Genomic DNA, 71531 nt, shown 5'->3' on the forward strand with positions numbered 1-71531 from the left:
ATCATTCGAGGTGGTATTATGTCATTCTTGATAATTTGAGTTCATGTCTCATGATTCACATGTGGTCAAGGATGAGGTATTTTAAATCCATCAATCTCTTCTTTGGAGTTATCTTGGGGTTATACTTAACCTAAAGCCTTCCCTAAGGTTTGTTTCTTTCTTCAACCATCATCTTGTTTCATCAAAGATCATGTTCTTCTTATGATTGTCCATTTAACCGGAGTATCGTGCCCTCTTTTCATGTTCTCTCATCTTATCAAATTTTGCTTCTCTTTTCTACCGGAGTGCTGTCCGAATTTGTTCTTCCTTGTTCCTCTTTCTTAACGGAGTGCTTTCAACTTTGTTTATCTCTGTTGTTTTTCTTTCTTTCAAGTTATTCAACCTTTCAAGGTTCTTTGGTTTCACTCATTTGTCAAAGAAGCAATTTGTAGTACCTCTTCTCTTATCTCTTCCGTTGTCCCTCCGGTGCCGTTCTAGATCTCGGGACGAGATCCTCTCGTAGAGGTGGAGTGTTGTGACGCCCCAAGACCGGAGCTTCAGATGCCTTCCAGGGTTTCCGGGTTTCGTCGTGTGATTTGTTTGGCCCGTTGCATTTCATCTTTGCATCATGTGCATTGCATCATGTCATCATGCCATCATGTCATTTCTTTTCTTAACTCAACTAAATAAATGGCATGGATCTTTGATCCATTTAAATCGAGGGAATTCACGTGGTGATTTCTCTTTATAACATATCCTCCCAATATTATAGGGAGCTATAACGAAATATTCTATTAGTTTGGGATCACCTATAACACACTTGCAATAATCACATGCCTTTTCCGTTTCGAGTTTGCTCCTCAAACTTCGTCCATAAATTCTTTATCTTTTTCCGGAGGTCTTCCAAAAATCTCAACCTTTTGGGACCTTTCTAACGCCCACTTCTTATTCAAACTCATTTGAATTTAATTCAAACGAGTTCCAATCCAAACTTGGTACATGCCCATTTATACTTTTCTTGGATCAAGATCATTTTTGCGAGTCCAGTAAAATTATCTCCATGCCCAGTTTCCATCCCAACCTTCTCTTTCTTTTCCTTCTCTTTTCTGTTTTCTTTTTAAATGGGAAAAGAGAGATATTTAGGGAGAGAGGCGGCCTGCACCCCTGGCCAGGCCTGCACCACTGCCCTCCTCGGCCTCCCTCCCTCTCGCGCCGGCCCAAGGCCAGGCCCAATCAGCCCCGCTGCTTACCCTAGCTGATTCCCACTCGCTACCCTCTCCCGATCCCACTCCTTGTTTTCCTTGCGCCGCCAGGAACCGCTGCCCGATCCCATCCTCCTCCCATGATCCCATCTCTTCCCCTCCAGTGTCGCGCTCGACCCTGCTCTCCTTCTCGATCTCCATCTTCCTCCTCCCGATGGCGCCGGACCGGCCTCCCGCGCACGCGTAGAGGGACGGCACTCTTGCCTCGTCCCCAGCCGCCTCTCCCCTGCTCCTTTCGCGTGCCTGCCGCCGCTGCCTTCTTCCGGCGTCGCTGGAGCCGACCATGGAGCCATGACCCGTCACAGTCGACGACTAGCGCCGCCGGGCCCGATCCCCATCATCGCCAGCGCGCCCCCGTCGCCCGGTCGCCGGACCCCGTCTCGACCCGTCAAGCCCCGCCTCGGGCATGGCAATATGCTTCTCCACCGGCGCCGTCCTTCCCCGCCTGGGTATGCCCCCGCCTCGTCCTCCGGTGGGGGTGCTCCAAGATCGCGGTCGCTGCTGCAGTTCGCAGTGTCTCTGCCTCCTCGACATGGCCCCCTCGCAAACCTCCCTATGGCATCGTGCGCCTGACGCCCATGGCCTCTCCAGCCTCCAGAAGCTCCGCCTCCTTTGCTCCGGGCCAAGGCCTATGCCGTCCACTTTGCCCTGCTGCTGCTCTTCTTGTGTTGCGCCGCCGTCGACCCCCTGTTGTTGTAGGACCCTCCTCATCATGCACCGTCACCATTTTGTCTCATCTCGGTCAAAACTGAGACCGCCAAGTACCTCGCCGACAAGTGTACCACTACCGTTGAAGTGAAACCAGCAAGTCCGACGACCGCAAGTACCACGACGATGCGTATTGTTCATCTATCGTCGTTTTGGGAACTGCTAAGAATGGCAAGTACCTTGGCAAGTACCTTCACGCCCGATGCATAGAACAACTACAGTCGCCGACGACCCGAGTACAACTACCGTCGACCCTCGAAGACTCCATGGACGTCAAGATCCTCGTCGTGACCTCGAACATCTACGGAATGTGCACAACTACAAAATGGGTACCACTACCATTGCCGAAGACCCGTGTAACGGTATCGTCAAGTTCGATTACCGTCGCGTGAACCACTACTTCCACCACGGCCGAGTACCACTACTTCCCATGACGATCGTGAACGACTACACCGCTTGACCCGAACCGCTCCGATAACGCACGCTTCAAAGGTATAACCCCGAGACGACCGCCGTGAACGAATGCATGTGTGATGTATGAGATGCTTGTGCTTGCACCGTGCTCGATTTGTCGGTGCACGTTGCCCTCTTTTACCTTGTCATCGTCATGTGGGAACCCGGTTACCGGGAGCACCCCACCTTCCATCTTTTGCGCGCTCCCACCACACTTTCTTTTGCACCCACGTCTCAATGAGTTGCCGGAACCGGAATGTTGCGTGGCACCGTTTTCGTTATCGTCGCTGTGGCACCCTTTCTTTCCGCCACGATGACAAATGCCTCATATCTTTTCATGTCAACATTTTCTTAAAATTGCATCAACTTGTTCATGTCATCCGCATCATGATAACAACAATTAAAATGTTTAAATTGTTGTTTGCATTAAATTACTAATGCTCATGAGGATCTTCCGGACTTGTTGTTTTGTTGTTCCGGCCTCATTTAAACTTGCCTAGATAGGTAGTTTTACTTTGCTTCACCTCTTGACATGTTAACCAACATTTAATATTGTTGAGTACCTAACCGGGAGTGAAGTAAATAAGTCATGTGGTGTTTTCTTCAATATGCAACTCTGTTGCATATTGAGCTCCACTTAATTTGTAGTTTTGTTTGTGCACGTTTCCATGCCATGCTTCTTTAAACCGGACATGCATCATACTTGTTTGCGCATCATACCATGTTCATGTGTTGGTTGTTTACTATGTTGTGTGCTTCTTTCTGGTGTTGCTTCTTCGGGTTGGTTCCGGTAACGTCGCGTTTGTGAGGACCCATTCGTCTACATCCGTTTGTCTTCTTCATGGACTCGTTCTTCTTCCTTGCGGGATTTCAGGAAAGATGATCATACCCTCGAAATCACTACTATCTTTGCTATGCTAGATTTGCTCGCTCTTTTCCTATGCCAATGCTACGATGCCTACCACTTGCTTTCAAGCCTCCCAAATTGCCATGTCAAGCCTCTAACCCACCTTGTCCTAGCAAACCGTTGATTGGCTATGTTACCGCTTTGCTCAGCCCCTCTTATAGCGTTGTTAGTTGCAGGTGAAGATTGAAGTTTTGTTCCTTGTTGGAACATGGAGATGTTGTTCCTGGTTGGAACATGTTTACTTGTTGGGATATCACAATATATCTTATTTAATTAATGCATCTATATACTTGGTAAAGGGTGGAAGGCTCGGCCTTATGCCTGGTGTTTTGTTCCACTCTTGCCGCCCTAGTTTCCGTCATATCGGTGTTATGTTCCCGGATTTTGCGTCCCTTACGCGGTTGGGCTATAATGGGAACCCCTTGACAGTTCGCCTTGAGTAAAACTCTTCCAGCAATGTCCAACATTGGTTTTACCATTCGCCACCCAGCCTTTTTCTTTTCCCTTGGGGGTCGCGCCCCCAAGGGTCATCATTATTTTACCCCCCCCCCCGGGCCAGTGCTCCTTTGAGTGTTGGTCCAACTTGTCAGCCGCCGGTGGCCACCAGGGGCAACTCTGGGCTGGCCTACCAGAAGTTTGGATGATCCGGTGTGCCCTAAGAAAGAGATATGTGCAGCTCCTATCGGGATTTGTCGGCACATTCGGGCGGTGTTGCTGGTTTAGTTTTACCCTGTCGGAATGTCTTGTTGTACCGGGATACCGAGTCTGATCGGAATGTCTCGAGAGGAGGTCTATTCCTTCGTTGACCGGGAGAGCTTGTGATGGGCTAAGTTGGGACACCCCTGCAGGGTTTTGAACTTTCGAAAGCCGTGCCCGCGGTTATGGGCAGATGGGAATTTGTTAATGTCCGGTTGTAGATAATTTGAACCTTAACTTAATTAAAATGAATCAACCGCGTGTGTAACCGTGATGGTCTCTTTCCGGCGGAGTCCGGGAAGTGAACACGGTGTTGGAGTTATGCTTAACGTAGGTTGTTTTAGGATCACTTCTTGATCATACTTGTATCGACCGTGCTTTGCCTTCTCTTCTCGCTCTCATTTGCCTATGTTAGCCACCATATATGCTAGTCGCTTGCTGCAGCTCCACCTCATACCTTTTACCTTACTCATAAGCTTAAATAGTCTTGATCACGAGGGTGCGAGATTGCTGAGTCCCTGTGGCTCACAGATACTTCCAAAACCAGCTTGCAGGTGCGGATGAGTCCGTGCAGATGACGCAACCAAGCTCAGGAGGAGCTCGATGAAGACCTTGTCCTTTGTGTTGTTTCGTTCTAGTTGATCAGTAGTGGAGCCCAGTTGGGGTCGATCGGGGACCTTTGTCGCATTTGGGGTTCTTCTTTTATTTTGGTTCCGTAGTCGGACCTTGATTGTATTTGGATGATGTAATGCTTTATTCATGTATTGTGTGAAGTGGCGATTGTAAGCCAACTATGTATCTTTTTCCTTATGTATTACATGGGTTGTGTGAAGATTACCTCACTTGCGACATTGCTTTCAATGCGGTTATGCCTCTAAGTCGTACTTCGACACGTGGGAGATATAGCCGCATCGAGGGTATTACACAAAACCCCAAGGTTGGGGACGCTTGTTTTGTTATGTCCACTACTTATTGCAATGATCATGATTGGGTGATAATGATTCTTATGATCTTAAAAAAAATCTCATGATGAATATGCTTGCGATAATATTAAAAGTGGGTTTGGAAGAGTTTCAACATTAGCTAAAAATAATCCCACATATTTGGAGAGTGTTCAGTCTTATGAAATTTTTGATAAAAGTGGGCTTGGAGAGGTCATGAGTTTATTTGATGATAATCCCACTATTTTGGAAGAGTGTCAACTTTGCATGCATGTGGATCATGAAGATAATATTTTATGTGATAGTTATATTGTTGAATTTGATTATGATCCTACATGTAATTATTATGAGAGAGGAAAATATGGTTGTCGAAATTTTCATTTTACTAAATTACCTCTCGTTATGTTGAGATCGTCAATGTTTTATTCCTCTTCTTTGCATATGTTAGATGTTTCTTGTCTTGATAATTTGTTTGCTTATAAAATCCTTATGCATCAGAAGTATGTTAGACTTAAATGTGTTTGTCAGATGTATTATGATGCTCTCTTTGTGTTTCAATTCTTGTATTTCTTGCGAGCATCATCAAAATTATCAATGCCTAGCTAGGGGCATAAAACGATAGCGCTTGCTGGGAGGCAACCCAATGAATAAAATTTATTTTTGCCTTTTTATTTCTGTCCTTGAGTGTTCACACAATTATGGTACTGTTATGATTGTGTTTTTTTGTTTTAGTTAGTGTTTGTGCCAAGTAAAGCCTTTGGGATTATGTTTGGTGATAATTGATTTGATCTTGGTGAAAAACAGAAACTTTTGCACCCAATAATAGAATTGTTAAAAAACACAAAAGTGTGATAAAATTCTGAACTTTTTTACACAAGATTGATATAAAAAATTTCTGTGTTGTCCTAAATTTTTAGAATTTTTGGAGTCACAGAAGTATGGACAAAGTCCAGATTACTACTGACTGTTCTGTTTTGACAAATTCTGTTTTTGTTGCATTGTGTGCTTATTTTGATGAATCTATGGATTGTATTGAAGGGTATAAGAGCATCTCTAGTAGACCCCGCAAAATCCCGACCAGCATAAGGCTTTTGCAGTTCGCGGAAAAGGATATATGCGGGTTGATACATCTCCAACGTATCTATAATTTTTTTATTGTTCCATGCTATTATTTTACCAACCTTGGGTATTTTATATGCATTTATATGCTATTTTATATGATTTTTGGGACTAACCTATTAACCTAGAGCCCAGTGCCAGTTCCTGTTTTTTCCTTATTTTTGAGTATTGTAGAAAAGGAAAATCAAACGTAGTCCAATTGACCTGAAAATTCACCGAGATAATTTTTGGACTAGAAGAAGCCCACGGAGTGCCGGAGATGGGCCAGAAGAGTCCCGAGGCACCCACGAGGGTGGGGGCGCACCCTACCCCCTAGATGCGCCCCTACCTCGTGGCCGCCTCGGGGACCCCCTGACTTGTTCCCAACTCCAACACCTCTTATATGTACCCAAACTTCCAGAAGAAACCTAGATCAGGAGTTTCGCCACTGCAAGCCTCCATAGCCACCGAAAACCAATCTAGGCCCGTTATGGCACCCTGCTGGAGAGGGGGAATCCCTCTCCGATGGCCATCTTCATCATCCCGACGCTCTCCATGACGAGGAGGGAGTAGTTCACCCTCGGGGCTGAGGGTATGTACTAGTAGCTATGTGTTTGATCTCTCTCTCTCCCTCTCTCTCTCTCGTGTTCTTGATTCGGCACGATCTTGATGTATCGCGAGCTTTGCTATCATAGCTGGATTTTATGATGTTTCTCCCCCTCTATCTCCTTGTGATGAATTGAGTTTTCCCTTTGAAGTTATCTTATTGGATTGAGTCTTTAAGGATTTGAGAACACTTGATGTATGTCTTGCATGTGCTTATCTGTGGTCACAATGGGATATTCACGTGATCCACTTGATGTATGTTTTCGTGATCAACTTGCGAGTTATGTGACCTCGTGAACTTATGCTGGGTTGGCACACGTTTTCGTCTTGACTCTCTGGTAGAAACTTTGGGGCACTCTTTGAAGTTCTTTGTGTTGGATGAATAGATGAATCTGAGATTGTGTGATGCATATCGTATAATAATACCCAAGGATACTTGAGGTGACATTGGAGTATCTAGGTGATATTGGGGTTTTGGTTGATTTGTGTCTAGAGGTGTTATTCTAGTACGAACTCTAGGATAGATTGAACGGAAAGAATAGCTTCGTGTTATTTTACTACGGACTCTTGAATAGATCGATCAGAAAGGATAACTTTGAGGTGGTTTCGTACCCTATAATAATCTCTTCGTTTGTTCTCCGCTATTAGTGACTTTGGAGTGACTCTTTGTTGCATGTTGAGGGACAGTTATATGATCCAATTATGTTACTATTGTTGAGAGAACTTGCACTAGTGAAAGTATGAACCCTAGGCCTTGTTTCCTAGCATTGCAATACCGTTTTCGCTCACTTTTAAAACTTGCTACCTTGCTGTTTTTATATTTTCAGATTACAAAAACCTACATCTACCATCCATATTGCACTTGTATCACCATCTCTTCGCCGAACTAGTGCACCTATACAATTTACCATTGTATTGGGTGTGTTGGGGACACAAGAGACTCTTTGTTATTTGGTTGCAGGGTTGTTTGAGAGAGACCATCTTCATCCTACGCCTCCCACGGATTGATAAACCTTAGGTCATCCACTTGAGGGAAATTTGCTACTGTCCTACAAACCTCTGCACTTGGAGGCCAAACAACGTCTACAAGAAGAAGGTTGTGTAGTAGACATCACAGGCTGGCGCGGGCGATGTCAGACTCAGACCCCGGAAAATGGACCATAAAAAGGATATCCGGTGAATATGCTCTTTTACGGGTCGGCTACGCGGGGTTTGCTTGGGCACCGCCGCGTCGACCTGCAAACCGAAGACGCCCAATTATCAAATTTGACATCGATTCGAAAAAATGAGTTCAAATTCAAACAATAGAACACAGTTCACACGCAAATAAAAGCTTAGTTTTGTAGGACAAACGCAAAAGGGGGTCTTGCAAAAGTGACAACCACGTCCGGCATCATCGTGGTCGATCTTCACTCCCCGCCATCGATTCCATGGAGGTCATCGGGACCACCGAGTCCACCTCCGAAGCTTGTTCCAACTCCCGCACCGAAATCATCGGCTGGTGCACTGAACGCATCGGCGACATTTGTTCCAAACCCCGTTGAGAAAACATCTCCGGCACTGTAACACGCACTGGCTGACGCAACCATTCTCCTCTTCAAGATTTCTCTTCATGCCATATCATGCCATTCTTTGGTGAGGTCGTCCATGTCATTGTGGTTCAATGTCATGATCTTGTTCTCTTCGGCAAGCAACTTGTACATGGCTTTGTTTTCAGCGGCACGTGCTCTTATCTCCTCAATGGCCGCTTTGCAAAGCCCCTCATCCTTCAGCAATTGCCATTTTTCTTGCTTCTCCTGTGACTTCTTCTCAGCCAACTCTTTCTTAATCTCCAACGTCTTTTCTAACATCAACTCATTTGATTGCACCATGGCATCAATCTTGTCCCTCAAGCTCGACGCTTCGTGCTCTCTCTTCATCTTCTCCTTAGTCTTCTTGTCGCCATCGGGCTTGTTCAAGTTTCTTGGGCCATCATCATCCTCATCTTCATCCATGTTTGTAAGTGAATCTCTCTTCGGTGGGGATTCATTGTCAATCAACTTCCACTTTTCACACTCTTTGAGCGGGTCCCAACAATGCTCTAGTTTAAAGAATTTGCCTTCCGAAGCTTCCATGTCTTTGTATCTTTGTTGGGCAAGTTTGTCCTACACAATGAAAACAATGTCAAATTATGCAATCACTTTAAATGCTACAAATGTTTTGCATCACTTGGAACGTGAAATCACATAGTCGGATTCCATGGTTCCACTCGGGGGGGCATTGTGAACTTGTTTCAAGCAAGCATCCCAACGGCTACAAATCGGCTTGATCACGTCCCAACGACCTTGGAGTGACCGAAAGGTGCGTGGAGTCCTATTGGGATACTTTGACATCATGCAGAAGTATTGATCTTCGATCCTTTGACAATACCTCTTGGCAGTTTCAGAAGTATCCGTGCAAGCATCAAGAGACACCGCACTCCAGGCCTTGATCAAGATTTGATCTTCCAAGATCGTGTAGTTCTTCGATCTCTGGATTTTTCTTGTTTGCGATTGCTCATACGCCCCCTCATCTATCTCCTCCACTTCTTCTTCACCATCGTGATCATCCATGCCGCTCTCCGTTTCATTGTAATCGAATGCAGCGAACGGGGATTGATCGATGTCAACGGCATTGGTGTCCAACAGTTCACAAACTCGATAGTGGCATTGTTCGAACCACCGCTATAGTGAACGACAACAAGTCACGAGCTACCGCAAATGGCGAAAAGCAAAGAAAGTTGAAGGGGCCGAAGAGGCATACCTTCCGGCCATTTGGTCAAACACCTCGCTTGTAGTGGAAGTAGCGCCGTTGAGCGGCATCACCGGGGAACCTCTTGCAAGGGCAGAGGGGGTGGATGAAGGAGCCGGCTTCTTTGAAGCCGGAATGTTCTTCCGCTTTACGCCCAAGACCTTGTCGACCTTCTCCGCCGCCGGCCGGGATCGCGCAGCAGCGTTAACGCCCGGAGCGCGTGCCTTCCTGGTGGGGGCAGTCAGATTCCCACCCTGCACGACCATGTTGCCCTGCCGCTTGCGAGCAGGCGCAGTGGTGCCTTGGGTGACAGAGGGGCCAACATGACCGACGACGAGATCCACCAGAGGGGATTGAGTGTGCATGACCTCGGTGGTGACGGGGGACGATGGGGAGTCATCCATGGCGGCGAAGGACTGCGAGGGAAGATTCACCGGAGCGGGCCATGGCGGGGGCAATGGTGGCGGAGGGTGGGGGAGACAGCCGCGCGGAAATTTCCCTCGCGCCGAATCTCGCTGCGGATAGGGGACGAGCTCGAGTCAGCCTCCCACCCCGTGAATCTAGAGGTTGGGGAGATTTTTTGCCACGCCCCGCAAAAAAATTTATAGGTCGGACACGTTTGCGGTGTCTGGTCGGGCAGGATTTCCGCGCTGACCCATATTTTGACGGTTATTTTGCGGGTCATGGCAAGATGCAGGGTCTGCTAAAGATGCTCTAAGACATGGAGAAGTTATAATACAATAGGTATAATGCAATAATAAAATATGAATGGGTTTGCAGCAATACTTAGAGTAGTGATTTTCTTTATTATACTAACGGATCTCACGAAGGTTTTGTTAAGTTTTGTATGATTGGTATTTTCAAGTTTTGGGTGAGATTGCCATGGATGAAGGAATAAGGAGTGAAAAGAGCCTAAGCTTGGGGATGCCCATGGCACCCCAAGTTAGTATTCAAGGAGAACCAAGGAACTAAGCTTGAGGATGGCCCAAAAGGCATCCCCTCTTTCTTCTGACGACCATCGGTAATTTTACTTGGAGCTATATTGTTATCCGTCACATATCATGAGTTTTGCTTTGAGCATCTTGTATTATATGAGTCTTTGCTTGTTTCGCTTTTTAGTTTGTCACAAGTATCCTTGCTGGACACACCTATTTGAGAGAGGCAAAATTATGCTATGATTTGTTAGATTTGCTCTATGTGCTTCACTTAAATTTTTTGAGCCATGGAATTGCTCTAGTGCTTAACCTATATCTTTTTGAGCACGGTGTGCTTTAGTATTTTTGAAGAAACACTCTCATGCTTCACTTAGATTTATTTCAGAGTTAGTAAATTTTTTGAAGAAATTATCTCATGCTTCACTTATATTATTTTGAGAGATGAAAATCTTTGTCCTCATGTTCATCACTTAAATTTGTTTGAGCTTGTCAAAAGCAATTGCAACATATGACATTAGTCCCGAAGTGATAGATATTCAAGAGGGATATAATAAAAACTTTCATGAAGATCATTGGACAAAATAAACTTGATTCTTTGTAATAGTTTTGAGATGTGATGATAGTAATATTTGAGTCATGTTGGTGAGTAATTATGCTTTAGTAAGAATATTGGTGTTAAGGTTTGTGATTCTCTATGCAAGCACGAAGTCAATAGTAATGCAATGAAATTACATCCTACTTGTGGTGCATTATCCGGTGTTAGTTATGCTTATTGCTCGTTTATGAGAATTTTTCGTTTCTTTGTTGGTTGCTTCTCAATCTTTTTGCTAGCCTCCACTTGTACTAAGTAGAAATGCTAGTTGTGCATCCAAAATTCTTAAACCCAGTTTTGCCATATGAGTCCACCGTACCTACCTATATGGGGTATTTCCGTGTCGTTCTAAGTAAATTTGTATGTGCCAAATCTAATTATCAAAATGAATTTCCTTTTTGTGTGCCTGTACCGCTCATGAAGTGGCAGGGGGTGGCCAATATTTCCCATGCTAGATGTGTTATTCTCAAGATAGGTGTTTATTCACTTGTTATTGCACGAGAGTGTGGTGCTAATAGGGATGCAAATTCCTGAAATGAAAAAGAAACTTACTTTATGTTGTCAAATAATAATTTCCTTGGAAAGTGTTGGTATGGACAGTACCCGTGGATATGGCTAGCCGTGGAGTGTGAAAGTATGGTGGAAAAAGGAACACACTTTATTTTATGTTTGGGAACCGCTTATGATATATGTAGCATGGAAAGTGTTGGGAATTACTCAGTCTTTTTTGTTGACGGGAAAAGCATGCCTCTCAATATTTTTATCTCTTAATTTTTGCTTTGAGCTCTGGCACCTCTACAAATCTCTGCTTCCCTCTGCGAAGTGCCTATCTATTTACTTTTATGTAATTTTTATTATTATTTTGAGTCTCCATCTTCTCTTATAAAGCACCAATTAGGGAGCAGTATGATCGTAGTTGAGCATAGGATGTAGCAAATATTCGAGTGTGTTTCGTGAATGGATCAATGATTGAGCATGATGGGCTAGGGGTAACTTTCTTTCATGTTGATATTTTGAAAGTCATGGTTGCTTGTTGATATGCTTGAGCATTGAAGTCTTCATGTCAAAACTAGACTATTGCTTTGAATCATCTAAAAGTCCAAATGTACATGCTACAAAAGAAAAGAATATGTGATGAACATGCTAGACGACATTCCACATCAAAAATTCTATTTTTATCATTTACCTACTCGAGAAGGAGCGGGAAATAAGCTTGGGGATGTTGATACGTCTCCAATGTATCTATAAATTTTTTTATTGTTCCATGTTATTATATTATCATTCTTGGATGTTTTACAATCATTTTATAGCAATTTATATCATTTTTGGGACTAACCTATTGACATAGTGCCCAGTGCCAGTTGTTGTTTTTGCTTGTTTTTTACTTCTCAGAATATCAGTACCAAACGGAGTCCAAATGCAGCGAAACTTTTTGGAGATTCTTTTGGACCAAAAGACAACTTGGGAGCCAAGGAAGTACCTAGGGGGAGGCCCGTGGGGCCCACAACACACCAGGGCGCGCCAGAGGCCCCTGGCGTGCCCAGATGGGTTGTGGGGCCCACGTGGGTCTCCTCCACTGCCTCTCGGCTCTATAAATACCCAAATATTCCAGAAACCCTAGGGGAGTCGACGAAACAAAATTTCAGCCGTAGCAAGTTCCAGAACCACGAGATCCAATCTAACACGATCACGGAGGGGTTCATCATCCTCATTGGTGCCTCTCCGATGATGCGTGAGTACTTCAACATACACCTACGGGCTCGTAGGTAGTAGCTAGATGGCTTCTTCTCTCTTTTAGATTCTCAATACAATGGTCTCTTGGAGATCTACTTGATGTAATGACTTTCTGCGGTGTGTTTGTTGGGATCCGATGAAGTTCGAGTTAATATTATTTGAGTCTTATTTGATCTCTTATATGCATGATTATTTATAGCCTCGTATTTCCTTTTTGAATCTTTGGTTTAGTTAGGCCAACTAGATCGATTTTTCTTGCAATGAGAATAGGTGCTTTGTGATGGGTTCGATCTTACGTTGTCCTCACCCAGTGACAGAAGGGCTAGCGAGGCACGTATGTATCGTTGCTATTAAGGATAACAAGATGGGATATATTCCTACATGAATAGATCTTGTCTACATCATGTCATCGTTCTTATTGCATTACTCTGTTTCTCCATGAACTTAATACACTAGATGCATGCTGGATGGCGGTCGATCTGTGGAGTAATAGTAGTAGATCCAGAATCGTTTCGGTCTATTAATTTTGGATGTGATGCCTATATATTGATTATCATAATTACTTTTTCTTCTATAAATTGCCCAATAGTAATTTGTTTACCCACCGTGTGTTATTTTCTCAAGAGAAGCCACTAGTGAAATCTACAGCCATCGGGTCTATCTTTTATCATATTTGCTTTCTGGACTATTTTTTGTCGTATTTGTTTTCAGATCTATTATTCCAAAAACCCAAAAATACCTTGCTGCACTTTTTATTTACTTATTTTGTTTTGTGTTTTATTCAGATCTATTTATCCAAACTCATACAAATTAATCTATCTTTTTACCGAGGAGGGATTGACAATCCCTCTTACAAATTGGGTTGCGAGGATTTGTTCTTTGTGTGCAGGTACCGTTTACATAGTGTTGCTTGGTTCTCCTACTGGATTGATAACTTGGTTTCATATCTAAGGGAAATACCTACCGTGGATGTATTGCATCATCCCTTCCTCTTTGGGGAAATACCGACGCAGTTTCAAGCCACATCAACCCTCAACACTCAACATTGGGATGGAGGAAAGAATTTTTGTCTCAGTTGCAACTCCACTCCCGACATGCTATTTGTGACGCCCCCGATTCAATCGTACACTAATCATACACGCAAACATGTATGATCAAGATCAGGGACTCACGGGAAGATATCATGGGAAGATATCATATTACAAGCCAGGGGCCTCGAGGGCTCGAATACAAGAGCTCGATCATAGACGAGTCAGCGGAAGCAACAATATCTGAGTACAGACATAAGTTAAACAAGTTTGCCTTAAGAAGGCTAGCATAAACTGGGATACAGATCGAAAGAGGCGCAGGCCTCCTGCCTGGGATCCTCCTAAACTACTCCTGGTCGCCGTCAGCGGGCTGCACATAGTAATAGGCACCTCCCGAGTAGTAGTAGTCGTCATCGACAGTGGCATCTGGCTCCTAGGCTCCATCGTCTGGTTGCAGCAATCGGATATAGGAAAGGGGAAAAGGGGAAGAAAAGCAACCGTGAGTACTCATCTAAAGTACTCGCAAGCAAGGAGCTACACTACATATGTATGCATTGGTATCAAATGGAATAAGGGTATCATATGTGGACTGAACTGCAAAATGCCGGAATAAGAGGGGGATAGCTAGTCCTTTCGAAGACTACGCTTCTGGTAACCTCCATCTTGCAGCAGGAGAAGAGAGTAGGTGGTAAGTTCACCAAGTAGCATCGCATAGCATAATCCTAACCGATGATCCTCCCCTCGTCGCCCTGTGAGAGAGCGACCACCGGTTGTATCTGGCACTTGGAAGGGTGTGTTTTATTAAGTATCCGGTTTTAGTTGTCATAAGGTCAAGGTACAACTCCAAGTTGTCATGTTACCGAAGATCACGGCTATTCGAATAGTTTAACTTCCCTGCAGGGGTGCACCACATAACCCAACACACTCGATCCCATTTGGCCGGACACACTTTCTTGGGTCATGCCCGGCCTCGGAAGATCAACACGTCGCAGCCCCACCTAGACCAACAGAGAGGTCAGCACACCGGTCTAAACCTAAGTGCCCAGGGGTCTGGGCCCATCGCCCTTAGCACACCTGCACATTGCGTGGGTGGCCGGAAGCAGACCTAGCCTAGCAGTCGTTCTAGTCCAATCTGGCGCGCGCCGCTCAGTTGCTGACATCACGAAGGCTTCGGCTGATACCACGACGTCGAGTGCCCATAACTGTCCCCGCATAGATGGTTAGTGCGTATAGGCCAGTAGCCAGACTCAGATCAAATACCAAGATCTCGTTAAACATGTTATTTTGAAATAACCGCGAACGCCGACCAGGTCCAGGCCCACCTCTCTCCTAGGTGGTCTCAACCTACCCTGTCGCTTCGCCACAAAGATCCACTCAGAGGGCCGTCGGGACAAACGTCCTTTCGGACCAAATCCGTGGATCACTCGCGAGTACTCCTACGAGCCGACCCGTCTTTAGTCACCTCAAGTATCATACATAAAGTATATAGTATATACCCGTGATCACCTCCCGAGTGATCACGGCCCGATAGTATAGCATGGCAGACGGATAAGAATGAAGGGCCGCTGATGATAAACTAGCATCCTATACTAAGCATTAGGATTGCAGGTAAAGGTAACAACAGTTGTAGCAACAATGACACGCTATGCATCAGGATAGGATTAAGGGAAAGCAGTAACATGTTACACTACTCTAATGCAAGCAGTAGAGAGGAGAGTAGGCGATATCTGGTGATCAAGGGGGGGCTTGCCTGGTTGTTCTGGCAAGAGGGAGGGGTCGTCAACACCGTAGTCGTACTGGGTAGCAGCGTCGTCGGTCTCGATGTCTAGCGAGAGAAGAGGGGGAAGAAACAATAAATATAATGCAAACAAATGCATGACGATGCATGACATGACAAAGCGCGATGCTAGGTGTGCCCTAACGCGGTACGATGTGGTACCGGTGAAGGGGGAAAACATCCGAGAAAGTATTCCCGGTGTTTCGCGTTTTTGGACAGATGAACTGGAGGGGGAAAGTTGTGTGTTTGGTATGCTAGGGAGGCGTGGCGGACGAACGGGTTGCGTATCCGGGTTCGTCTCGTCGTTCTGAGCAACTTTCATGTACAAAGTTTTTTCATCCGAGCTACGGTTTATTTTATATTAATTTTTAAAGTTTTAATTCATTTTCTAAAATTATCAGATTATTTTAATTCGAAATAAATGTGAATTGCTGGGTGCACCCAGCTCTGGGTACACATAAGTGTACCAGAGGGGCTGCCATGTGGGTCCAAGGGGTCCCAGTTGACCAGTCAAACTTTGACTGGTCAACAGGGGGTGGGGCCCCCTTGTCATACACTGTTTTACTAACCTAACAGATTAAAAGACTAATTAGGTTATTAGGTTAACTAACACAGGTTAATTAAGTTAATTAGCTAACTAAACAGGATTGATTAAGTTAATTATTTAAATAATTAATTAATTAATTTTATTATTAATTTATTATTATTATTGTTATTTTTATTTTATTTTGTTCAGGGCATGGGCCCCATTCGTCATAGGGCCAAAGGCCAAAGCGGGCGCCGGTGCTAGCAGGTTACAGGCGCAGGGGCGCTGCGGGTGTGCGGGTGCTTTGCCCGGGAGGGCGCTGTGGAGCGGCTGGCGGGACCGAGTGTCGGCGCTCCGGCGGGCCGCCACCAGGCGGAGCAGCAGGGAAGTAGTGCAGCGACGCGACGAGGGGCTGGAGGAGCACAACCACTGCAGCAGCAGCGATCGCGAGCTCCGACAAGGGAGCGGAGGGCCGTGGTGGAAGGCGCGCGGCGAGCACGGCCGCGAACGGCAGCATAGCGAGACGGGGTGAGCGCGGGCGGTGCACATGCGCGATGGACGGCTAACGGCCGCGCGACGCGGGTGCGAATGGCGCAAGGCCGATGTCGGGCGCGTCCACACGGTGAGGCAGGGGGCGCGAGCGCGGCGCTGGGTGCGCACGGGGAGGGGGCCGCGGAGGCGGTGACCGTGGCCGCGAGCGAGGCACGTGCGCGATGAGGGGGGTCAACGACGGGAGAGAGGGAGTGAGGAGGGGAGGCGGCGGCTCACAGGGGTGCTGCAGGGGTTCAGGCAGCGGGGGAACGAGGAGGTGGACGGGGATGACGCGCGTAGACGGGGAAGTCCGGCGGCGTCCGGGACGGCTTCGGGCGACAGAGTCGGGGTCGAGGCGGCGATGGCGGGGCCGCGCTAGGAGGAAGCAGAGGCGCTAGGAGGTCGTCGGGGAGGAGGGTTGAGGAGGCGGTGTGGGGAGGCGACAAGGAGGCGCCGGCGGAGATGGGCGGCGCCTGCCGACGACGGGGCGTAGGGATGAGGCGGCGGTGTCGGGGCGCCGTTTCCCCCGATCCAGATCGGGGGGAGCGAGGGAGACGCGCGGGGTGGGACGAGTGGGAGAGTGGGGTGCGCTAGGGTTTGGGTTCGGTCGCCCAAGGGAGTTAACGGAGTGGGGTGGGCCGGCTAGGTTAGAGGGCTGGCCGGCTGGGCCGTTTGGCCCAATTGGCCAGGGGGTTTCTTTTTTTGTTTTTTTACTACTTTTATGTTCTTTTTGGTTTATCTACTTTTTACTATTTTACTTTATTTCCAATTATTTTAGTTTTAGTAAAATATACACTTAGCTCCAAAAATAGTGTTACAAAGTAACCCACTACCCTAAAAAAATTCACCTCAAAATAAAATAGTTTATGATTTTATAAAATATCAAAGGCACTTATTTAATCGTTTCAACTACTGTTTTAATCATTTTAGAGTATTAAAACATTTTATAAAAGTGGGGTTTCCTCACCACAATTAACTTTGCATTACTTGGCACAACCCAGACATTTTGGTTTTAAAGTTTGAAAACTTTTGTTGTTTGCCTTTAATTCAATTTTGAATTTGAATCAGTTTTGAACTAACGCGAGATTAACAACAGTAACCATGGTGATGTGGCATCGTTAACGTGGGATTACTGTAGCCTAATTATCCGGGCGTCACAATTCTCCTCCTCTACAAGAAATCTCATCCCGAGATTTAAGAGGTAGTGAAAGGGGGGAAGGTTTGGTAACGAATCTAGCGGGTCTTCTCATCCTGGCGTGCTCTTCTCGAAGAGCCCGGTCCAATACATTGATGTCTTCATTTCTCGGCTTCAGGTCATCATGATGAAATCGACGTCCTTTCTTCCGGAACTCCATCGTACTTACGAAAGAATAAAGGGTTGGCATTCAGGGAGAACGGACATCGGCAAGGTTGACTATCGGGTCGACAACATCGAGGAAGGTGGCGGAAAGTAACTCTCGAATCGAATCTTAAGAAAATATCGAGAGCAAAGTAAGGAGGTAACTTGGGAAGTTTCGAGCGGGCAGGCAATCGTTTGATGCCTGTTATAGGGCATGAGAGGATCAAAACAATGGGAATAAGTATTGTGTCCGATATCAGACCTGAAGGTGGCTCGTGAATTACATATGAGGCCACGCGCGAGGAACAACCTTGGGAACAGGGGGTGTACATGAGAGTCAGGTTTCGATCATGTGGAATTGTGGGTTATGGGCCCACCATGTGGGTTAAAAGTAGGAAGGGCGACGACATCTTGCATGATAATGTAAGCAAGGCATGTCAGAGGATAGCCTGTCAGTTATGTCGGCAACAATGCCGGTACCAAGGGCGAGAGACGAAGAGAACCATTTTCTTGCTCGTTGAACGAGGCGGACCAATAGGCAAGGTTCTCGTCCATTGGTGGTTAATGAAATGTTATTAACAATAGAAACATGGTCTTACTATCAGAGTGGTACAACGAGGTGCTTACCTAAGCAGGGAATTACCACTGCTCAGTTAAGTAGATTACAAGAAAGTTTGAACAAATCAATGGAAAGGAAAATGTGTTTAAACACATATTTAAGGGTATATCCTTCCCAAGGACAAGCAGAGCATGATAGCCATGACAGGATATAACGTAGAAAACCCTTTAGGAAAGGGGAGAGAAATTTCATGACATTACCCATACAACGGTGTTTGGATAATTGATACAGATAATTTAGCATTGTGCTTCAAATGCTCTTATTGAAAATTGGAGTATCATAGACATGCTTCGGGATAGCATTGACATGGTCTTCAAGCAAAGGTCAGACTTTGGATACTCAACGGATTCATCAGGAACAACTTATAGAATAAGTCTTTCAATTTCCTCATGGAAGAATGGTTAACATTGCTAAAAGGGAGAACTATGACAATAGGCCCTCCAGCTAGGTGTGCTAGGCATGCCATCACCTTACTGGGTCACATAAAGACCAATGTTATAACTCTTGAAAATATGTTCCAACCATCATATCTGACCGAGATTCAGATCTGATTGGTGTCAGGATATCTCAGACTCTAGATGCCTGAGAAGGAAAGGTGCAACAACAGTTGACGCAAAGACATTTTAAGATCCTTGAGAAATGAACCATGGAAGCGAGTTCGGAAACATGAGTTCATCAGTAAACCAACGAGAGGATGAGGAGGTGGCTGATGGAATCAGCGGTAATTCATCGAGATTTAACAAAAGGTGGATTCCCACAATTATGTGAACAAGGAAATATCATTTGTCGGTTCAAATGATATAATGATGTATGCTCGAGGGAAACATACACAACTGAACAATGATAGAAGGGTGCACCCAGGAATCTAGAACAGGTAGCACGATCAATGTTCGAATGATGATTCAATAAGCAATAGACTTAGAATGAAACTGTAGACCAATAACTTCAAAGCAATAGGGTTGCTAGAAGTTTTGAATTTTACACATCATAGTGCATTTGTCGGTATTCCGGTTAGAAACAACACGAGGAACAAGGAATAATGGTGATGGTGAGAAGTATCACTATGTATCAAGGATTCTCAAGACATGGTGAAATTCGCATGAAATTCTTGACATAAAAGATGGTAATATTCCAAGGTAGATCCTAACACAAGCTGGATAGAAATAAACTCAAGGTACTACACAAAACATGAACAATTTTGTGTCAGAGGGAGGGCAATAAAGTTATTGTCATTGATAACATAAATCATCGAGGGGCAAGGGTGGTATTTCGCATCAAGAATTCGATTGATATCCAGGAAGGAGTCAAGATGTTGATGATGATCATGACAAATTTTGTTGAGAGGCTCCACGAAGATGTAATAGATTGGCGATGACATCAAGTCAAAGCAATGATGAAGGGAAAGGTTAACGGAACCAAGGGTATGACACAAACTCCAAAGCAAGCTAGCTGTCCAAAGCTAAATGATATGATGAGGAAAGATCAACGTAAGCTTAGCTCATCGTCAAAAATTGTGCTCCGGGAAGAAGGACCAGGTAGCACAGTTAAAATCAGCCGATAACGATATAGCCGATCAAGCTAGGAATAATGTGATCGAGTACAAACTCGTACGTAAAGAAGATTACTAAGAGTTGTTTAATCGTGATGTGGACTCGATTCAGTTTTTGGTATTCTCGGTTGACGACAACCCAGAACCCAGGAAAATTGTAGTCGGTGACAAATAACAGTTGATGAAGAACCCATAAGAAGTTATGCAGTTCCTTGATAATCTCGAGATACCAGGGTGTAATACTCGGCGAAAGATCAAAGTAAAGGTTGGACTGGTGTATTGATCCCTAGAAGACAAGTGATTAAACTTGCCCGAGAAATGGGATCAAAGAAGAACATATGGTCGAAACCACGATTGCAAAGGATCAATTCACCAATACCAAAGGATATTATATCAAGGAAATAGTTATTATTACAAGCTTCCATGATAGGATCTACATTGTGTCCATGGGCATGAACACAAAGGTTCAAGGTCGACTCCCACTTCTTCAATGCATAACCTTCCATTCACCTCCCGTATTATGAAAATTACATTAGCTGTTGAAAGTCTTTACCTGTTGCAATACCAGATAAGTATGACCCGTGAAATCTTTCGGGTTCGCACAGATTAAGGAAGGCATAGGTTCAACCCATCGGGGTATCTTAGAAACATATACCACAAGTTTCAAGAGTAAATATCACCAGCTCGAAAGCAAAGCATGGTTGGCCAAATCAGAGAATAGGATTTATTAATGGCATTATGTATCAGGGAAGAATTCACATGGCGACTAAATATGAAAGACATTGTCGAATAATAATCCAACAAAGGATCTGACGGTCCTCAATGGATCTGGTGTGAGCATCGGTACTCAACCAGAGGAAGAAACAATGCAAGGGCATTATATTATAGAACATCTGAATGATTCGATGCTCATATATCAAAGGAATTATGATTTCCAAATCGAAGGATCAGAAGAGGACACTCTGATCAATGGTGGATAAGTTCGATAGACCTAAGGGTGCAATTGACGGCAAATAGATTGGTCGAGAATAAGCTCATGTTTAAAATGACGTGTGTGCCAGAAAGATAATTTAAAAGCATCCATAATGCAAGCAGACAAATATTGCAGAGCAATAAGCTACTAAGGATTTTTGGAGGATCGAATAGTATTTCGAAGACCATTGTGAAACACATGAACAACTGGGGATGAGCGGATACTCGATAAGGGCGAGAAATTATCCGTATGGGTATCCAGGTGGAAGGGAACTGCAAGGCAGTAGGCACAAAATATTCTCAAAACAATAGAGAGAATTTCAGGGTATCTTGTAATAACAAGACCAACTGGGAATAAAAGTAAGAACGGTAAGTGTATGTATTTATCCATAGGGATATTTCAGTGGTAGGGAATTGCAAAAGCAACGGGCACAAAGTCTCAAAAGAGTATCGGAGAGTAACTTCGAAATCTTCTGGTGCAGCCGGCAATCATCTAGACTGAAGGGGCTCTCCGGGAGAGTGTTTTCGAGAACCTAAAGTTAGATTTTAAAAATCATTTAACCCGAATAGAAGAGAGATCAGAGTCCCAGAATATAGATGGGGAGTAAAGATCCTAATACCACCCAATGGCGACGTGGGCCCGTAAGGCGCACAGCCATGTTAGTAAAACCTTTTAGTGTCTAGACTCGACTTCGGCCAAAGAGTGTGGAAGGGGGATTCTTACAGGCAGTCGGCTCTGATACCAACTTGTGACGCCCCCGATTCAATCGTACACTAATCATACACGCAAACGTGTACGATCAAGATCAGGGACTCACGGGAAGATATCACAACACAACTCTACAAATAAAATAAGTCATACAAGCATCATATTACAAGCCAGGGGCCTTGAGGGCTCGAATACAAGAGCTCGATCATAGACGAGTCAGCGAAGCAACAATATCTGAGTACAGACATAAGTTAAACAAGTTTGCCTTAAGAAGGCTACCATAAACTGGGATACAGATTGAAAGAGGCGCAGGCCTCCTGCCTAGGATCCTCCTAAACTACTCCCGGTCGCCGTCAGCGGGCTGCACGTAGTAATAGGCACCTCCCGAGTAGTAGTAGTCGTCATCGACAATGGCATCTCGCTCCTGGGCTCCATCGTCTGGTTGCAGCAATCGGATATAGGAAAGGGGAAAAGGGGAAGAAAAGCAACCGTGAGTACTCATCCAAAATACTCGCAAGCAAGGAGCTACACTACATATGTATGCATTGGTATCAAATGGAATAAGGGTATCATATGTGGACTGAACTGTAGAATGCCGGAATAAGAGGGGGATAGCTAGTCCTTTCGAAGACTACGCTTCTGGTAACCTCCATCTTGCAGCAGGAGAAGAGAGTAGGTGGTAAGTTCACCAAGTAGCATCGCATAGCATAATCCTAACCGATGATCCTCCCCTCGTCGCCCTGTGAGAGAGCGACCACCGGTTGTATCTGGCACTTGGAAGGGTGTGTTTTATTAAGTATCTGGTTCTAGTTGTCATAAGGTCAAGGTACAACTCCAAGTCGTCCTGTTACCGAAGATCACGGCTATTCGAATAGTTTAACTTCCCTGCAGGGGTGCACCACATAACCCAACACGCTCGATCCCATTTGGCCAGACACACTTTCCTGGGTCATGCCCGGCCTCGGATGATCAACACGTCGCAGCCCCACCTAGACCAACAGAGAGGTCAGCACGCCGGTCTAAACCTAAGCGCCCAGGGGTCTGGGCCCATCGCCCTTAGCACACCTGCATGTTGTGTGGGCGGCCAAAAGCAGACCTAGCCTAGCAGGCGTTCCAGTCCAATCCGGTGCGTGCCGCTCAGTTGCTGACGTCACGAAGGCTTCGGCTGATACCACAACGTCGAGTGCCCATAACTGTCCCCGCGTAGATGGTTAGTGCATATAGGCCAGTAGCCAGACTCAGATCAAATACCAAGATCTCGTTAAACATGTTATTTTGAAATAACCGCGAACGCCGACCAGGGCCAGGCCCACCTCTCTCCTAGGTGGTCTCAACCTGCCCTGTCGCTTCGCCACAAAGATTCACTCAGAGGGCCGTCGGGACAAACGTCCTTTCGGACCCAATCCATGGATCACTCGCGGGTACTCCTATGAGCCGACCCGTCTTTAGTCACCTCAAGTATCATATATAAAGTATATAGTATATACCCGTGATCACCTCCCGAGTGATCACGGCCTGATAGTATAGCATGGCAGACGGACAAGAATGAAGGGTCACTGATGATAAACTAACATCCTATACTAAGCATTAGGATTGCAGGTAAAGGTAACAACAGTTGTAGCAACAATGACAGGCTATGCATCAGGATAGGATTAACGGAAAGCAGTAACATGCTACACTACTCTAATGCAAGCAGTATAGAGGGGAGTAGGCAATATCTGGTGATCAAGGGGGGCTTGCCTGGTTGTTCTGGCAAGAGAGAGGGATCGTCAACACCGTAGTCGTACTGGGTAGCAGCGACGTCGGTCTCGATGTCTAGTGAGAGAAGAGGGGGAAGAAACAATAAATATAATGCAAACAAATGCATGACGATGCATGACATGACAAAGCGTGATGCTAGGTGTGCCCTAACGCGGTACGAGGTGGTACTGGTGAAGGGGGAAAACATCCGGGAAAGTATTCCCGGTGCTTCGCGTTTTCGGACAGATGAACCGGAGGGGGAAAGTTGCGTGTTCGGTATGCTAGGGAGGCGTGGCGGACGAACGGGTTGCGTATCCGGGTTCGTCTCGTCGTTCTAAGCAACTTTCATGTACAAAGTTTTTTTCATCCGAGCTACGATTTATTTTATATTAATTTTTAAAGTTTTAATTCATTTTTTAAAATTATCAAATTATTTTAATTCGAAATAAATGTGAATTGCTAAGTGCACCCAGCTCTGGGTACACATAAGTGTACCAGAGGGGCTGCCATGTGGGTCCAAGGGGTCCCAGTTGACCAGTCAAACTTTGACTGCTCAACAGGGGGTGGGGGCCCCTTGTCATACACCGTTTTACTAACCTAACAAATTAAAAGACTAATTAGGTTATTAGGTTAACAAACACAGGTTAATTAAGTTAATTAGCTAACTAAACAGGATTAATTAAGTTAATTATTTAGATAATTAATTAGTTAATTTTATTATTAATTTATTATTATTATTATTTATTTATTTTGTTCTGGGCGTGGGCCCCGTTCGTCATAGGGCCAAAGGCCAAAGCGGGCGCAGGTGCAGGTTACAGGCGCAGGGGCGCTGCGGGTGCGCGGGTGCTTTGCCCGGGAGGGCGCTGTGTAGCGGCTGGCGAGACCGAGTGCCGGCGCTCCGGCGTGGAGCTCCGGCGGGCCGCCACCGGGCGGAGCAGCAGGGGAGTAGTGCAGGGGCGCGACGAGGGGCTGGAGGAGCACAACCACTGCAGCAGCAGCGATCGCGAGCTCCGACAAGGGATCGGAGGGCCGTGGTGGAGGGCGCGCGGCGAGCACGGCCGCGAGTGGCAGCACAGCGAGACGGGGTGAGCGCGGGCGGTGCACATGCGCGATGGACGGCTAACGGGCGCGCGACGCGGGCGCGAACGGCGCAAGGCCGATGTCGGGCGCGTCCGCACGGTGAGGCAGGAGGCGCGAGCGCGGCGCTGGGTGCGCACGGGGAGGGGGCCGCGGAGGCGGTGACCGCGGCCGCGAGCGAGGCACGTGCGCGGTGAGGGGGGGTCAACGACGGGAGAGAGGGAGTGAGGAGGGGAGGCGGCGGCTCACAGGGGTGCTGCAAGGGTTCGGGCAGCGGGGGAACGAGGAGGTGGACGGGGACGACGCGCGTAGACGGGGAAGTCCGGCGGCGTCCGGGACGGCTTCGGGCGACGGAGTCGGGGTCGAGGCGGCGATGGCGGGGCGGCGCCGGGAGGAAGCAGAGGCGCCAGGAGGTCGGTCGGGAGGAGGGTTGAGGAGGCGGTGTGGGGAGGCGACGAGGAGGCGCCGGCGGAGACGGGCGGTGCCTGCCGGCGACGGGGCGTAGGGATGAGGCGGCGGTGTCGGGGCGCCGTTTCCCCCGATCCAGATCGGGGGGAGCGAGGGAGACGCGCGGGGTGGGACGAGTGGGGGAGTGGGGTGCGCTAGGGTTTGGGTTCGGTCGCCCAGGGGAGTTAATGGAGTGGGGTGGGCCGGCTAGGTTAGAGGGCTGGCCGGCTTGGCCGTTTGGCCCAGTTGGCCGGGTTTTTTTTTTTTACTACTTTTCTGTTCTTTTTGGTTTATCTACTTTTTACTGTTTTACTTTATTTCCAATTATTTTAGTTTTAGTAAAATATACACTTAGCTTCAAAAATAATGTTTCAAAGTAACCCACTACCCTAAAAAGTTTCACCTCAAAATAAAATAGTTTATGATTTTATAAAATATCAAAGGCACTTATTTAATCGTTTCAACTGCTGTTTTAATCATTTTAGAGTATTAAAACATTTTATAAAAGTGGTGTTTCCTCACCACAATTAACTTTGCATTACTTGGCACAATCCAGACATTTTAGTTTTAAAGTTTGAAAACTTTTGTTGTTTGCCTTTAATTCAATTTTGAATTTGAATCGGTTTTGAACTAACGCAAGATTAACAACAGTAACCATGGTGACGTGGCATCGTTAACGTGGGGTTACTGTAGCCTAATTATCCGGGCGTCACACTATTGTGCCTACTTTTGCCTATTTGCAGTTACATCCTCTATATGCAACTAGGGGAGGGGGAGACCCTTTTGTGCCATTTGTAAGTCCACCACCGACATACATCTGGGTCCGGCCTATTTTTCATCATAGTTGCAACTCCATCGACATGCAACTTTGGGGGCAACAGTTTTTCTGCCAAGTTGCATGTTCACCCCTGACATGCAACTTGGCCCGACATATATTTTTGTCCCTATTACAAGTACATCCTCGGCACATAACTAGAGGCCCATCCATCTTATTCGAGTTGCAATTCAACCTCCAACATGCAAATGGACCAGCTTTTTTCCAATTGCAAATCCATCCTCAACATGCTACCCAGGGGAGGCGACCCATTTTTGTCCCAGTTGCAAATTCATCATCGACTAGCAACTTGTATCATAGTTTTATATAGTAGTCTCAGATACAAGCCACTCTCGACTCGCAACTAGGCCCGTAGTTTATTTTATCCTAGTTGCAAGCCCACCCTTCACTCACAACCGGGCATGTGTTTTGTTTTTCATCCCAGTTGCAAGTCCATTGTTGACTCGCAATTGTGATTGTAGTTTGTAGTTTGTAGCATCCCAGTTGCAAGTCCGCCCTTGACTCGCAATTGGCTCATAGTTTCGTAGTTGTCGCAGTTGCAAGTCCACCTTCGACTCGCAACTAGGCTCATAGTTCTCCCAGTTGCAAGCCCACCCTCGACTCGCATCTAGGTATGTGTTTTGCTTTTCAACCCAGTTGCAAGTCCACCCTCGACTCATAGTTGGGACCATAGTATGTTTCATCCAAGTTGCAAGTCAACCCTTGACTCGCAACTGGTCTCGTTGTTTCATAGTTTTCTTAAATGCAAGTCCATCCTCGACTCGCACATTGGATCATAGTTTTATTGTTGTCCCGGTTGCAAGTCCACCCTCGGCTCTCAATTGGGCACATAGTTTGTTGTTGTCCTAGTTGCAAGTCCACCCTCGACTCGCGACTGGGCATGTGATTTGGTTTTGATTTTCAATTGCAAGTCCACTCTCAACTCGCGACTCGGTGTCATGTTTGATATACGTGTCTAAGTTACAAGTCCACCCTCGACTCATAACTAGTCATGTAGTTTGTTTTATCCCAGGTTCAAGCCCACCCTGACTCACAACTAGGCTTGTGTTTTTGTCTTTCATCCTAGTTGCAAGTCCGCCCTTGACTCGCAACTAGAACCATAATTTGTTTTATCCAAGTTGCAAGTCGAACCTTGACTCACAACTGGTCTCATAATTTATAGTTGTCCCAGTTGTAAGTCCACCCCGACTCGATACTCAACTCGTAGTTCTACCAGTTGCAAGCCCACCCTTGGCTCACAACTAGGCTTGTGCTTTGTTTTTCAGCAGTAACTTGCCCCGAGCCCTATCTAGTTTCATGTTGTACCCCAACACATAAACCCACACGACCCAGTTGCATGTCCAACCCAAACATGCAACTCATGCCCGACATAGTTGCATGTCCATTTTCGGCATGCAACTCGTTCCCAACCCAATACACCTATATAGTTGTATTTTTTTGGGGAAATACATGTCAACTTTTGCAATACGCATTGTATATTTTCCTGTATACATAGGAAACATTTTTCTAACACACATCAAACATTATTTTTAAATACATGATGAATATTATTTTCAAATACAGGCCCGGGCATTTTTTAGAATACAAGGTAAACATTTTTCAAATTCCTGGTGATCATTTTTCAAAATGGTATGAGACTTTTCAAAAAAAAAATACACAAACATTTTTTTAAAATTGCATAAAACAATTTTTCAAGAAAATGTTGTGATTTTTTTTAAATGCATGATGTTTCATTTAAAAAGTTGTCACGGACATTTCTTTGAATGCTATGATTTTTTCATTGTACAATACATTTTTTAAACATCACAAACATTCTTTTTAAATCATGAACATTTTCAAATGTTAGCATTTTTAAATGGTGCAAGCAATCTTTGTTATTGAAATTTATGATTAAAAAATTAAATTTATTCATGCTTTTGAAAAAAGGTTTGGAATTTTTAAAAGTGTCCCCACTTTAAAATTGTTCGGGGATTTTCAAAAATTGTTCAATTTTTTAAAATTTGTCCGTGAAGAAATTGTTCGGAATACCAAATTGTGTTCTTATTTTTCAAAAAAAATTGGGAATTATAAATTCTATTCACATTAAAAAAGACTTTTGAAATTTTAAAACTGTTTGTGTTTGCAAAAATATTGTATATTTCAAAATTGTGAACAATTTATGGAAAAAGGTTTCAAAAAATTTCTAAAATGTCTTCTAATATCGACGCTGTACTATGTACTTAAATATTTGCCGTTACTTAGTTATCACCGTTAGCTATCGGGTGGAGTGATAGTTGCCACTGTTGCTCTGTACGTGGTCCTGAGTTGTGAGTTCAATTCATGAGCGGCACAGTGTGTGATAATTTCCGCTGATGTCATAATTTAGATATTATCTCACATCTAAATGTAATATAGTGAAATTCTTAATATGAATAACTACTTTTTATTTTCGTGGAAAGCGACACATTATTATGATACAACTCGACATTTTTTTTACCGATTTGGCCCCCCTATACTAGTGATTTTACCGATTATTTTACCGATGGAGGGCAAATCGGTAAAAAAAACGTACATGTTGGGCTTATTTTACCGATTTTTTTTACCGACATTATCTTTGCACACAATGTGAGATAAAACAAGATGGTCATGAAGGCACTAGTCACTAGTGTTAGCTAGCTAGCAACCGAACTACTTAAGCCTAAAGCTGAAGGCCCCTTCCATCCTAGCCAGCTCGTTTCTTCTTCTTCCAGTCTTTGCTGTAGCTCTGCACATCGGTGGCCAAATGGCGGCACGAGGTTTAGAGGCCGGAGGACTCCGAGGCAGTAGGGGCTAGGAGGCGGTTAGCGCCAACAATATGGGCAGACGGCCGTCCTATGCTCTGCTCCATAGCTTATTCCGCCCTTGATGACGACATCTACGTCTGCATGCTAAAGATCGGAGTAGTGTAACGATTTCGTTAATGCTCTACTACTTACTGTTGTCATTCATTCTTGGTGAAACCTTCCTATAAAAAGACTTGCAAGTTTCAGCACTGATCATCCATACGCTCGATTCCATGGGTCCTTTACAAGCTCTGAGCTTGCTCCTACTTGCCTCACTAGCCAACTCGGCGGCGCCGCCACCGTCCAGCTACCGCTCCACGCTCACCCACATTGACTCCAAACTCGGCTTCACCAAGGCGCAGCTGATGCGCCGAGCCGTGCACAGAAGCCGCCTCCGAGCGGCCACGACGCTACCGGGTTATTCCACGACGTCTTCCATGTCGAGCACCGGGCCAAGGCTCCGCTCGGGCCAGGCCGAGTACCTCATGGAGCTCGCCATCGGGACGCCGCCGGTGCCGTTCGTCGCCCTCGCCGACACCGGCAGCGACCTTACCTGGACGCAGTGCCAGCCGTGCAAGCTCTGCTTCCCGCAGGACACGCCCGTCTACGATCCGACCACCTCCTCCAGTTTCTCCCCTATGCCCTGCTCCAGCGCCACGTGCCTGCCCATATGGAGCCGCAACTGCACCCCTTCCGCGCTCTGCAGGTACCGCTACGCGTACGGCGACGGCGCCTACTCGGCTGGCGGCCTGGGCACGGAGACGCTCACCTTCGGCTCTAGCACTCCCGGCGAAGCACCGGCCGCCTCCGCCGGAGGCGTCGCGTTCGGCTGCGGCACGGACAACGGGGGCGACTCGTACAACTCCACCGGGACGGTCGGCCTCGGCCGCGGGAGCCTGTCCCTCGTGGCGCAGCTAGGGGTCGGCAAGTTCAGCTACTGCCTCACCGACTTCTTCAACACCAGCCTGGGCAGCCCGGTCCTGTTCGGCTCCGTCGCGGAGCTGGCTACCAGTGGCGACGCCGCCGTGCAGTCGACGCCCCTACTGCAGAGCCCGCAGAGCCCGTCCCGGTACTACGTCTCCCTCGAGGGCATATCGCTCGGCGACACCCGCCTGCCGATCCCGAACCAGACGTTCGCGCTGCGCGCCGACGGCACCGGCGGGATGATCGTGGACTCCGGCACCATCTTCACGATCCTCGTAGAAAGTGCTTTCAGGGTGGTCGCCAACCACGTGGCCGAGGTGCTCGGCCAGCCGGCGGTGAACGCCACGAGCCTGGACAACCCCTGCTTCCCGGCTCCCGCCGGTGAGCGGCAGCTCCCGGCCATGCCGGACATGGTGCTGCACTTCGCCGGCGGTGCGGATATGACGCTGCACAGGGACAACTACATGTCTTTCGACGGAGAGGACTCGTCGTTCTGCTTAAACATTGCTGGGGCGACGTCGACTTCGACTTCAGTGCTCGGCAATTTCCAGCAGCAGAACATACATTTGCTGTTTGACATCACCGTAGGGCAAATGTCATTTGTCCCCACCGACTGTAGTAAGCTCTGAGGTCTGAAGGTTACCATGTACGTACTCCCTCCGTTCCAAATTACTCGTCGCAGAAATGGATGTATCTAGAACTAAAATACATCTAGATACATCCATACCTGCGACAAGTAATTCGAAACGGAGGGAGTACTTTCTTGTGGGTGTCCAAGCAATTGTTGGTTGATGTGAGTTGTTCTAAGTTATAACAATACGAGTTATCCATGTTCATTGCCCTGTTGTCGTGAGGACAGTTGGCATTTTCAGTAAAAGGAATCGACACAGTTATAAGAATCGTAGCATCGTTTACAAGCATGGGGATGAGGCCCTCGGGGGCGGAGTCCATCCAGTGATTAGGAAGAGAATCTAGCTAATTTAGGCTGGTCGTAATGATAGTATCATAACTAGTATCATGCATGCCAACTAGGTAATTTTGATGAGGTGGCATAGCATTAAATGAAGAAAAAGAGGGTGTAGTATCATATCATGATACCGTATCATAATAAATGTTATGCTACTTTGTGTCATGCATGTCAATAAATAAAGTACTACATGATACTAATATATGATACTATGCATTAGGGAGGTGGTATTATACACTAGTATCATATGCATGATACTAGTATATGATACTCCCCATTACAACCAGCCTTAGGTTAGTCATAGTGGGAGTAACTTAGCTAGTAACATAGCGCACTCCAAAAAAATTGTTGCTTATGTGGCAAGTAATTAATGAGAGGTGGTAACATAATATGTTACTGTAACATAGCGATTTTCAAGACACGATGAGTCTACAAGCTAATAAATGAAGCAATCTAAGATAATACTATTATGTTACTTTGCATTATGAAGATAGTAACTTAGGCTAGTGTCATATACATGACACTAGTCTAAGTTACTCCCCACTATGACCAGCCTTAACTAGTTCATGAGCTACTTGATTACTCTCCCTATTACAGTGATCAGAGATGACATGCGTAAACTTTGAAGACATGAATTAGTAGTATGAATTAGCAAAGTCATGGAGCTTGACTTTAAGAAATAAAAGGTTATTTATGTTGTTATTTTGGTCAATTAAGCATTGCACGTGTGATGAAATCAGTAGGTGGCATGTTCCTGATTCGGCCGCTCCAACATGGGAGCAAAACTAGAATCACAAGGGAAAATAGCAAAGCACTCCATGTCGTGGTTCCAAGTCTGACAGTAGTGTAGGGGGTAAGTATGGAGAGGCAAGATCTTAGCTATGGAGGAGTTGTAAGAACGCAAGGTTTACGAGTTCAGACCCTTTTCGGAGGAAGTAATAGCCCTACGTCTCGGAGCCCGGAGGCGGTCGACTGGATTATGAGAGTATGAATTATAGGGGTGCGAACCCTTGTCTCGGAGGAGGGGGGTGGCTTATATAGAGTGCGCCAGGACCCCAGCCGACCCACGTTACAAAGGGTTCAATGTACATTAAGGCAGGGCATTACTGGTAACGCTAGTAATAAAGTGCTATGATGACCATAAAAGCTACTTAATAACCGACCGTTAGCATGCGGAGTGCCTTTAGGCCACCTAACCGTCGAGTGGCTTGGTCTTGGTTGAGTGATTGCTTCTTGGTCGAGTATCTTCAAGTCTGTCGAGTGAGACGCCTTCAAGTCGATTGAAAGATGATTTCTTCTGGAGATGTCCTTGGGTAGGTCAGTTTGGACAGCTCCATGACCCTACCCTAGGTACACAGCTTCATCATTAGCCCCCGAATGGATCGAGGTTTGAGTGGGACAGGGTTTGAGCATTTTTCCGACTCGTTTTTCATGCCGCGAGCATACCTTGTTTCGGGTCAATGAATCCGAGTGTTGACAGCGGCTTCCTTTCCAGTTGCCTTGATCCATTCTTAATTCTTCGTCGAGTGAGTTTCTTTACTCGAAAGGCTCCGAGTGATGGTGCGGAGGAGATCTTTGGTTTGACAAGTTGTTCTGCTGTCCGCGGATTTCGTGGGATCCGAATTTTGGGAAGCGCGCGGGACAGGGGAGGCCGCAGTAATCGGATGGGATAGAGCGGAGCCGCCTCGATTCCCGCGTCACCTTTTTCGCCACGTATCGCGTGCGCGATTGTTACGGGATTTGACAGAGCCGCCTGGGCCTACCCGTCAGCCACTCGGAAGCGGCCTCATATAAGGCGTTGGACCGTAGTCTCCCGAACAGTGTGTTCCCATTACCTCTTCTCCTCTCCACGCCCCTCCGCTGCGCTCGCTCTCGCCCCAGCACCACCGCTCCGTACGCGTCTCGCCGGCGACAATGGGGAAGGAGAGGACGGCGGCTCTGGAGCGGGCAAAGAAGGCGAGTGCGAGGTCGAAGGGGAAGGCGACCAGCCGGGGCGGATCTTCCTCGCGAACCGGCCTGCCGAAGGGCTGGATCCAGGGTGACTAGATCCACTCGAGGATCACCTAAGAAGACCTCGACGACCTGGCCGAAGGGGGGCTGATCCCCTATGACACGGCGCGGCTTCCGGGAAAGGAATCTGAGCCGCAACCTCGGGAGGGTGAGCGTGTTCTTCTTGCCACCCACGTCGACTGTGGATTTTCCTTGCCTCCTCACCCTTTCTTTCAAGGGTTTCTGAACTTCTTTGGGGCACAACTCCACCACTTTACTCCCAACACAATCGTTTATCTCGCCGCTTTCATTTCTTTGTGTGAGAACTTCCTGGGTTGCCGGCCTCACTGGGGTCTTTTCAAGCACATTTTCACTTGTCGCTCCCGGACGGTGAAAAAGGCTAACCCGAGTGACGAGAGGACGCAAGTGATTCAGATGTGTGGGGGTCTTAGTATCCAGATGAGAGGGAAAAGTTCTTTTCCGGCCATGATTCTTCCTGACTCAGTCCGCGGATGGCAGTCGACCTGGTTTTACTGTAAGGACCAGTCGACGCCAGGGCAGTCGATTGGCCTCCCTCCCTTTACCATGGACCGAGTGAGGAAACCCTCCCCTTTGAAGGTGCTCTCGGAGGACAAGGCGCAAATGAGGGTGCTGGTCGATCGAGTGGTCCAGCTTATCCGTGATGGGGTCACCGGTATGGATCTCTTGGAGGTCTTCCTTCAGTGGCGCATCCAGCCTCTTCAAGCCCGAGACCATCCGATGTGGATGTATTCGGGTCTTGAAGACTCCACTCGGATCCACCCGGAGGAGGTCGACGACGACACCCTGGAGAAGTGGCTGTCGGGCATTACCGGGAACAAGGACAACCCCAGGGGAGCCAGGAGAGTCCCTCCATTTGACCAGTCTCATGCACCAGAGAAGGTTTGATTCTGAGTTTTTGCTTTGTAATTTGAATTCGCTCCTGCATACACTGCGTCGACTGACTTTGTTCTCCCTGCTTTCTTTCAGGCCATTATTGAAATGTATTCGATGCCCAACGGAGAGCAAGAGCAAGCTCTGGAAGGCGAGGCGAGCGGCGGCGACAGTGGTGAGTGGACTTCTGACGGTGAAGGGGGTGGAGGAAGCGACGACTCAAGTGATGGAGAAGAAGTCGAGTCACCTCCTCGCCAGGAGAGGCGATCCAAGCTCGACCAAGAACGATCGAGTGCCCGTGAAAAGGTAACTGCTCAGGCTAGTCAGTCTTCGAAGCGTCCTCGGGTCTCTTCACCAACCCCGACTGAGAAAGTGCCAAAGCACCCCAAAGTTGCAGAGCTGAAGACTCAGAAGGCGTTGCCGAAGATTAAGATTGACATCCCCGTTGCTTCCGCGTGAGTGTCTCCTTTCGTATTCACTCGACGCTTCACGCTGTTTGTTTTTCTTGTTTTAACCGGATGGACTTTGGAACTATCAGCGCTGCCACTTCAGGGACCTCAGCTTACAGGGACGATGATGAGGTGATGGAGGATGCGGTTACTTCTAGTCCAGGTATGATTTCCACCATACTGTCTTTGTTTGGTCGATTCAACTACAATGTGCATCATTGGGTGATGTGGTTTTGGCAATTGAACTTTGCATAGCTCCCAACATTATTGACCTCCCCGATGATGATGAAGAGCCCGAGAGGCCTTTGACGAGGAAGAGTAGGCAGGCTCCTACAAGCGAGGCGCCACAGTCGACGCCAAGGACGGAACCAGTTGTTCAGGATACTGGCGACGCCAATCGGGGTTCTGTTACCTTTGATGTGCCACTGTCGAGTGCCTTGCCCTCTTCATCGACTGCTCAGGCTCCTGTCGACCCACCTTCAGTTTTTGCGACCCATCATGTCCCGGAGGACGAAGCGAATGCTGCCAAGGAAGCCATACGTCAGGCGGGCATCATGATGGAGAAGATGAGGGTGGTGTGTGACGCCGGTCAGGCTGCCTACGACGCCAGCTCGGCCCTCCAAAGCAATGTTCAGGTTAATTGGTCACTGCTTATTCTGTTAGGATATGCTATCTAAAGACTCTTTCCGGAAAATCTTTGCATCTGTACACCCACTGGGTGCGTCGATTGAAATTTTTGAACCGGTGGGGGCACGCTGAGTGCACCCACTGGGTGTAGTCCCCGAGACTACCGTGGACTGCTGGCAGTCGACTGTAGTCGTTGTATTTTTTCGAATGTATAAACCAAACTGGTAGTTTGTCTCTTCCACTCGATCTGGTCGAGTGGGATCAGAACCGGTGGGGGCACGCAAAGTGCACCCACTGGGTGTAGTCCCCGAGACTACGGTGGACTGCTGGCAGTCGACTGTAGTCTGAGTTCTACTTCCTCTCTTTCTGCCTTCTTTTTTTGGACTCGACTTCGGCGGACCGGTCGAGTGGGATCAGAACCGGTGGGGGCACGCAAAGTGCACCCACTGGGTGTAGTCCCCGAGACTATGGTGGACTGCGGGTAGTCGACCGTAGTCTTAGTATTTATTGCCTTTGTTGTTTTTCACTGTAAAATAGCTTCTCCTCTTTGATTGCAGAAATCTTGTGATCTGGGAGCTTGCTTTGCTGATTTGGAGAAACATCAGATCCAACTGAGCCTTGACTTGGAGCTGGCCAAGACAGAGCTGCAAAAGGCTAAGGATGGTGCCAATGGTAAGACGAGTTTGTCGACTAGTTTGCCTTGGGCTTGAGTACCCTTCTGCTCTTTCTGAATCAAGCACCATTTCTTTGCAGAAAAGCTGAGAGAAGCTCTGGCAAAGAAGGACCAGGATCTGGCTGCTGCCCGAAAGGAAGCTGACGACAGAGTCGCTCTGGCCGAACAGAAGCTGGCTTCGGCCGGCCAGTTGGAAGAAGAGAATACCAGGCTGAAGTCTGCTCTGAATGACTCCAACAAGGAGTGCTCGCGCTGGAAGAAGGCGAATCTCGTCCAGGGCGAGAAAATGGAAAGCATTGCTCGCGGGAGGGATGATCTGGAGAGCTATCTGAGAAGTCTTGCCAAGAAGTTGTTCATCAAGCTTGAAGGTGCACATTCTGTTCTGACTGATTTTTTTTTGTGTCGACTCAGTGTACGAAAATTGACTTATCCTTGGATCGTGAATGCAGAGTTTTGCCAGAACTTTGAAGAGAAGACTGGGTGGATCGAACCAGGTTTGGATCCAATCAACTCTCCCGTGAAAGATGAAACTGCCATGAATCTGCTTCGACTGGAATCTCGCATCGACGGTGCCGTGGACTACTTGGCTCGACTGAAGGTCGCCATGTCACGGATCGACCCGACACTTTGGCCAGAGGCCACACTCCAAAACGATCTTGAGTCTCTGATGACTCGACTTAACAGAATCCCTGATTGAGTGCAGGAGTGGAAGAAGTCTTCTGCTCGGTGTGGCACTGATGTGGCTCTGTCTTTGGTTCGTGTCCACTGCAAGGAGGTGCGACAAGATAAGCTAGCCACAATCAAGGTCGCTAACACCCAGAAGCACGACTTCCGAACTTTTATGGAGACTTTCATTGCTGCCGCCACTCGGATTGCCGATGGCGTCGACCTGGACGAGTTCGTCGAGCCTGTCAGCCCTCCTCCTGTGGTCCGGACCCTTTAGGATTTATCTGAACTCGGTTTATCGTTGAATATCTTTATGAATCCCCCGTCGAGTGGAAATAGTTCTTCTTTCGAGACAACTTTTTTGTACTTGTGGCGCGGCTCCGAAGGGAAAGGTAGCAGTCGACGTGCACCTCGTTACTGCAGAGCGGGATGGGGTGCACGTTGTATTGGTGGCGAAGCTCTCCAAGGAGGAGGCGGCCGTCGACCTGCAGCTTGTTACTGCAGGGCAGGATGGAGTGCACGTTGTATTTGTGGCGAAGCTCTCCAAGGAGGAGGCGGCCGTCGACCTGCTGCTTGTTACTGCAGGGCAGGATGTGTTTTTGTACTTAGGCGAGTGCTTGACCGCGGTTAAGTCTTTAAATGAGAAAACTTAGGCAAGTACCGGACTGCAGCTAAGCCCCCGAGTGAGAGGACTGCTCTCCACTCGGTAGGATTTTTCAAACTTAGGCGAGTGTCTGACTGCAGCTGAGTCCTCAAGTGAGAGAACTTAGGCGAGTACTGGACTGCAGCTAAGCCCCCGAGTAGGAGGGCTGCTCTCCACTCAGTAGGATTTTTTTCAAACTTAGGCGAGTGCCTGACTGCAGCTGAGTCCTCAAGAGAGAGAACTTAGGTGAGTACTGGACTGCAGCTAAGCCCCCGAGTGGGAGGGCTGCTCTCCACTTGGTAGGAATTTTTTTTCAAACTTAGGCGAGTGCCTGACTGCAGCTGAGTCCTCAAGAGAGAGAACTTAGGCGAGTACTGGACTGCAGCTAAGCCCCCGAGTGGGAGGGCTACTCTCCACTCGGTAGGATTTTTTCAAACTTAGGCGAGTGCCTGACTGCAGCTAAGTCCTCAAGCGAGAGAACTTAGGCGAGTACTGGACTGCAGCTAAGCCCCCGAGTGGGAGGGCTGCTTTCCACTCGGTAGGATTTTTTCAAACTTAGGCGAGTGCCTGACTGCAGCTAAGTCCTCAAGTGAGAGAACTTAGGCGAGTACTGGACTGTAGCTAAGCCCTCGAGTGGGAGGGCTGCTCTCCACTCGGTAGGATTTTTTCAAACTTAGGCGAGTGCCTGACTACAGCTAAGTCCTCAAGAGAGAGAACTTAGGCGAGTACTGGACTGCAGCTAAGCCCCCGAGTGGGAGGGCTGCTCTCCACTCGATAGGATTTTTTCAAACTTAGGCGAGTGCCTGACTGCAGCTAAGTCCTCAAGAGAGAGAACTTAGGCAAGTACTGGACTGCAGCTAAGCCCCCGAGTGGGAGGGCTGCTCTCCACTCGGAAGGATTTTTTCAAACTTAGGCGAGTGCCTGACTGCAGCTAAGTCCTCAAGTGAGAGAACTTAGGCGAGTACTGGACTGCAGCTAAGCCCCCGAGTGGGAGGGCTGCTCTCCACTCGGTAGGATTTTTTTTCAAACTTAGGCAAAACGGATTCGCAGCTAAGACTCCGAGTGGGAGGCTGGCTCGCCACTCGGTAGGAAATCGTTTTTATAAACTTAGGCGAAGCGGATTCGCAGCTAAGCCACCCACTGGGGGATTTCTTACGTAAACAAAAACAATAATAATCACTGGGAAAATTATAATGCTCTTGTCTTTGATAAATAAACTACAGGAGTTTTTTCTTATTACATCTTATCTGAATGATAACTCAAGTATAAAAGGGGCGGAGTAGCTCCGCATTCCAGGCTCGTGGCTCATCAATCTAGCGATTGACATTGTAGAGGTGGTATGCTCCATTGTGGAGGACTCTGGTGACTATGAAGGGGCCTTCCCAAGTAGGAGCGAGCTTGTGTGGTTTCTGCTGATCCACTCGAAGGACTAAGTCTCCTTCTTGGAAGGCTCGTCTCTTCACGTTTCTGGCATGGAATCGACGCAAGTCTTGCTGATAGATGGTCGATCGAATCAAGGCCATTTCTCTTTCTTCTTCTAGGAGGTCGACTGCGTCCTGCCGGGCTTGTTCTGCTTCATTTTTAGAGTAGAGCTCGACTCGGGGAGCGTTGTGAAGCAGGTCACTCGGTAAGACTGCCTCGGCTCCGTAGACCAGAAAGAATGGGGTTCTTCCGGTCGATCGATTCGGGGTTGTTCTTAATCCCCAAAGGACTGATGGAAGCTCGTCGACCCATGCACCTGTTGCCTGCTTGAGATCGCGCATCAATCGGGGTTTCAGTCCTTTAAGAATCAGGCCGTTCGCCCTTTCTGCTTGCCCATTCGACTGGGGGTGAGCGACCGAAGCATAGTCGACTCGAGTGCCCTGAGAGGCACAAAAGGCCCTGAATTTGTCGGAATCGAAGTTTGACCCGTTGTCGGTGATGATGCTGTGTGGAACTCCATATCTGAATATCAACTCTCTGATGAAACTGATAGCGGTGCAAGCATCAAGATTCTTGATAGGCTTGGCTTCAATCCATTTGGTGAACTTGTCGACTGCTACCAGCACATGAGTGAAGCCGCTCCTGCCTGTTCTCAGTGGTCCAACCATGTCCAGCCCCCAAACAGCAAAGGGCCAGACGAGAATGGTTTTCAGGGCTGACGCGGGCTTGTGCGGCATATTGGAGTAATACTGACATCCTTCACATTTGTCGACTATCTCTTTTGCCATCTCATTGGCTCTTGGCCAGTAGAACCCCGCTTGGTATGCTTTAGCCACAATGGTCCGAGAGGACGCATGATGACCATAGGTCCCCGAGTGGATATCGTTAAGGATCATCTGACCTTCTTCTGGTGTAATACACTTCTAGCCGACCCCAGTCGCGCTTTCTCTATATAACTGTCCCTTTATGACTGTAAAGGCCTTGGATCGACGGACGATCTGTCGAGCCTCTTCTTCGTCTTCTGGGAGTTCTTTCCTTAGGATGTACGCGATGTACGGTTCTGTCCAGACGGGAGTGATAACCAAGACTTCCATGATCAGGTCGACCACAGCTGGAACTTCAACTTTAGTCGGATCTGTGGCGCTTTTTGGCTGCGGGGCCTCTTCAGTGAAGGGATCCTCCTGGACTGATGGTGTGTGGATGTGTTCCAAAAACACATTGCTGGGAATGGCTTCTCTTTTGGAACCTATTTTTGCCAGATCATCAGCTGCTTGATTTTTCAGTCGGGGTACGTGATGAAGCTGTAACCCCTCGAATTTCTTCTCCACCTTTCTCACTGCATTGCAATAACCAGTCATGGCTGGACTTCTGACGTCCCATTCCTTCATCACTTGATTAACCACCAAATCTGAGTCGCCATAGACCATGAGGCGACAGACGCCGAGTGAAATGGCCATGCGCAACCCATATAAAAGTGCTTCGTATTCTGCCTCGTTGTTAGAGGAATCAAAGTGGATTTGAAGAACATATCTGAGTTTATCTCCTCTGGGGGAGACCAACACCACTCCGGCGCCGGAACCATTTAGCATCTTGGAACCGTCAAAGAACATGGTCCAATGCTCCGAGTGAACCTGAGTCGGCAGTTGTTGTTCAATCCACTCGGCGATGAAATCCACGATTGCCTGGGACTTGATAGCTTTCTTTGCCTCAAACTTGATATCTAGAGGAAGGAGTTCAATCTCCCATTTTGCCACTCGACCAGTTGCGTCCCTGTTATGCAAGATCTCTGACAACGGAGCGTCGCTGATGACTGTAATGGAATGATTAGAGAAGTAGTGGGCAACTTTCTTTGTGGTCATATAAATCCCATATACGAGCTTCTGATAATGAGGATATCTTTGCTTCGATGGGGTCAAGACTTCAGAAATATAATACACTGGGCGCTGAACTTTGAAGGTTTTCCCTTCTTCTTCCCGCTCGACCGTAAGTACCGTACTGACGACTTGTCCTGTGGCTGCAATGTAAAGCAGCAAAGGCTCCTTGCTGATTGGGGCAGCAAGCACCGGCTGGGTGGAGAGCAGAGCTTTGAGCTCTGCGAACGCTGCGTCAGCTTCAGGAGTCCACTCGAACTTGTCAGACTTCTTCATCAATCGGTAAAGAGGCAATGCCTTTTCACCGAGACGAGATATGAATCGACTTAGGGCGGCCAAGCAACCAGTAAGCTTCTGCACATCGTGCACTCGCACAGGACTTTTCATTCGGAGTATAGTACCGACTTTTTCTGGATTGGCGTTGATTCCCCGTTCGGAAACGAGAAAACTGAGTAACTTTCCGCCAGGAACCCCGAATGTGCATTTTGATGGATTAAGCTTGATATCAAACCTTCTGAGGTTGGCGGTTTCAGCAAGGTCAGTCAGCAGGTCGGAACCCTTCCGTGACTTGACCACAATATCATCCATGTACGCCTCCACATTCCGACTAATTTGGGTGACCAAACACTTCTGAATCATCCTCATGAATGTGGCTCCGGCATTCTTGAGGCCGAATGGCATGGTAACATAACAGAAGCACCCGAATGGAGTGATGAAAGCTGTTTTGATCTCGTCAGGCCCATACAGACGGATCTGATGGTACCCGAAATAGGCGTCTAAAAAAGATAGTCGCTCACATCCCGCAGTCGAGTCGACTATCTGGTCGATGCGGGGGAGAGGAAAATGGTCTTTCGGGCAAGCCCGATTGATATGTTTAAAGTCAATGCACATGCGAAGTGACTTGTCCTTCTTGGGGACCATGACAACATTGGTGAGCCACTCGGAGTGGTAGATTTCTCGGATGAACTCTACTGCTAAGAGCCGAGCCACCTCTTCGCCAATGGCCTTTCTCTTCTGGACGGCGGACCGTCGGAGATGTTCTTTGACAGGTTTCACTTTTGAGTCGACTCGTAGGCGGTGCTCAGCCAGCCCCCTGGGAACACCCGGCATGTCAGAAGGCTTCCATGCAAAGATGTCCTAGTTCTCACGGAGGAACTGGATGAGCGCTTCTTCCTATTTGGAGTTGAGTGTTGTCGAGATATGAGTTGGAGCAGCGCTGGGGTCAGTCGGGTGGATGTGAGCTGTCTTCGTATCGCCAGTCGACTGAAAAGCTGACTCTGTAGCGGGCTTCTTGGCTCGCAACAAATCACTCGGGTCTGCAGTCTTCTGGTATTCCTGCAACTCCACCACTGCCATCTGAGCATCAACGATCTTCGAACCTTTCTGAAAACATTCTTCCGATTGCCCGTAATAGTGATCACACCTTTGGGGCCAGGCATCTTCAATTTGAGGTACACGTAACATGGTCGGGCCATGAAGCATGCATAAGCCGGCCTCCCCAAAATAGCATGGTAGGCACTCTGGAAGTCTACAACTTCAAATGTCAATTTTTCTTTGTGGTAATTTTTGGAATCACCAAAAACCACATCAAGAGCAATCTGGCCGAGTGATTCAGCCTTCTTCCCAGGAATGACTCCATGGAAACTCATGTTGCTGGCACTGAGTCTGGACATCGGAATGCCCATCCCTTTCAATGTCTCAGCATACAATATGTTCAAACCACTGCCACCATCCATCAGGACTTTAATCAGTCGAGTGCCTTCAACAACTGGGTCGACCACCAAAGCTTGCCTCCCAGGGGTGGCGATGTGCGTTGGGTGGTCAGACTGGTCGAATGTTATGGCAGTCTGAGACCATTTCAGGTAACTAGGTGTAGCCGGAGCGACCATATTCACCTCTCGATTAATAACTTTCAGTCGACTTCTGCTTTCAACATTGGCAAAAATCATCAGAGTGGAATTGACCTGAGGGTATCCGTCGTCACTATCTTCCTTGTCCTCAACCTTGTCTGACTCCTTTTCCTTACCTTTGGGCTGCTTGCCCTGGAACTGCTGGATCAAGAGTCGACACTGTCGAGTGGTATGTTTCGGGTAAATGAAATTACCCTCTTCATCTTTCTTTGTGTGGACGAGACATGGTAAGTCCAACACATCATTTCCGTCCTGGTCTTTAACCTTTTTGGGGTTCCAAGGTCCTTTAGGTTTCCCTTTAAACTTTCCTTGGGTTAAAGCCAAGGCTTCCCCGGGAGCCACTGGCTCGGCTTTCCGCTTCTGTTTCCGATTGGAATTTCCTCCGATTTCTTGGGCGACTGACTTGAGCTTGCCACTCCTGAGTCGATCCTCATCTTCACCATTAGCGTACTTGGTGGCAATCTCCATCATCCGATTTAGGGACATATCTCCGGTTCGACGGAATTTCAAATTCAGTTCTCTGTACTTGACGCCTTCCTTGAAGGCACAAACTGCTTGGTGGTCAGGTACATTCTCCACCGAGTGATGTAACGTGATCCACCTCTGGATGTAATCCCTCAAAGTTTCATTCGGCTTCTGCACGCAAGACCGCAGTTCCGTCAGCCCTTCCGGTCGCTTGTATGTGCCTTCAAATGTGGTGACGAACACTCGGGAGAGATCTTCCCAAGTGTAAATGCTGCTAGGTGCTAACTGGTTCAGCCACGCTCTGGCCGAGCCCTCCAACATGAGAGGCAGGTGCTTCATGGCCACTTCATCATTGTCGCTGCCAATCTGGACGGCCACTCGGTAGTCCTCAAGCCAAGTATCGGGCTTGGACTCGCCAGTGAACTTACTGACTCCAGTCGCCAATCTGAAGTTGGGAGGAATCACAGCGGCCCTGATGGCTCGACTAAAGCACTCTGGCCCCGAAATATGTACTCTGCTGCTGGTAGGTGCATCTCTGTCATGACCTTCTCGGTGAGCCCTGTTCCTGTCGACCAAACCTTGGATGAGAATGGATCTCGCATCAAAGCCTGGCCCTCTGGGGTCGACTGGAATCCTTCGCCCACCACTATGAGGGCGCCTGTCATCCTGTTGGCGAGGCACATACGACCCGCTCCTCGGAGGAGGCGTGGGCACTCGACGTCGACCGTCACGATCGACTCGGTGATCATACTGCTCATGGTTCCCATACTGGTCACCCCGGTCTCCATGTCCCTCATGCCTCAGGGGCGATCTTGGGCTGTGAGCCGATTGGACTGTGTCCGCGGCAACGGATCTGCTGTGAATCATGTTCCGCGACTGAGAAACAGCGGAATTCTGGTCTCCTGCTGCCCGGAGTAACGCTCGGATCTGCAGCAAGCCTCTGCCAGCCTCTGACTGGGAAGGCTGAATCAACTCCGCAATACGGGCCGCAGCTGCTAAATTCTGAATCGGAGTTCGATATACCCGCGGGGGGCGGGAAGAGCTAACGTCGACTGGATTCGGGAACCCGTTGTCGCGCACGCTCGTCGAGTGCTCGCTGGAGGTTCTCCAGTCGAGTGCACTCGGCCAAGTTTGCCAGGCGCGCATCTTCCAAGGCGCGAGCCTCGAGGGTTTCTCCAACGATAGGAGTGTGCAGTGCATCCACGTTCTGGCGGCGAAGTTCTTCTCTCTGCAGCGACGTGAGAGGCTCGGGAAGATACTCCTCATGGGGACGCGACGGGTCGCCTCCACCCGCGCCTCCGTTGGTGCGGGGAAAATCGGGAGGACTGGGCGGTCCATCGACCATCAGAACCTCCGCCGCCGGATCGCTGCTGTCGCAGTCGGATGCGGTCTCTGCGGAGCCAGTCGACAGGTCGAACAGGCCGTAGAGGGATTCGTCGGGCTCGATCACCGCGACTTGAGGGGTGGCCGACTGACGTGCCACCGCGTGTCTCACCCACCGCTAAAGTCTCGACCGACCGGAGCGCTTGCGCCGGCGGGAAACGGGAGGGAGGACAACACAGGAGCCGACCGGTAGGGGGTCGACGGTTGCCGCAGGAGAACGCCGCGGATGCACGCGCTAAAGTGCGTTGCCCCGCGAATAGAGAGTGCGTCCACGTCGAGCGGAGCCTCCTGGAGCCAAGCAGAGTCGTCGACGATGAACGTGAGCGCACCGAGACGGATCTCGCGGCCCTCCACCAAAACTCCGCCGAAAACCATGATGATTCGGGTCGGAAAAGGTCGCAACTCCTCCAACAAACGCTAAAACACCTGCCCCACGATGGGCGCCAACTGTCGTGGTTCCAAGTCTGACAGTAGTGTAGGGGGGTAAGTATGGAGAGGCAAGATTTTAGCTATGGAGGAGTTGTAAGAATGCAAGGTTTACGAGTTCAGGCCCTTCTCGGAGAAAGTAATAGCCCTACGTCTCGGAGCCCGGAGGCGGTCGACTGGATTATGAGAGTATGAATTACAGGGGTGCGAACCCTTTTCTTGGAGGAGGGGGTGGCTTATATAGAGTGCGCCAGGACCCCAGCCGACCCACGTTACAAAGGGTTCAATGTACATTAAGGCAGGGCGTTACTGGTAACGCTAGTAATAAAGTGCTATGATGACCATAAAAGCTACTTAATAACCGACCGTTAGCATGCGGAGTGCCTTTTGTCCACCTAACCGTCGAGTGGCTTGGTCTTGGTCGAGTGATTGCTTCTTGGTCGAGTATCTTCAAGTCTGTCGAGTGAGACGCCTTCAAGTCGATTGAAAGATGATTTCTTCTGAAGATGTCCTTGGGTAGGTCAGTTTGGACAGGTCCATGACCCTACCCTAGGTACACAGCTTCATCACTCCAGTTGAAGAGCTTGAAATGGTCGAGTGATTGAAGTGACAACCCGGAGTTAAGAGTATTCTAGTGCTTCTAGAGCTTCTAGCGTCCAAAAGACTCTTTGATTGAAAGGATTCAGAAACAATTTGAAGGATTTCAATCTCCTCAAACCACATGTGAAGAATCTTTTGTGTTTTCATACACAATCTAATATATCTGCAATCTTGTGGTGATGAAGATGACACACTACCGTGTTTCTATATTTTTTTTTCTTCTATTCTTACGTTTTAAAAATCCGGAGAATCTTCTAGTGTCCAAGTCAAAACCTTAAGATATATGACTAGAGGGCTCGGAGTCTACCAATCGACAACTCCGAGCCGATAGACACTTGTTGCATAGGGCTTGGAGTGTACCAGTCGACAACTCGAGTGTCCAAGCCGATAGACATCTAGTTGCATGTATTGTATAGGTCGAATGTCCTTTCTGAAAATCTTTAGCACATTGTGTTTTGGGTTTAAAGGAACCTGCAAAATTTGTAATTGCTAGTTCCCTCTACCCTCATTAGTAAGTTCATGCCTTTTCGTAGAAACTAGAAAGTACCATAGACAATATACATTACCGCATACAATATATTTCGTTAAACATCTTATGCTCATACCGTTGCACATAAGGAATATACTGGAAAGGAATGCTATTACAAGACATATGAACTATGTCAAAAGGTTGACCAGATACAGATTAAATGAGCGAGACTTTTTAGTGGACACCTAGCCCCCCTATATGCTCACACCCAAGTTCAAGAAAATGACTGAACGTACCAAGCATCAGACGCATCATGGTTCACGCGATCACACTGAATCAATACATATAGTTATTTCACAACAAGTACATTGTATGATCAAGATATTTGTGATTATTTGTTGTTTTGTTACTTTTATTTTTGATTATTGCCTTATCCCCCCCCCCCTCCTTCTGCCTAAATCTTGGATACGATTCTCAACGAACCTACAATGGATATAGATTTTTATTTAATTTTTTCTGAATTTGTGATTATTTGTTGTTCTGTTACTTTTCGTTATGAGTATTGCCTTATGGACCCCTCTTCTGCCTAAATCTTGGATACAGTCCTCAACGAACATGCCATGGAGACTTCATTCCCATGCACTACCACCATTATCACTTAACCTTCTTTCCTTCGATACCTGACACGAACACAAGGGACCCCGACGAAACACTATACGACTAGTATCCAGCTGAGAGGTACAGTGACTCAAAGATCAATGTTATAAGACGTTCTCATGGCAAGTACAACCCTATTGACCAAGATAGTTTGACTTTGACAATATCCTTGGTAAAAAAAGATAAAATTTGACCCAACGGGTTATGTAAGCAAAACACATGCATCTCGAAGTGGTTTAGGACCGTCACTGCATTAGGTAGCATATAATTTATCCTTCCAAACCTGCTATAAGATCATTATTTCTATTGTTTTCCAATAGACTATCTTATGCAGAAGGGGTTAAAAACAAGTGCTTTGAAGGAAGGAAAAAGTAATTGTACACCTTGTCTCCTTTTCCCTTTCTCTAAAAGGAACAAAAAATACAATTAGGTAGAAGAGGGGAAATTATATATAAAATTATCATACCCAAGACAAGCTCGGTAAAGAAGAATGGATTGCAATTAATGGCACTGGTGGAAGGATTTTCATTTAAATACACTCATTGGGATGATAATTGTTCACTACTCATGCCTACAATAAATTCACACCCAAGTCAATGACTCAAACAATTCCGTGGGTTGATCAGCATGATGTAGTAATATTGTTGTTGTCCATTGAAAAGATGGCACTCGCCTTTTTAACACGTGAAAAATATGAAGGATAAAAAGGAGTTAGAAGTTAGGTGGGATAATAGTGACCAATTTTTGACACTCATAGATATCCTTGATAATCAGTTTTTTATGCAGATAACTAGCTTAGATCTTGTCAACATTGACATTTGTCAGTAAAATTCCATCACCATTTTTTGTTGACACCACTAAAATGGTTTCGGATTATATGGAATGGGTCTAGGGTTGCCGTGGGGCTTCAGCAAGCCGAATTTGTGGCCGAGCATGAATCAATAAAGGTCGGCATCTACATTGTTGACGGTGAAATGTTAGCGAATCCAGGAACTTTTATATGTTGTGTAAGGTGTTTCAACATGTCACAAGTGTGTATGATCTTTGTGCATATATACATGAGCAACATGTTGTGATGATTCTCGGATCTGTTGGAAATGACTGAATATCTTATTGCAATGTGTTTCTTCATTGTTGTCTCCGTAGTTTTAGTACGTTCCATGTGTTTGCCTCTTTGTGCTGTCAGTGTTATGATTCATTTGAATTTTTTTGTTGAAATCAAGCGATTTTGTTGTATGGCCACAAGAGCTAGGAAATACACTTGTGCTCTCGCATGTTATTGCAACCCTATATTAAAAAGTAATTTAGTAATTAAAAAAGTCAAATAATCGAAAGGTTTTGTGGAATCAAACATTATCCAGTATTATGCTCATAAAAAAAGATTCACCAGAATGACTTTCATTGTATCCCAGGTCAAAGATTCATCAAAAAACACTATATACAAATACTATTCACGCTATATTGTCATCATAAATTTGTTCTTTTCACCCGGAAGTCAACAGGAATGCTTCCTTGTCCAAACTTTGTATACAAGTATAATACTTGATCTTATTTCGAAAAAAGATTCCGATTTTTTTTAATTTTCCTAGAATTATAAAAATACTGCACATATAGGGTGTGTGCGCACCCGAGAGCCAAAAGTTCGCTTTCCACAAGAGCTCCCCTACCTACTACACATCTGGCATGGATATTTATAAAGGACTGACACGGTCTAGTTTTGTGAAATCATTTAGGCCTATTTTAGTTTGTAGGAATTTTATAGAAAATCTATAGGATAGGATTTTCAACGGAAATATATCTTTAGAGCTCTTTGGTTTATAGAAATGGATTCTTATTTTTATGCAGGATAAAGACTTTTTTTGCGGGGTATGTAGGATAGAGACCTTCATATCTTAAAGGAATGCATCAAACAACCTCTCTTTCCATGCAGAAATTGAAATACATATCACCTCATTTCCTATGATTTTTCTATTCTTATGATTTTCTTATTTTCTTAAAAATATGATTACTTTTTTTAGGGCTAGAAGATGATTTTCTTTTCTTTCTTTTTTTTAGACAAAGAAGATGATTTTCTTCTCTCTCTTTTTGAGACAAGATGATTTTCTTATATCCTATGAACCGAATGAGGCCTTAGTTCGTTCTTTGCTGTCCTACTCCCTCCCTTTCGATTTATAGGGCTCAAATCTCAAATCTCATCAACCGAGGCATTCTGTAAGTGAAAAAACAAAAAAGTTGAGACAAGCCTTAGAAAGGAGTGAGTATTACTTAGTCCAGTCCAGCGGGCTCTGGAAGGTCGGCAAACCCAACAACCGTTGGATCGTATGCGCCCAAACATCACATACAAGGCCCAAGCTGAAAAGCTGAGAAAACACAAATACCCGAAAAATAGGAAAAAGAAAAGGAGAAGATACGAGAGAGCTCTAGAACGGAACGAGCGAGGGAACGAGCGAGAGAGGACATAAGCGAATAGCAGGCAAGGCGAGGCGAGGGGAAGCAAGGATGAGGGGCGGCGGCGGCGGGATGATGGACGACGGCGGGGTTGAGCACGCGCAGATCCCGAACAGCTTCGGCCACGAGCTCCGCGCATGCCTCCGCTGCCGCCTCGTCAAGACCTACGACCAGGTACCTACCCGCCGCCGCCGCCGCCCCCATCGCTACCCGTCCGTCTGGACCTAGGGTTTCGACCCCCCTTTCGGTTAATTGAATCTATATCTGCGTGTCAAACTAGGGCGCCTTATTCTTTTAGTACGCTGTCGGATGGTAGGGTTTAGCCACATGTTCTCGATTTGGATCGCGTGCCTGTGTTTCTTATAAATTCTGCAGTGAGAAATATTGTCCGATTTGGTGGCACAAGCAGCGTGGCTGAATGTTATTGTTGTTTGCTGATGTTTAACATCTACTGTGTCTGATTGCTGCATGGGATGTGCAGTTCAGGGAGAATGGCTGCGAGAATTGCCCCTTCCTGGACATGGACAAAGATCGCGACAACGTGGTCAGCTGCACCACCGCCAACTTCACTGGGTAACTCTATTCTGCACTGCAGTCTTGTAGTTCTTCTGGCTAGTGTTGCTCAGTGGTTAATTCTCTGGTGGAGATGCACTGAATCCATGTTTTTGTAATCTCTTTTTGTGATAAAGAATATATCTAGTGCTTTCACGGGCTGCAAATTGACTGACAAACAGATAAGAGGAAGAAATAAATGCAATGCTTGTTATTTTTCTCTAAATAAATTCCACCCCTCTTGTTGATTACTTCAATTCTTTGGGTGATTTTGGTGAATAATTCATGAAAACATTTATATATTCATAAGAATGTGCTGTTTCTGACGCAGAAAGATCGTATGCCCTTAAATATATATTATTTATGCAGCCCAGTGCTTCCTCTTTCTGAATTTATTGCACAAATTTTGGCTTGCAGAATAATATCGCTGATGGATCCCAATAGGAGTTGGGCTGCTCGTTGGTTGAGAATTGGTGAGTGTGTAGTTAAATAGTTATCACACAGCATTTGCTTATTTTTGTCTTCAGGGTACTTTCTCTATCCAGTTTGGTTTACTTTATGCTATTGCACATTTACATTTCGAGCCTAGTTATGAACTTATGATATACATTTTTATAGAGTACTAAAAAGGAACAGGTTAGACCATTTACTGGAAAGCTCTCCTAGCTACCATATACTAATCGTTTAGGTCTATAATCACTACTAGGTGGGGTGTCCAGATGAGTACTGCATATACCTTATACTGTTTATGGTTCATTGTCTTCTTACTCCCCTTCTCTAAAAATATTATGGTTGCTAGTAGTACTTAAATTCGTTATTAAGGATCCACCTGAGTGTGTTGGCATTCTTTCCTTATAAAATATATCTATTTGACCTGTATGTGGTTACCACTTGTGAAGGATCAGAAAACTGAACTGAAATATTTGCCAAGATCCACTCCTAGCTTGTTTAATTCCAGGGCTGGGTTCTTGAGTCCTTGTTATAGCAAGGAAATTATCAGTGGATTATCTCATAGGACAATAATTGTTGTGTTAAGCTTGTATTTGTAACATTTTAGATTTGACATTGGAATCTTTATTTAAACTGTCTGATTGCATGCTTGTTAACCCAAGTGCATATCTTTTCCATTGTTTGCGTGCTGAAGCCTTCTTTATTTAAGTAATGCATGTTGGTACTGTCATCCAATACTTAAACAATTTTTTGTATGTTTCTAGTAAAAAGATGAACTCTAGAAAATTACTTCCTTGACATTGTTTCACAATGTGAAAATCATGCCGAACAAAATGTAAATGAAAGGAACTGGCTGACGGATTGCATCAGTGCAAATTTGAATCAAATTATGGTCTTGATTTTTTATATGAAATTCGTTAGAATTCTCTAGAAAGTAATGAGATTCTAGGTTGTGAAGAAACTAAAGGGATGTGGATAAAGGGAGGGATGATAAAAAAAAGTAAGATATAGGGTTCCAATATGTATTGTCTATGAATTGCATCATAGAAGGCAATGTGATGAACCATCAATATAATAAAATATAATAAATAGAAATCTTAACTTGAAGCAAAAGTAAAAAAAATTGGAGCAACAGTAAAGAGTCGCTTGAGTTAATAGAACTGTGAATTTGTTCGGAAAGTTTTTTTGGAAAGCTCCACTACAGGATTCAGACCTAACCATTCAAGAAGTAGTGGGAACGATCGAGCCTATGGCTCTAGCCCGTAGGATTTGTCAACAAGAATCCTAATAGTTGAGTGGGATGGCCATAATCTGAATTCTGCATCATGAAACAATATCAAGGAAGATATTTCTTTTTTGTCGAGTATATGTATGATGTTACTATCATCACGAATCTAGGCAGTCTCCTTGTTAAAAGAAGTCCCCTACTAAGAACTTCAACCAGTTATTACCACGCGCCAGTATTATGTCCTTCCATATCATGTGAAAGCTTTTAGTCAAGCATAACAGAGAAATTAATGCCAATGGTCCATGGTGGTGCTAGCCATTACTCTGGCAGCCCTTTGAAATGGACTTTGCCGGAGGACCATGTCTGCTTTTGTGTCATAACCGCACGACTTATGCTAAACAAAGTGTTGCGTTGTAACGGTTAACTGAAACCATCTGCTTATGTTTGTTTCTCAATCTGCAGGGAGGTTCATTCCAGGGTGCTATACTCTGGCTGTCTCAGAGGAACTTCCAGAGGAGTATCAGGTAAAAACTGCATGCCTTCATTCTTGCAAGAATTGCGACTGTTGCGACGCAACTCTGATGTCTTGACCTAATAATTTCTCTTCTGGTCATTCCAGGGGATGTGCCAAGACAACAACGTGCAGTATTTCCCTCCGAAGCGCCCCTGAGCAGGCTTGAAGTTGATGCAGTCGTGATCCTGGGGCCGTGCTTTTACATATAGTTGCACCTGTAATGTCTGCTGATTAAACTGCCGCCAGTGTTATGCATCCTCAAGCGATTCGTCGAACGCTTTTGTACAACCTGGAGACATTGTAAGCTGAACTAGTTCATCGCACATTTCTACTTCGACGAGACATTGCAAGCTGTGCTAGTTTAGTTTTATGCATGACAAGTGCCCAGGTTGCTGTTATTATGCACCGAAGCCTATGCCAAAAGCTCCTAATATTATTGTTGTTCCGAACAAAGGATTCATGGTTGTCGCTGTCAGGATTCCCTACCTGCATTCATCCCGACGCGCCGCCTGAGAAGCCTACTCTGGCTGCCTGCACTCATGCCTTTGCCCCTCTGTGCCTTGCCCCTGTTATTTACTTCAAAACCCTAGCTTTGAGTCACTTCTCCAACCGTTCGAGATGTCGTCTGACCACCCCTAGATCACATTTGTGCCTGTTGTTCGCCATCACAATGGTTGTCTCTGTGGTTTGTCTGTGGACACTTGGTGCTAGGCCCACATTTGATGTGGGCACCTTTGAGCTCGGCTCCGGAGTGCCTAGCTCGAAGGAGTGGGAGGGGCAACCCCATGACTATGGTGGAGGTCAAAGAGCCAGAACAGCCTGCAGCGAAGGAGGCGATGGTTGTTGATGGGGCGTTGGTGTTGGGTGGCACTCCTGGAGGAGCATCACTTGGTGGAGGCTCGGCTTGCATTGCCGTCGCGACCATGGTTGAGGCGGCCCCAGGAATTGTCGACGTGAACCGGGCGTTTCTCGCCTCCATACAAAGCGGTCCACCGTGAGGCAACTCCGCGTCAACAAAATGCGGTCTAGCGGCTGAGGATGAGGAGGCATCAAAGCAGCACGACGAAGATGCAAACCACGGTGGCCCCCAACGACGAGGAGGCTGGACCGTCTGGTGCGATGGTCGTCGACCTTACCTCCGACAAAGAGTAAATTTGTTTTTTTAGGGACTTCCGCTGTTTAAGAAGTAATCCAAAATTCAATAAAAATCTACTCCCTTCGTTTCTAAATATTTATCTTTCTAAAAATTTCAACAAATGACTACCTACGAAGTAAAATGAGTAAATTTACACTCTAAAATATGTCTATGTACATCCATATATGGTAGTCCATTTAAAATCTTAAAAAAAAACAAATATTTAGGAACAGAGGGAGTAGTGTATGGGGTGTTTGAGGGACACGGTTGCCTCCGTACGGTTGGCTGTCCACGGACATTTTGAGATGTCCATTTGGCAAACCATGCTGGAGAAGCCCTAATACTACATTATGCATATTTTGTCGAATTATGGGAGCCTCTGCTCTCCTGAACAAATCCATCACCTCTGGCACCCCGAACCCCACTCAGCCAGCGTGTTTTATATGAGCGAAAATGGAGGGTGCCGCTAGGCATCTTTTGCTTTTCAGACTAATCAGGGATGTCGGTTGACACTTTCGGGACAACTGAAAAATGTTCGTGAACATTCTGTGACCTGTTGTGTGCAGTCATCGCTGCCTGTTGTTCACCGTGACAGCAAGTATACGATTTTGCCAGGTAGCTCTGTACACTGAAAGCGCAGATCCGAAATATGCCAGGTAAATACTTCGAATTAGATATCCAAACAAGCAACAAGCACTCGTCAATGAGCAAAGTAGCCCATGGTACAATCAAACCAAATCAGCGCAAGTTCTTTTCAAGGAATTTTCAATTGTGTACCAAATGAACATCACTACAAAGTTACCATACATTACACTTCGGAAATATATACATCAATCATGGAGCGTAGGTTCTTTCCATAGGGCCGCCATCACCACATGATCCTAAGTCAGCATTCGCATGATACATCTACAGGGCAGCAGGCCTTGGAGCTGACATAATTCAGTCTGCAATTGAAAACACCTACCACACCTTCTATTGCGAAAGGATGTTAAGAGTTGTAAAGTTTTTTAAAAAAAAGCCGTATAAGAGTCATAATATGAAGAAAAGAAGTCTCACAAACTGGTTACAAGTCAAGATGCTACCACATGCTTACAGTGACTGTAAACTTGGAACATCAACTGCCAAACATTCTGAACTCTATAAACCACACAAAATCCTAAGATACTAAAAATTGACTTGGTCAGCACATTAAGAGTATTTGCATTGCTATGTAGTCTTTACATAATAGACTTCTAAATGGTATAGAAAGGTACTGTACTAACTTTTAAGTTCCACTTATCTTTCAAGACTCTATCATCATATCAGAATTTATTTAGGCCAGAACAAACAACAAAGAACACCCAAATGTCTGTTGCTACCACACTTTTGTAAAGATATGTTGTGGTTGCATAACATAAATCATGAGCAGAGACTCAACTAAGAAACCAATTTTTTCAAATCCTAGCATGCAGTAACATGGACCAGAGTTGTTTAATACTTTATTATTGATGAACAGCTTAAGCAGTGAACCTCAGCTGGATCATTTGAACCTTACTTGTCAGCATAACAAGAGTGCACGCAGCAAAATGATCACCACCATCATCAACCCCCACCAGCATCACCATCATCATCTCCATCACCAGCATCATCATCATTAAGGGATACAGCACAAACAATATCAACGGCAACAGCAAGCAACTTGTGTGTTCAGCCTTTATCAACCAGCACCTCTTCACCACATCATGTAACTAGAAAGGTGCAAATTACCATTTATAGTAAGTGCCCAACACTGGAAAGGAAATAGTAATACTTGGTGCTAATAGACAAGATTGAATTGGAAGAAGGTGAAGTAGTACATATAGTTCTAACAAGTATCCAGACATCCACAAAGCAGCATCTGTAGCCTGAAGTAGTCACCGATGTCAAGCACCACAACATTTTTAATTTGCAATTGTAACTGCAGATTGTTCATGATAAAGCAACTGAACAGCCTCCAATATGAGCAGCTCTGTTCCATTGATCCTGTAGACAGAAGCACAAGTCATGTTATCGCGTGCTAGGGTATCAACTGTGATGACATATATAATTTGAACAGTTTAGAGACCTCAGTTGTTTGACATTCAGCTCATGTTGAAGGGCTACGAGAGCCTGGAGACCGGTCATCATTGCGCCTAACAGGAGAACGGTCATCATTGCGCCTAACAGGAGAACGGTCATCATTGCGCTTAGCAGGAGACCCCTCGCAAGGAGGTGGTGTCTTGCGAGGAGGTGGTGTCTTGCGAGGGGAGCGACTAGTGCTTCTGCGTGCGGGCGACAAACTGCAATAATAAAGGGCATCAGTTAAATTCAGTAAAACGGAACAAAAGAGATGATTCCCGGATGTGCATACCTGTCTCTGCCACCCTTCCTGTCATCATCAGGACTGTAGCTGCGGCTCCTGCTACGACTAGGACTTCTATGTGCAGCCAAAAAACATATAACTAAAAATGAATGTACGGTATATAACCCAGCATAAAACAACAATGATTATCTGGATGTGTATACCTGTCTCTGCCACGCCTCTTGTAATCATCAGGACTAGTGCTACGACTCCTGCTACGACGATGATGGTCCCTCTCTCTGTACCTGTCACGTCCATATCTATCTCCACTCCGACTCCGACTTCGCCTTCTAGAATCTCTGCCCCGATGATCATCACGGTACCTGCAGATGAGGTATGCACGTGATTTTTTGGCATTGTGAAAAAAAAGAGCAACAAGAATGGAGGAAATCTGAATCGAATCCCACTTTGATAGATAATCTTATCATTAGGAACATGGCTTCATCCATCGACGTGACCAATAGACATTGTAGCAGTCAGCAAAGTCGACAACCATGGCATGTCCATAGTTTGATGCTGAAGAACTTACTGGAACCTCCATTACTTACACAACTACTGAACTACAGCCCTATTTCTCTTGCCTTCTTTCTTTCTTTCTTTCTTAATAATGTGCTTCAATTGAATCCCAAACCAGATAAGCAGGCATATGGGGCTTGTGCACAAGCCAAAGTTCCCTCCGAAAGGGCTATACACATGTGCATGGTAAATGAAATGTACAATATACTAAGTGGGAAAACGACAACGAAGAAATATATGATAACATGTATATATATCTAGGAAAAAAATACCCCCGTCTTGGACTGCGGCTTCTGGAACGACCCCTTGGCTTCGGGACCGTTTCCATGATTCGCCCTTTCTGACTGCAAAGTTGAGGCAAAAGAATATTAGGTCATCGGCTTCAACACTAACAAACAGAACAGCTTTATGATAGGTGCTAGTTCATTCTTTTACATAGAGCAATTTTCATGAACTTCTTGGAATAATCAATTCTGACTACATAGTGTATATCCTGACAAAATATGCATAGCTTACTTTTCTCACTATAGAGAAAACAATGTATGAGAAATAAACTTTATCAGGTAGTATTATGGCTAGCGCATGCCCACTTCTTGCTGATTACCATTGCCAACAGAAAATTACAAGAAAATGATTCCTAGACAGAGCATCACATATTCACACAAGTTGTAACCTGGTACGTAATAAGAGCTAATATGTTAAGATCAGCAAATTGTGTAATTAAGACAACATCATAATTGCTCTAGTATTGAGTAACCTAATACCGCACCATACTGATGTAACCTAACACTTTGGGAATGATGGTTCATAATCAAAGATAATTCATGGCATCCAAATGTAGCAAAATCTTCAAAACCATCGATTCCTTTGCTCTAGTACCGAGTAATCTACTGTTGCACTAGACATAGGGTATGTAGTGCCTAACACATCCAACCAGGAAGTTTACATCTAGCAAATAACCGGTCCATGCCTAAATATCAAGACATCGGCATTGGCTTAAAAATAGTGCCTCCGTACACAAATATAAGATTTTGTAACTTTTTTTTATGGATGGGATGTATATAGACACATTTTAGCGTGTGTGTTCACTCATTTCAGTTCGTATGTAGTCCATATTGAAATATCCAAACATCTTATATATGTGAACCGAGGGAGTAAGTGTCAATATCAAGATTTCCTCAATAATTATGCCAGTAGTCAGGAAAGACGTTTTATCTTACATCCGCTCAGCATTTGGCCCGTACTTGGCAAACTGCACCATCATCTCCCTCCCGTCCACCAACCTCCCTGGAAGATAACCAACAAAATGAAGTTGAATCCAATCCTAAAACAACATGTACCACAGAATTTTCCAATTCGCATGGAGGAGAGCAACCCACCGTCCAGGCGATCAACTGCCTTCTGCGCCTCGTCCTCATACTTGTACCTCACGAAGGCAAACCCTCGCGAGTCGCCAGTCCTGCAGAAAATGGATGTGCAAACAACATGAAACAACTCCCAAAACCCTAAAAATTCCGTGTGCAGGTGTACAAACAACATGAATCAAATCCCACAACCCTAAAATTTCCGTGTGCACACTCCGCAGCCCTACAGGACACCCACCCAATCTACACACGAACACAGACCAACTGCCAAACCAGCATACGAAGAACCTAGGGTTTTTTTTTTTTTTTTTTTGCCTACCTGCGGTCCCTTGGGATGTAGATGTCGACGACCTCGCCGTACTTGTCGAAGAGCGGGAAAAGGTCATCGGCCGTCGTACCTGCGCGACACGCACGGGGAGGATTAGAGCAGCCGCCTATTGGAGGCGCACCTCGGGGAGAAGGATGCGCAGTGGAGATGCGAAGGGGAAACTTACGGAAGGTGATGTTGAGGACGAGGAGGGAGTAGGTGTTGCGGATCGGCGGCGGGCCGGAGCGCCCGAAGCGAGACATCTCGCCGGAGCCGGAGCAGGAGGCGGCGCGGGGGGCGGAGCGGCGGCTGGGGAGAGGCGAGGCGAGCGGATTGGGGGAAACGACGAGCGACGAGATGTGGGGGGAACGCGAGGGTGGGTTGGGTGGCCACAAGAAGGTGCCGATCCTTCTAGGGCTCACACGCACGCGGCACGGCGGAGGGTGCGTGGGCCTAACCGTTCGGCCTGTTTTAAAGCGATCTTGATACCAGGCCGGACTATTATCTCAAAAAAAAAAAAAAAACAGGCCGGCCCAATCCTCGTTTTGTTTGCCATAAAGGCCGACCCGATCCTGCCTCTGTTAGTCTGTTTATCTTTCCTAGCTTTCTTGTGGCTAACAGAACGGCTTCGAGTATAGTTTTCCCTCTAGTTAGGGTTTTGCTTTCTCGGGGGCGATTGTCGCCGCCGTCGAGTTTTGATCTTCCCCGCCCGCGACCCCTCCGCAGCTACTTCTCCTGGACCGCGGGAGGGCCTCTCGGTGTCTCCTGGCCGAGGGCCTTGGCTGTTTTCAGAGGATCGGGGGCATAGGGCGACTGCAGAAACCCGATCTTTAAACTCGGGTTAGGGTTTCGACATGGCGGCAGATGGATCTCCGCTTACGGAGGGGATCAGCGACGTCGCAAGGATGATGGAAGAGCTAGGGCTGAAGGAGGACGACCTGGACGACGTGATCTTCGATGAGAAAGACGTCCGGCAGGAGGCGGCTAGGTGGATTGCTCTCGCTAGGGTTAATTCCGATAAACCCTACAGTCAGTTTGGTTCTTCAAGAACATGAGAGCGGCATGGGATCTCGCACAAGAAGCTAAGTTCAAGCCTTTAGAGGAGAACCTCTACACTATCCAATTTTCCTGCCTAGGGGATTGGGAGAGGGTCATGCATGAGGGACCGTGGCACTTCAGAGGTGATGCAGTAATTCTCAAGGAATATGATGGGGTGACGAAGCCATCGACTGTCAGGTTGGACTCAATCGAGATATGGATCCAGATTCACGATGTACCGCTCCTCTACGCCCACCTGGTTCCTTCCCTTGCAGCCAAGGTGGGAGAGGTCCTCTTCACTGAAGCTCAGTTGCACGATTTCACGGGAAACTTCTACAGTGTGTGGGTCAGGATAAACGTCACCAAGCCGCTTAAGAACGTTGTATCTATGATCAGGGGAGGCGAGAGGCAAATCTACAAGGTCAAATATGAAAAGTTATCGGATTGGTGTGCGGTATGCGGCATGCTAGGCCATCTCTACAAGGAACATGGTACAGGCATTCACCCTCCATCGGCTCTTGTCTTTAAGGAGCTCAGGGCAAAATTGGTTCATGAGGAATGGAAGCGGTCCCAGAGGTGGTCGTGGACGCAGGGGGGCGCAGAGGAGGACGAACTGGGAGAAGCGGGGGCTCAAGCTCTCAGCATGATGGGGCCGAAGCTGAATACTCTCAGCAGGACTTGGAGATGCTGGACGCTGAAAGGGTCAGGAAAAGGGGGTCTGAACCACCCGTGAATCTGAGACCGGAGACGATCCTGAAGGAATCTGAACAATCCCCAGAGGGGATACAAGGGAAGATGCTTGCACTGCCTCCCCCAACGGTGCCATCAAGCCTGAGTTCTACACAGGAAACAAAGAGAGCAAAGGTGGGGACAGAGACGGAGAAAGTTTCAGCGGTGAAGTCCATGTTGCTTAGCAAGATAGATCCAAAGTTGGCCGGCCCAAGTGACGGGCACCGCCGAGCCCAATGAGTGTTCTTTGCTGGAACTGTCGTGGCGTGGGCAAAGCCACGATGATTCGTGAACTTCGCGATTTCGCGAGGAAATTGCCCTACTCTGTTTTGTATCGTAGAAACCCAGTTGGAAGGCTCTAGGGTAGAAGCTTTAGCAGGAACACTTGGTTACGATAATGGTTATGCTGTTAGCGGTCGTGGTAGAAGTGGAGGTATCGGTTTGTTTTGGAACAATGCAATAAATATTGAGATTTTGGGTTACTCTGATTACCATCTTGATTGCTCGGTCTTTGAACCGGGCGATGACCCTTGTAGATTAACTGTAGTATACGATGAAGCTCAAACCCACCTGAGGTACAAGACATGGGACACTTTAAAAAACATCAGTACTCTGAGCAGTCTCTCGTGGCTCTGCGTGGGTGATTTTAATGAAGTGTTACGTCCAGATGAGCATGTGGAAGTCGAGCAACGTAGCAGTGCGCAGATACAAGCCTTTCGAGATGTCGTTGATGTTTGCATGTTGCTGGACATTGGCTATTCTGGTATTCCATGGACTTTTGAAAAGAAGGTAACTAGAGGTACTTTCACGAGGGTGCGCCTCGACAGAGCCCTGGTGTCGGCTGAGTGGCACGCACATTTTCCTTTGGCTGATCTAACACATCTGGTGGCTGCCACATCAGATCACAGCCCGATATTAGCAAGAACGAACACAGATCAGAGGAGAAGCCAGAGTTCTAGCCCATTTAAATATGAGGTCATGTGGGAGGGCCATGATTCCTGGAGAAGTAAGATTACTGAGGCATGGGCAACGCACGGAGCCACCACCAGGGTAGAAGAGCTCAGAGCTAAACTCTCAGCGGTGTCACAGGATTTGGGCCGATGGAACAAAGACACTTTTTGGGAGTGTTCGCGAGGAGATCAAATAGCTCAGGTCAAACGCAAGCCGTACTGGGCCAACACATGTTGAGCTCAAAATCAACGAGAAGCTTGTAGAGCTATATCACAGGGAGGAAATTATGTGGAGGCAGAGATCAAGGGTGGAGTGGCTCACATCGGGTGATAGGAACACCAAAAAATTTCACTTAAGGGCGAGTATCCGTCGAAAGAAGAATATGATCAAGGCTTTACAAAACTCGCTGGGGGTAATTACAGATGATCCAGAGGAGTTGAAGGCGATGGTAAATAACTTCTATAAGACTCTATATACATCGGAGGGGGTGAGCAATCTGGAGAGAGTTTTAAATTGCGTCCCAACTAAAGTGTCGGCAGAGATGAATGACATGTTTGTGTGCCCCCTACTCAAATGAGGAGGTTAAGGCAGCCTTGTTTCAAATGTTCCCAACAAAGGCGCCTGGTCCCGACGGTTTTCCGGCACACTTCTATCAAAGACACTGGGAGTTATGTGGTGCAGAGGTGACATATGATGTTTTGAGGATTGTGAGAGGGGAAGAAACTCCGGAGAGCATAAACGGACACCATCCTTGTTCTGATTCCCAAGGTAAAAAAACCTTCCATCTTGTCACAATTTAGGCCTATTAGCCTCTGCAATGTCCTATACAAAATTGCATCCAAGGTCATTGCAAAAAGGCTGAAGCAAATTCTACCAGATATCATATCTGAGGAGCAGTCGACTTTCGTCCCAGGCAGACTCATAACAGATAATATTATAAGTGCTTATGAGTGTCTTCATTTCATGAAGCGCAGTAAAGCGAAGGCTAACAATTATTGTGCTCTTTAAGCTTGATATGATGAAAGCGTATGACAGGCTGGAGTGGGACTATTTGGAGGCCATAATGGGAAAGCTAGGGTTTGTCGTCCCCTGGATAAAAACTGTCATGAGCATGGTGCGGTATGTTTCCTTTTCAGTATTGTTTAATGGAGAAAAGCTTGATCAGTTTGTACCAAGCAGAGGTATAAGGCAGGGAGATCCGATATCCCCTTACCTTTTCTTAATTGCAGCGGAGGGCCTTTTGTGCCTCCTGAAAACCAGTTCTTCATCATCAAACATTTTAGGGTTAAAGGTGGCACCTATGGCTCCCGCCGTGAACCACCTTCTTTTCGCTGATGACAGCCTGCTGCTTTTTAAGTCAGGGAATGAGGGGGCAGTAGCGGTATCAAACCTACTGGACACATACTGTTTGGCATCGGACAGAGGATAAATCACGATAAGTCATCAATCTTTTTCAGCAAAGGCTGCCCGCACAGGTTAGAGATGATATGAAGAATATTTTGAATGTGCAAAATGAGTCACTCAGTGACAGGTACCTGGGTATGCCAACGGAGGTCGGACACTCGAAGAATGGGACTTTCAAGTACTTGCGGGATCGTGTTTGGGAAAGGTTGGATGGAAAAACTCTTATCATCCGCAGGGAAAGAAGTACTAATCAAGGCGGTTGCTCAAGCAATTCCAGTATACTCTATGGCATGCTTCCGTCTCCCTCGGGGACTATGCGAAAGTGTTACTTCGCTAATCAGACAATTCTGGTGGGGGAGCAAACAAGGAAAGCGGAAGCCTAGCTGGGTGGCTTGGGACGTGATGACATTACCAAAGAACATTGGAGGCCTTGGTTTTCGAGACATGGAGATCTTTAAGTTGGCCCTCTTAGCTCGACAGTCCTGGCGTATGTTGCAAAACCCCCTGTCGTTGAGCGCGAGGATCCTGAAAGCAGTCTATCATCCTGATACAGATATCTTCGGTGCAGCCTTGGGACCACACCCCTCGCAGATCTGGCGAGCCATTCTTGATGGCCGGGGCATTATGGTTCAAGGTTTGGTGCGTAGGATTGGAGATGGGGAATCAACCAATATCTGGGAGGACAACTGGTTGCCGAGATCACATGCGAGAAGGCCCATTGCTTGTTTGATCCCTGATCCACCGAGGAAGGTGGCTGAGCTGATCGACCATACCTCGTCTACCTGGAACGAGAACTTGGTGCGTTTGGTGTTTATACCAATAGACGCAGAGGCCACTTACAAATTCCCTTTGCACAAGACAGATAGATGACTTTTGGGCTTGGTCAGAGGATCAAAAGGGTATCTTTTCAGTGCGTTCAGCGTACCGGATGATTCAACGGACAAAGCTAGGCCGAGAGGCATGGCTGTATGAGCAGGGGGGCTCCTCCGACTCCCAGGGTGCTGACCAAGGCTGGACTGATCTTTGGCGGATCAGGGTTCCCTCCAAGATGAAAATTTTCTCGTGGAGGCTCGCTAGAAATTCTATTCCCACAACTGCACTTCTCCACCATAGAAACATGTCATCTTCCAGGGCTTGTTGCCTTTGCGGGGCTGTTGATACTTGGCGACATGCCTTGGTGGACTGCTTGGTCTCGAGGAGCACTTGGGCACTCTCAACGGAAGCTGTTTTGGATAAACTGAGTACTTGCAGAGAGGAAAACCCAAAGAGGTGGTTGCTCGTAATGTATGAAGCTCTCAACCAGGAGGATTTCCTTGCTTTTGTGGTCACCCTATGGGCGTTGTGGAGTTCACGAAGAAAGGCCATGTATGAGGATATTTTCCAAACACCCTTTGCTATCAACAGCTTTGTTACATCATACATAGCAGAACTAAAATCATTACAACAGCCTGGAGTGGTCGGAAGGGGGCCGCCCCAACGCCGCCCAAATCATTGGTTGGCACCTCCGGATGGGCTAGTAAAACTCAATGTAGACGCAGCGGTGGGACGATCGCTTGGAGCAGTGGCAGCTGTCTGCAGAGATCGAGATGGTGTTTTCATGGGAGCATCGGCGGTGGTTTTCCCCAACTTGTCAGATCCTGGCATTCTGGAGACACTTGCTATCAGGGAGGCACTGGCTTTATCCGATGATCTCTACGTCCGAAGGATCCATGTGGCATCGGATTGCAAGGTGGCCGTCGACGATATCCATCAGCAATATAAAGGGAGCTACGGTGCAATTGTGCAGGAGATTATGCAATATAAATCATCTTTTGAAACTTGTAATATTATTCATGAGTTTAGGAGCTCGAATATCGAGGCTCACAAACTGGTAAAGCACGCTTTATCTCTCGGGACTGGCCGCCATGCTTGGTTAGGCCAGCCCAACGAACTTGATTTCATCCCTGTAAACATTGTGACGATCTAATAAAGCTTTGCAGTTTGTCTCAAAAAAAATCTTTCCTAGCTCCTTTCTGGTTGTCTGAGGAATCATCGTTGTAACCATGCTCGAGGCGATGGCATGCAGAGAAGTTTTGGCTCTGGCAGAAGACTTGATGATTCAAAATGTTATAATTGCCTCGACTCTAAGCAGGTGGTGAACGACATTGAAAGTGGGATTAGTAGCACTTATGGTTGTATTTGTATCACTAGTGAGATTAAGCAGCGAGCTAGTTTAATTAAATATAAGTTTACTTTTGAAGGTCGGGCATCAAACACTGATGCAGATAGGTTAGCTAAGTTTTGAAACACTCTTGATCAAGGGCGACATCTTTGGTTTATCCATCCCCATGATCCTTGTTGTATACCACTTCATGTGGACTATGATTAATAAAGCTTAGATATACCCCTACAAAAAAGCAGATTTTCTCCATGTACATTTTATTGAACAGAAAGAGGGTTCCAAAAGCCCCAGACTTCACTGGATAAACATCAAAGCACAAATTGCAACAGGACAGTTGTATCCCTAGTACACCAAAGTTCAAGTCCTAGACTTGACATTGGTGCTCGCATTTTTCTGAATTTAATTCAGTCTTTCTAGTGATGTGCGTTCAGTCAGAGGAGACGTTTCTGTCAAGGAGTTTGTGGCGACTTCGTCAAATCTTAAGATGTGCTGGCTCAGTCTCTCGGAGGTGCTCATAGGGGTAGGGTGTGCATGCGCGCATTCATAAGGGTGAGTGTATGCTCGTGTATGTGAATGGCTTCGATTGTACTCAGTTAAAAAAACAGGACCCAAATAAAAACATTACAACTAACTCCTTAACTTCTACAAGGAAGACCTCGAGCTGAAAGCAAGAAACGTGATTGGGTCCTTGACAGCCGCTGCCCGATTTGAACCTCGCCGTCGCCAGGACGAACCACCTGGCGCGACGAAATCATCATGGAAGCATCACTTGCTCGTCATGGCCTTTGAACTGTTGTTGGAACTGCCTCCCATCAGGCACGCAAGCCGAGAAGAATGGAGTCAGCCACCATTCAGCCAGAAGAAGCAAAAGCACTTGCGAAGACCGGCATCCATATGTGGGCGTCGTTGCTCCACCAAAGAGACCTCTTCTGATAAGCTCAAACCTGACCTGCAGGCTTCAGTTTTCTGCGCCTACCCTGCTCCTCGTCCACCATCATGGTAGCCTGATAAAACAAGCAGCAGCAGATGGATGTCCTCCAGATCAGGGAACACCATCGCACTGAAACGAGCTTATCCAAGGCGATCTTGCCAGATCCGACACCTTCCACTCTCCCCCACCATGGGGGAAGGAAGAAGACGACCAGCACCGGCACCACTAGACACTACTCGAGAGAGTAAATAGCATAAAACTACTAGTTTACAGGCTAAGGTTTCAAAAAACTACCAGTTTTTAATTTTTCTCAAAAAGCTACCAAACGCGTGGTCCGCTGTTTCAAAAAACCCAAACCCGCGGTGACTAGCGATTTAACCGTTTTCTAACTGCTTGGGCCCATCTGTCATCCCACGTGGCCACGCACGCTCACGGCACGACAGTTGACGGCCGTTAGCCGACCGGCCTGGTCGGAACTGGGGTAAATATACCCGCTCGGTCGGTCGGGAATACACGCTCGCTCACTCTCTCGTGCTCGCTCACTCCCCTGCTCCCAGACCCCTGCTCCAGTACGAGCTCACCGTCGTGCGCCGTCTTCGAGGCCGGTGGCCGTCGACCTCCTTGCCGCAATGCCTTCCTGGAACGACGAGGAAACCAGCTCGAAGGAGGAGTGCGGGGTTGTCGGCATGGACATGGGACTTATGGTAAGTTCTTTGCCACCTAGGGTTAGGGTTAGGGTTAGGTGCTAGTAGCTTAGGCTTCAGCCATAGATGTTGCTTAGTGTAGTGTTGTTGTTATGTGTGTGATACTGTTCTTGATTAGTGAGGGTGGGGTTTGATTGTAGGATTGAGGTAACCTAGGGTTCATCTCTATACAGTGTTAGGGTTCATGCTAATTTGGGGATTTAATGAACAGTGCAAGTTGATTTTGGTATTGAGTGCAGATTGAAACCAGTGTTTGTTGGTTATTATGGTTGTAGGAGGAACCAGACACCACTATGGAGCCCCTTTTCTGTGGCCAATTTGAGCTTACTCATCCCAAGTGCATCCTGCACCAACTGAGGCCTATTAAGCGTGTTGCTTTCGATGGGCCTGTAACAGGGAGGCATTTCTATGGCTACCCAGTCCAGGTTAGATGCCAATTAAGTTTTCTGCTATGGATGTTCAGTGATGTTTGATATGATGCAGCAGTTTGTTTGATATGACAGACACATATGTATTTTTGTCACTTTGGAAACTTAATCATGGCATTGTAATAACTTATCATATCTCATTTATGTTATTAATAGTTAGAAAATCTTAAGTTTATCAAGTTAATCATGGATTTGAAATAAGGTACTAGTCCTTTTGTAATAACTTATCACATTTACAAATGCAGGAAAATGGTGTGAATTGTGGTGTTGTAGAGTGGGTTGATGGGCCTTGGCCAACTGTTCTTCAGAGATGTTTGTGCAAGCTATGGGAGATGTTCCATGAGCAGAACTTTGGAAGGGTAAATGTCAAGGAAAAGTTTGAGAAGGAGTTGGCCAGGCTTAAGAGTGAGCATGAAAGGGAGTTGGCCAAGCTTAGGACTGAAAATGACAAGCTTTGCATTGAGTACACCAAGCTTGTTGATGATGTATCCAAGATGTTTGATTGGCAGGATGGTAGGGTGGACAAGCAGGTGTACCAGAAACAAGTGGAGGAGGAAGAACTTGAGAAGAAGAAGAAGGAGCTAGAGGAGAAAGCCATGTTGGAGGTGCAGATGGAAAAGCTCAAACTTGCAAAAGAGCAGACGTGCATTTTGCAGAGCCAAGCTGATATCATCAGGAACACCAGGAAGGCTATGAAGGATGTTGAAGTTGACAGAGATGTTCTTAAGAAGGAGAAGGCAAAGCTTGAGCTTGTTGTTGCTGAGCTGCTGAAAGAAGGGTATGGCAGCAAGGAGAAGTTAGAGCAAATCAAGGCCATCCTTGAGTCTTGAACTTGCTGTGATATGTTGGTGAAGTAAGTACATCCAAAGGCCTTTATATAAGGATGTGGCCTGGCATGACTTCAAGTGATTATGGGTGTACATTTTGGGGGAATGTGAAGTTTAACCTAGTGTAAGAACCTTATTTGCTATGTTGTTAAGTTGTATGGATCACCTATGGTATTAAGTGTTGTAATGGATCACCTATGCTATTAAGTAGTGGAAATGGATCTCTTATGCTACTAAGTTGTGGATCTTTTATGCTATTAAGTGTTCAACTTGATCTTATATCTTTTATATGTTATTTGTTAGAGTACATATATTATTTTTGTGGGTAATTGGGCTTAGTGGCCCACTACTCTCTGACCAAATGCAACCCTAGGCCTACTAAACCCAACCCCCCATCCATCTCTCAATATAAACCCCTCCCCACCCCCACCCTTTCCCAGTGACTCCACCAGCCGCCACCCAAAAGAAACCCTATAGATGGATCCTGACATGGGAGATGTCACAGAGGAAGAGGGGGAGGCTGTGGAGGTTAGGACAGCAGTAGCTGCACAAAGGAGGAGGAGGAGGCGCAGGCAGAGGGCCCTAGAGGCGGCCCAGGATGAGCAGCAAGAGGAGTTCAACCGCCGACTCTCCAACAAGGTACTGGAGAAGTGCAATGATGAAGAACTAGAGCTGGTTTTCACTGGAGGCAGGGGAAGATCATTCATGGAGATCATTAGGTGGGCAAGGATTAGGGCAGTCATGGCTCCTCATCCAGCAACTAGGGCCAAGTGGGTCCGTTTCTTTGAGCGCTATGACTGATCTAGCTATCTATCTTTCTATCTGTAAGTCAATTTGAGAGAGAGTTTTGGTAGTTTTTGAGAGTTTTGGATGTAATCTATGAGACTATCTATCTATGTAATCTATGAGACTATCTATCTATCTAGAGATCTATCTATGTAACATGTGGATGTTTCTGAATAAATTTATGCATTTGGTCAGTGCTCTCAGTACCATATAATGCACTTGGTCAGATAGATATCTTTCTATCTATGAGACTATCTATGAGACTATCTATGAGACTATCTTTCTATCTATGTTTCTATCTGTAAGGTGTATATCAAGTGTTGAATCCACATATAGATAAAAGTTGCAGATGAAATGAAGTTGCAAACAAGTGCAGAATCCAGTACTTAGTGAGGCAATGTTATTACAAACCAAATCAAACAGTATCAAGCACTTGGAGTTCAACAACTTCAGCTAGTTACCACTTGCATAAAAGTAATCTTTCATCCTATTAGATGGCTTCCTGACCCTCTTTGACCCATCCTGCACAGCACTTGTACCAGATTGTCTAGGAGCAATGAAAGATCCAGTGCCAGCTCTATTGGCAGCAGCTGACTTGGTGTTCTTTGCTGGAGAAGACCTTGATGACCTGGTGTTCTTTGCTGGAGAAGACCTTGATCCATTGCCAAAAATATTTGTGTTCTTCTTGGGAGGTGGTACTACTGTTGCAGAAGAGGTGTTGGTCCTGCTCTTCTTGAGAGGTGGTGGTGCTGCTGTTGTAGCTGGTGCTGCCCTCTTCCTTGACCTAGAAGCTGTCTGTGTTGACTCAGTTGTTGTTGGAGGAGGAGTTGGTGCAGGTGCAGAGGCAGCAGGTACCCTTGGTGGCCTTTGTGCAGTTGCAGCCATTGAAGAACCAGCCTCAGAGTAGTTTGCTCTATTTTCCTACACAACAATATTAGTTAGAACTATTTTCCTACAAATGAAATGAATGTAACAATGCAATGAATGTAACAATGCAATGAATGGACATACCTGGTGCTTGTTCAGCCTCATCTGGAACTTAGGTTTCAAAGGGACACCACAATTGTTGATCCTGTGCCCTTGCTTCTTGCAGTTGCTGCATGTCACTGTACCAATCCTAGAAGTATCCTTTTTAGCTGGCACCTCAAACAGGCCTTTCCTCCTGGCAGTTTGTTTTTTACCTTTCTTTTCTCTAAACACAGGTGGAGAAATATCATCACCAGGTGTATGAGGCCAATGGTCAGGACCTGGCACAGGGAATATTATGTGCTTTTTAGCTGGCACCTCACTAAGGTTGTTTACTACCAGGTCTGTTTTGCACACAGTGTCCATTTTATACCTAGCCCACGTATGCTCTGGTATCTGTGACAACCACTGCCAAGCTTCTAAACTTTCTTTTTTCAAATTCTCCATGCCTAAATCATGTCCATGTTTGGTAAAGGAATAGGCAGCCTGATCTAAATGTTTCTTAAGTTCCTCTCCTCTGAAACCAGCAGATTGGAAATTGGCATAAATATGTCTAAGACAAAACCTTTGTGGAGAGTCAGGGAATACATCATCTATTGCATTCAACAATCCCTGTTCAATGTAAGGTAATCTTAAGTGTTACTCATCTACTGAATAACATTTTACTCATGGCAAATGTAAAGGCAAATGTAAAGACTAGGTTCAGAACAATACCTTCTGCCTGTCAGACATAATTGTGTATTTGCCAAACTTATTGCCAGTTCCAATGACTGTTCTCAACTGTGTGAGAAACCATGTCCAACTGTCTGTCTCTTCCTTATCAACAACACCAAAAGCTATTGGAAAGATGTTATTGTTGCCATCCCTCCCTGTAGCTGCCAATATCTGCTGACCAGTGCTTAGCTTGATGAAGCAACCATCCAGACCTGCTAACATGATAACATGAGTGCCTAAGTACATCAATGTTTAAAAAGCATATAAATTTCTGAATACTTACCTATAAATGGCCTGCATCCATTCAGAAAACCCTCCTTGCATGCAAACAAGTAGTAAAACATATAGTGAAACCTTGGGGTAGGAGCTGGGTTAAGTGGGTCCTCATGTGTTGTTACTATGCACCTACTGCCAGGGTTAGTATCTAGCACACACTGTAGGTAGTCCCTTATTCTGTGATACTGGAGTTTGTGATCTCCTTGCACAACCTCAACTGCTTGCTTCCTTGCCCTATATGCCAAGCTTTTAGGCACATGCACACCAAACTTCTTCTTTGTGTATGACATAATTGTGTCAACACCAGCTCCAGGGTTGGATCTGACTGTATCCTCACAAACCTTAGCAACCCAATTGACTGTCACCTTTGTGTTCTCTCCACTTGCTCCACAAGTGTGATCCAGGTTCATCTTCTTGGTACTGAAAGTTGCCTCATGAGCTATCTTGGAGGCAACTATGTAAAACTCACAACCATGTTTTCTGTCAGAGCACCAAGCAATAACCCTAGTTGGTTCATTTCTGTGATACTCAAAATTCCTAAGAGTCCTCACATGAAAATTTCTAAGTGCTTCTCTGAACTCAACTACATTTTCAAAGCACAAATGCATTGCAAACTGCTCATGTGCATCAGGCCTTGATGGATCATACCATATCCTCTCCTTCTTCTGCTTCTTCCTACTCTTCCTTCCAGATGGCAGCCTTGGTGCATCATCTTCATCACTTATGCCAAAATCACCTGGAAAACAGTACTCATCAGCTTCAGGGACATAATCTTCAAACTTGATGTGCTCAGGCTCACTGTGAGACTTGCTAGTTGGGCCAGGTTTTCTAACTGGCTTAAGCTTTTTGGCTGCTTTTGTAGTTATAGCAGGATCCTCTACTACTTCATCTTTAGAAACAACTGGTTCTTCCTCTCAAAACTCAGAAGGTTCTGAGTTAGCTGCACAAAAGTGCTCTGCAGTATCAGTGCCAGCCTCATCTTCACCCCTACACCAAGCTTTGTAAGAAATTTTCTCCCCTTTGTAATCACCCCTAAAGAACTCAAAATCTGAAGATGATTTGTCATCTTCAACTTCATCTTCTTCCTCTGGTACATCTTCTTCTTCTTCATCTGCTTCTTCTTCTACATCTTCTTCTTCTTCATCTGCTTCTTCTTCTACATCTTCTTCTTCCACAACTGTTTTCCCTTTGTTAAAATTGCTGCTTTGCTGTGTGTTCATGTAGGGCTCATCAGGGGTTAAAGCTGGCAAACTAGCATTAGAGGCAGGGTACAGAACACCTTCTTGTGAAACTCTGTAAACAAGAAAATCACCAACATGATCAATGGGGATCTATTCCTCATCTGCTGGGCTTGGATCAGTAGCTTTTCTGACACTAATGTTCAGTACCTTATTATCAACAAATAAGTCAAGCATTTCCTCTAATGCCTCCTCACTATCCAGGGCCTCCACACCCTCCAGCCCCTTTCCCTCTTCCTTTACATATGTCAGAAATGCATCCATGCCATAGCCCTCCAACTCAACCAATGCTAATATGGTCAGATAACTGATATCTGAGGAAACTGAATATTTTTTCTCCATATTATCTATTCCTTGGAAATGTAGCCTCAAGTCCCAAATCTCTTCATCTAAGCTGTAGGATTAAATTGACAAACAACCGTTTTTTAAGTCACTGAACATTACTGAACTTTCTTCTAATTACAGTGAATGCACTGACCAAATGAACTAACCAAATGCACTTTCTTCTACACTGACTTAACCAATAAAATACAGTAGCATGCCAAGAACAAACAATTACTATCTCTAGTTCTAATTTGAACTAAAGCACCCAAACATTTTAACTAAAGGACCCAGACCAGAAACATTGACCAGTGTTTACCTCACTCCACCAAAGGACGACGCCCAATGGTGGCCGCCTGCTGGATCAGCGTGGATGCGCTTCGCCACTGCCCTGGCCACGCGGACTTCCGGATCTGAGCTCGCCGGATCCACAGGAGCCGCGGGCGGTGATGGCTGCTGCGACCGCTGCGCCGGGAAGCTCGAGCTGCCTAGCCATTTGTCCACCTATGATTGTCCACCGCCCTCCTGGCCGGTGCCGCCTTGGCTCAATAGCTCACCGCCGACGACATTTGGCTGCGCCGCCGCCATCGCCCACCTAGGTCACTACGGGGGAGAGGAGGGGGAGAGGAGGGGGAGTGAGAGAGTGTGTGGCCTGACCGCCTACTTTGGTTCCGACCGGACCGCGTCGGCTAACGACCGTTAACTGCCGCGCCGTGAGCGCGCGTGGCCACGTGGGCTGACAGATGGGCCCAATCCGTCAGAAAAACGGTTAAATCGCTAGTCACCGCGGGTTTGGATTTTTTGAAACAGCGGACCGCACGTTTGGTAGCTTTCTGAGAAAATTTAAAAACTGGTAGTTTTTTGGAACCCTAACCTGTAAACTAGTAGTTTTATGCTATTTACTCATGCTCGAGAGCTCCAGTGGTTTGCATGCCCACGTCATATCGCCGGACCACGACATGAAGCCAAGACTAACCAATACTACTACTACCCTAATATGCACAAGGAAGGCCCGAGCACCTTTTCATAGCCATCACCTGTCGGCAACACCGTGGAACGAGTCATTGGATCGGGACGGGAGAGTGGCGGGGAAAGAGGATGTTGCCTAATTTTTTACTTTGACATTCTCACACAAGCCTTCGCAACGTGTTCCATTCATGGGAATTTTAGAGCAACTCCAACAAAATTCCTTTCCTGATTTCAAAATGTGGTGGGCCAAAAGATTATTATAGCTTTTGGAACAAAAACCATCAAACACATGGTGGGCCAAAAGCCATCATAGTTCACAACAACCTCACACACTCCTGTCATCATTGTTGCCATCATCAAACTTAGCCAAGATGACCCCACGAGATAACTCTCAATATTGTCTTGACTTATCGTCCATATTGCTATCGTACATCTACATGATGACATGTTCCTCGGCCACCCTCTTGTTTCCTTTGCTCCTCGACGTCCAATGCAAGCCTACGCTCCTCAATGCCAATTGTTCTCTTTTTTT

The 71531-nt window shown here is 46.4% G+C and overlaps 3 protein-coding genes across 4 annotated transcripts; 2 read left to right on the forward strand and 1 right to left on the reverse strand.

Moving 5' to 3' along the window:
* The first annotated feature begins 28863 nt into the window (after positions 1–28863).
* Positions 28864–30183, forward strand: LOC123184980 (aspartic proteinase nepenthesin-1-like). Its single transcript, XM_044597005.1, has one exon. The coding sequence runs from the start codon at positions 28864–28866 to the stop codon at positions 30181–30183; it is 1320 nt and encodes a 439-aa protein (XP_044452940.1).
* Positions 30184–48052: 17869 nt separating this feature from the next.
* Positions 48053–51276, forward strand: LOC123187897 (transcription elongation factor SPT4 homolog 1). The gene is made up of 5 exons (XM_044599888.1): positions 48053–48305; positions 48613–48704; positions 49101–49156; positions 50824–50885; positions 50981–51276. Exons 1-5 carry the CDS (start codon positions 48183–48185, stop codon positions 51029–51031), a joined length of 384 nt encoding a protein of 127 aa, XP_044455823.1. The 5' UTR covers positions 48053–48182; the 3' UTR covers positions 51032–51276.
* Positions 51277–53667: 2391 nt separating this feature from the next.
* Positions 53668–56949, reverse strand: LOC123187898 (serine/arginine-rich splicing factor SC35). 2 transcript variants are annotated; one of them, XR_006494212.1, is made up of 10 exons: positions 56744–56949; positions 56569–56647; positions 56265–56344; positions 56106–56172; positions 55158–55229; positions 54534–54692; positions 54379–54444; positions 54094–54307; positions 53846–54011; positions 53668–53737 (listed from the first exon to the last, which is right to left on the reverse strand). XR_006494212.1 is itself a non-coding variant. In XM_044599889.1 (9 exons), the coding sequence occupies exons 1-8, from the start codon at positions 56817–56819 to the stop codon at positions 54115–54117; spliced, it is 792 nt and encodes a 263-aa protein (XP_044455824.1). In that variant the 5' UTR covers positions 56820–56949; the 3' UTR covers positions 53668–54011; positions 54094–54114. The 2 variants fall into 2 exon arrangements, 1 of the variants encoding a protein (XP_044455824.1); XM_044599889.1 differs by having other exon boundaries at positions 53668–54011.
* Positions 56950–71531: the final 14582 nt, after the last annotated feature.

This window comes from Triticum aestivum, chromosome 2A (genome assembly GCF_018294505.1).
Source record: "Triticum aestivum cultivar Chinese Spring chromosome 2A, IWGSC CS RefSeq v2.1, whole genome shotgun sequence".
In the NCBI taxonomy this organism is placed as follows: domain Eukaryota; kingdom Viridiplantae; phylum Streptophyta; class Magnoliopsida; order Poales; family Poaceae; genus Triticum; species Triticum aestivum.

Excerpts from the sequence above, each read along its gene's own strand:
- LOC123184980 (XM_044597005.1), top strand. The coding sequence starts at position 28,864 with ATGGGTCCTTTACAAGCTCTGAGCTTGCTCCTACTTGCCTCACTAGCC.
- LOC123187897 (XM_044599888.1), top strand. The coding sequence starts at position 48,183 with ATGAGGGGCGGCGGCGGCGGGATGATGGACGACGGCGGGGTTGAGCAC. Across the intron at positions 49,157-50,823 it reads TGCTCGTTGGTTGAGAATTG|GGAGGTTCATTCCAGGGTGC; the intron begins GTGAGTGTGTAG and ends CTCAATCTGCAG. Across the intron at positions 50,886-50,980 it reads AACTTCCAGAGGAGTATCAG|GGGATGTGCCAAGACAACAA; the intron begins GTAAAAACTGCA and ends TGGTCATTCCAG.
- LOC123187898 (XM_044599889.1), bottom strand. The coding sequence starts at position 56,819 with ATGTCTCGCTTCGGGCGCTCCGGCCCGCCGCCGATCCGCAACACCTAC. Across the intron at positions 55,230-56,105 it reads GGGCCAAATGCTGAGCGGAT|TCAGAAAGGGCGAATCATGG; the intron begins GTAAGATAAAAC and ends TCAACTTTGCAG. Across the intron at positions 54,308-54,378 it reads AGGAAGGGTGGCAGAGACAG|TTTGTCGCCCGCACGCAGAA; the intron begins GTATGCACATCC and ends TTATTATTGCAG.